This window comes from Vitis vinifera, chromosome 18, assembly GCF_030704535.1.
Source record: "Vitis vinifera cultivar Pinot Noir 40024 chromosome 18, ASM3070453v1".
NCBI classification, from domain to species: domain Eukaryota; kingdom Viridiplantae; phylum Streptophyta; class Magnoliopsida; order Vitales; family Vitaceae; genus Vitis; species Vitis vinifera.
Window position 1 is genome coordinate 12798347 of NC_081822.1, and position 60948 is coordinate 12859294.

Genomic DNA, 60948 nt, shown 5'->3' on the forward strand with positions numbered 1-60948 from the left:
TTCAAGTTTATCATTAATCTAACTATGGTTTTTTTCAAATCTGTTCTATTAGGGGTGGAACAAATATAACAAAAGTTATTCCATTATCATAAACTTGCATTATAAAATATAGTGCGAGTGAACATTACAAAAGGAGGGCTAAAGAGAGTGCACCCATGAAGACAACAAGTAGCTGAATTGTTCTATTAAAAAAAATACTGAAATGAACACTACACCACCTACATCAACACCCAACCATGCCATATTCGTGCTACTCTTAAGCCAAAGGTTCCTTCACTATTTTTTCTCATTTCTCTTATATTAAAAAACCTTTTGTACATGGTTGTTCCTTTACTCAACAACTCATGAGACATGAAGACACCGGAAATGGTGCATGCATCCCAAGCTCGTTCTAGAGTTTCACAATTAAAAACTTAGCTCTAGATAATCCGGAAGAGGTCATTAGCCATTAACAATTATCAAGATGTTTACTAACAATCTTAGGACTATTGGACATATGATATCATATGAAGACCTCATGTTTCATATTTTAGTTGACCTTGAGTCAAAATATAACCTTATCATATAAAAAAGTCTCTTCCACTTTCCTACCAAATCTCTCTTTATCCTAGCACATAAATTAAGGGATCGAAGAGATTATGGCAAATCATGTTCACCAAGAAATGTTTTGGTTTGCCACAAAGTTGGGAATGCTACTTTTTGTTGCTACTATCGCTTTGATCGTGCTTTCATGCTTTTCAAAACAATCAAGCTTCTAGATTCATCACCACACCTAAGCTAGTCTCTAACTAGTCATGGTACACTGATAGCAGAGCCACTAGTTATGTTACTGTTGAACTAAGCAACCTCTCTTTGGAATCTAATTATTATATATGGTAAGGATAAACTTGTAGTTGGCAATGGTAATAAACTTCCTATTACTCATGTTGGCCATACTAAAATAGTTTTTCTCTTCTCTCATCTTTATTTGAGAAATATATTATTGGTTCCTCATATTAAAAATAGCTTGCTAAATATTTCTTGTTTAACAACTAATAACAAAATATATGTTGAATTTCATTCCAATGTTTGTTTGGTGAAGAATAGAAATCCACCAGGTCATGCTGTTGGAAGGGAAGCTTGAATATGAACTCTACAAACTACATATTTTAGAGACAAAAATAATACAAAGTCAGTTGTTTATTCCTTTATGACTTTATTAGTCATCTCTTTTGTTGGGTTAAGTTTAGTTGAGTAAAAAAAAGGGTTGATGCCTAATGTCATGAGTTTTATGATTCAATTAGTCTTGATGTCTTACATAGAAGGTTAGGTCATCCATCTAGTAGAGTTATGAGTCATTCCAAAAATCTTGTAATCCAAATAATTCAATCAACAAAAAACTTGACTTTAGTGATGCTTGCCAATTTAGAAAACTTCATGCTCTATCTTTCAACTCTTCTATCTCTCAAAAGTTCTTCATCACTTGAGTTGATCAACACAGATATATGAGATCTTTCTCCAATTGTTTCAAACTCAGGATACAGATATTATATTCACTTCATAGATGATTTCTCCCGATACACTTGGATCTATCCTCTTTGAACTAAAACTAAAACTATATGCTCTTTTATCCTTTTTAAAAACCAAATTGAGAAAACTTTGGACTCTAAAATAAAGAAACTTCAATAAGCTTGAAATGGTGTTCTTGCCTACAACAATCTTAAATTTATGTCCCCATTAGAAAAACTTTACAAAAGGAAACTAGATTACACTTTTCTCAAAACATTCAGGTGTTCTTGTTTCCCTTACCTCAAGCTATTTCAATCCACCAAATTCCAATTTCACATAACCAAGTGTGTCTTTGTAGGTTACAACAACTCCCACAAAGGTACTGGCCACGATTCTCTATTATCTAAAATACTAAGCCTTTTTATGTAGCAACTTTGGCTTAAAAAAACTAGAGAAAGATTCACTATGACTTTTGTAGTACTCCAAGTATCGTCCTCAATGACTAGCATATGTAAGTTGTCAAAGTAGGTCTAAACGATTGCTTTTTGCTTACTTTTTGGTACTAATAATGTGAAATTTTGATTTGAATAAAATTGAATTTATTAAAATAAACCTAATTAAATTACAAAAGAATTATTGATTCCAGATTAGGAGTTTCACAATCCAATTTTTGGTATAGGGCCTCAAGAAAAACAAGGGTATAAATTTTAGTTAGTCTTAGGGTATTCAAAATGTGGGGTCAAATGAGATCAATCTAAGTTCCATAACTCAGGGTTGCATCTATATCATAACTTTTAATATTTTATTTCATTATTGAAATACCAAATAGATGAATAGGTATGAAAATTGGGTTTAGGTTTAGGATTAGGCCTTTACCACTATGTAAATTTGTCTTAGGATAGATAACAATAACAAAACCTCAAATAATTAGGGATCAAGAATTACCAAAAATCTCTAATATCAAGTAATAGCCTATTGTACTATCCCCTAATTCAAATTAACATCAAAGAATATCTTTGTTTTCAATTATTATGTCTTAATCCTTCATTTATTCCATTTTTAGTTTGATTTTACCCATTGTTTTCCATTGGCTTTAACACTAGGTTTTCATGTTTCACACTTCAAAATGGTTTTTTAGCCTCTCATGATGGTGATTTCATTCACACAAACTATATATATATATATATATATATATATATATATATATATATAAAAGAATACATAACCATTATTAGATAAAAGAAATTAGAAACAATTGATTAAAATAAAGAAAACAAACCAAAAATCTTCAATATCTTCTTCTCTTCTTAAAAAAACAAACTACTTTGGGAAAAACAAGGAGCAATAATGTAAATCCTAAAGGCAACATTTCAATTCTAGAACCATAGAATTCAAAAAGGAAGGTTAAGATCCATCATGTCTTCATTGAAATGCGCGCTTAGAATAAAAGAAATTCCATCATGCTTAAAATTCTTAGATAATGATATTTATGAGAGAATTTCCATCTTTTTGAAGCTCTTCTAAACAAGGTCTATCTCCAAAATTAGAGAAAAAATAGCCAAGCTCAATCACTTATAAATCAAATCAAGTCAAAATCCCCACCAACCAAGCCCCAGCAAATTTTAAAATCAACCCCAAAAGATCAATGGAAAAACTAAATTTCAAAATCAGAAACATATCAAGATTCAAAATCAACCCCAAAAGAAGAAATTGGCATATATAACACATTAGAAAGGGTGCAGATTTTTCAACCAGAAAAAATGTGTACTTGAAATTAAGTCATACTAATTTGCAAGTTTTTACTTTTGTATATCATTTTAATGTTAGTAATATCATTAGTTTTGATTCTTTCACTTTTTTTCTTTTGTAATAGAACTTATTTTAATTAAAGAAATACTAGGTAACTACTTTGACTAGTGTGTCTTCAACATTAGACCAAATGATTAATTAATAAAAAATATTTATTTCTATTTTTCTTTTTTATTAAGTAAAAATTACTTGAAAATCAAAATTGAGGTCAAAGTTGCACTTAACATTTTTGTCAAAAAAAATTTGAAAGAAATAAAAATATCCCAATACCTGAGCAATGAAACCAGCAACTTGAACATATTTGCACTTCATATGCCAATTCCAATGATATCCCAATGATGAGAAAAGGCACCACAATTCCCAATTCCAAAACTTGCATCCAAAACCCCGTCGAAGACTAATTTTAAAAACAACAAAATAATATGAAATAAAAAACAAACCAAAAGTGTAGAGCATAAAAACAAACTGTGGACCTATATTATTTCACGTGCATCCCCACTCAATCAGTGAAACTCATTTTTATTGATGAACAATTAGTTTTGAAAAAGTTGAAGTCGCCACTTATTTTATTTTATTTTAAAAGGGAAAATAAAATAAGAAAGAAAACCCTAAAGAAATGACTTCATAGTTTTGGAAAAGCAAGTCTTGAAAAACCCGAGTCTTGGTCTGGGGATCAGGTTACTTATTGGGAAGGTGCCTCAAATAGGTAGCATCCCTCAAAGCCCTAAAGAGGTCTTTAATGACTAAGTTGAGGTCAAGTGATAATTAATCAATTAATTGAAGGTATCTAGGTAGACTAAGGTGATTTCGAAACTAACATGCCAAAAAAGAAATCAAATCACAATTGCAAAAGAATGTTAGGATGTGTACCTGGACTATCTCTCAAACGCTATTATAAGACATTAAAATTAGTACAGAAATACAGCACACGACATGTATTTTATCAGAGCAAATCGAATAGACATCTAGGCATCCAAGGATGGAGTCAAACACAGATATGGTTTACGACAACATGCATGTTCATAAAATTCCGAAAAGTAAGTGATAGAGAGCATACCTGAATAGCATGTATAATTGATAAAATTCCTCTTTCTCTCTGAGTGAAAACTCTTTCGATGAGAATTCTTTCCCTGAAAAACTAAAGAGAGATATTTTGGCTCATCTCTCCTCGAAAACCACAAAGAGAATAAATGTGTTTTCTTCTTTCTTCGAGAAACAAAAAAAGTAAGAATATAATTCTTCTAAAGAAACAAAAAAGTCTTCACTTAAAATTATTCCTAGTTTTTTCCATGAAACGAAGGTTAAGACTCTTATGCTGTGAGAAATGAATAGTTCTCATATTCATAGTTCCATTCATAACTTAAGGCGAGAAATTTGACTAGTGAAACAACCAAGTTGGATCTTAGGGCATTTTAGAAGGTATCCGAGAAGCCTTATTGTTCATCAAAACCCATCACAGCTGCAGAGTTAATAGTTCTTGTTGTTAGTTAGCTTCGTAGCTGTCCGTTCCATATGATTGATTCATATATAATTACGATGCTTAATCCGGTCCACTTGGATATGAGACATAAAACAACTATGATAAGTATTCAAAATTAATATTTCCACTCACGCGTCTCCTTCGATGTTGAGTCACATTACAATGAATTGAATCAAACAACCATTCCACCTACTTGAGCTTAGCTTTTTGATACCATCAAATGGTCGAGAAGGCCATGCACTGGAACCGCATAAAATCCCTGAACCCTGTGTACAATCTACAAGTCTAAATCAAACGGTTGAAAGGGCCACCCACTGGACCCAAAAGGCCTCCTCTTAACCAAGCTTCACTCCCTTCTATGAATTAGAAATGTCAATCACAATAAAGTCGAAATACATCATTTTATTTTATCCTTTCATTCATCACACATAGCGGGGTAGACGTGTGTCTTATTAAGGTTAACGGACCCATTTCAAACTATGCAACCTATATATAGTTTATCTGTATCCAATTAAACTTATTCATATGGATTCATTAGGTCATGGTGAATTTTGAGATGGACCATTACATGTACGCGGAGACAGTTGGCTGATGCTCACTCACGGACTCAATGATTGGTATTCACCTGAAAAGCAAAGTCTCCGGAGTCACATTATCACACCTGCCTTACATTTTTACGTATATGATTTTGTATAATTTAGCAGTGAACCCAAGGAAATTGCCGTCTAGATGAGGTCGCCCACCTACTTGACTACTTGTTTTCAAGATATCAACCCCTCTTCACCAACACCAACAACTTTGTACAAAATCTCCTGTAGTAAGTATCTTGGTTAATTATTCTAATATTTTTTTATCTTATTTATTATTATTATTATTATCTTCTTGTTTTCATATATCAATATTCAAATATTTTTGAACCCTCAGATATTTCCTAGACACGTTTTTGTTTTTATAATTTTCCAACCCATGAAAATAGAAAGTTCAATTATTACCTCTTTTTTCCTTGATTCCTAATAGTTTAATATTTCATGGACACAAAAATGAAAAAAAAATTCCCACTGTATGTGGAGTAGTGTTTTAATGGCCACGTATTCATTTCTTGCGTCTAGAAAACGAGAAAATGAAGATCACAAGCATGATCTTTAAATACGAGGCTGGGCCGAGGGCATAGAATTCACATAAGTGATCACTTTTTCCATCTCTTTTTCTTATAGCTTGGAGAAACACAACAAAACTTTCCAAGCCCAATGGTGTCATCTTCTTCGATTATTGTTTTCTTTCTTTCTGTTTTTATTATTCTATGTACCACAGAAGCTCTCGTAAAGCTACCGAGGAACGAAACATTTCCAGCCGTGCTAGTTTTCGGAGATTCGATAGTGGATCCGGGCAATAACAACAATCTTAGTACTGTGGTTAAGTGCAATTTTCCACCGTATGGGAGGGACTTCGTGGGAGGATTTCCAACTGGAAGATTTAGCAATGGCAAAATTCCGCCTGACTTCATTGGTACGTCCATTCTATTTTTACGTGGCCTTATATTTCATGATATGGAAGTATTTTGTTTCCTGATATCATGCAATGTTTTGCAAAATGAGACCGAAATATTCATATTTGGTATGTTTTGAAAAAGGAAATACACAAAGCCACTCCGCTATTGAATATGTCTTGTTTTAAACTATGTCAGAGAAAATAAAGGATACCCAAATCAGGCTTGGAGAACGAAGGCCAATAGGATCTTTCAGTTGACTGGTCCAATGCTCTTCTCAATAGGGTTGACCGGTTTGAGTAGTTGGGCCTACCTGACACGGACGGCTTGGGATTTTGATTTTCATAATTTTCCAAACCGGAAAGTCCATAGTTTATAAGTGATGGTGTTTGGTAAACTATTTAATAAACAAATTAAATATATTTAATAAAATAAATCTTGTATCTTAAAATTGAAAATAATTTTAATAAATTAATTTAATGGTTTATAGGCAATTTTATTTAAAACCGTCTTAATTTTTAAACGTTAAATTTTGTCTCATATGAAGTTAAGCTACCATCGGAATCCCTCCATGGTAACCCAACCTCCTACGTCTACCAAAGGCCATGAAAACACCAACCCAATTGTTTAAAAAATCCCAAATGTTGTGAAAAAAAAAATAATAACTTCACAATTTTCCGTGGGATAATTCTCGAATCAAAACATGTTCCTTTCCTTTCGGATATGTATGGATGATTTTCTCTCAAAATTTTAGCTTGGTGATATAATATAACAGTTACAAAATAATTATTTTGTATTCTCAGCTGAAGAATTGGGAATCAAAAATCTACTGCCACCATATTCTAGCCCGTCTCTTCAACTTGGTGATCTCCTGACTGGAGTGAGCTTCGCCTCAAGTGGCTCAGGATTTGATCCTCTAACACCTAAGCTTGTGGTATATAAATTCCCCTTTCACATATAATTTATGCTTCAAATAATGTATTGTTCATTTCTTAACTTGGTTTTTATTTTTGGATCCAAAATCAGTCAGTTTTATCTCTGCGGGATCAATTAGGAATGTTCAAAGAATACATAGGAAAGTTGAAAGTGATGGTTGGAGAAGAGAGAACAAACACCATTTTAAGCAAAAGCTTATTTCTAGTAGTAGCAGGCAGTGATGACATTGCCAATTCATACTTTGTCATCGGCGTTCGGAAACGCCAGTATGATGTTCCGGCTTACACTGATTTTATGGCCACCTCGGCTGCTTCTTTCTTGAAGGTAATTTTAATTGCCATGCAAAAACTCTGGAATCATCCATGCTCTTCCGTTTCCAACTCATAGGATATCATTCTTATCTTCTATTAAACAAATTGAAGGAATTGTATGGATTGGGGGCACGAAGAATAGGTGTTGCCAGTGCACCTCCATTGGGGTGTCTGCCATCACAGAGAAGCTTAGCAGGAGGGAAACAAAGAGAGTGTGCTGAGGATCACAACGAAGCTGCGAAGCTGTTCAACACCAAGCTCTCGTCTCAATTGGATTCTCTCAACGCCAATTCTCCCCAGGCAAAGTTTGTCTACATTGATATTTACAAACCCTTTCTCGATCTCATCCAAAACCCTCAAAAATCAGGTAATTCTTTTGATGGGTAGTGGGAAAACTGGTATCCTCTTTGCTCTGCCCTATTTGGTAATTGATTTGAAAACGGTTTTCCAAAATTGTTTTTTGATGCTAATAGAAACAAATATGTATTTAGGAATTTATAATATTTTTAACCTGAATTTTATGTTTACTTTTATATATAATGCCTTAATTTTAATCATTTTTTATATTTATATGTCTATTTTTTTAAATAACTTTATAAAAAAAAACAAGTATAAAACAACTAAAAGACTTTATGGAAGAACACTTTGTTTTTCATCTTTTTATTAACACTTTGTTTTTCGTCCTTTTATTATCAAAGATGTTTTCCTATTTTTTATTTTTTTTTATTTTTTTGGAGAATGAAAAACCATTTTAAAAAATAATTATCAAATTGAGCCTTAGTTTTTGTTATTATTATTATTATTATTATTATTTAAAAAAAAAATAATTTGTTTCAGGGTTTGAAGTGGTGGATAAAGGTTGTTGTGGCACAGGGAGAATAGAGGCGGCAGCACTATGTAGCCTATTAAGTTCATTTACTTGTGAAGACGCGTCAAATTATGTATTTTGGGATAGTTATCATCCTACAGAAAGAGCATACAAGGTTATAATAGAGAAGATCATCCAGAAATGCGTGGACGGCTTCTTCTGATCAAACTGATATCTCTTTTATGTCCAGCCCATATATGGCAAGCTTCACTGCCTTAAATTATTTGTAATGGTGAAAATGGGTCTTCCTTTTAGGTTTTGTAATCATAGTTAAAAGAGCTATTATGGATGTAAAATGTGCGAACACATAATCCATGATAACTCAATCATCATGTAAAATGCAGTTCTACTCCTTGAAACTGTCTTGTTTTTCTTGGCGTTCTTCTTCTTCTTTGTTATGTCTGTCTGTTTCTCTTGTTTGAAAGACCACCCAAGCTATGTTAAATCTGCCTTGTGTAATGGAAAGTAGTCCTCTGAATTGCTTGGTAACCACTAGACTGCTACCTTTAGTTTCTCACAAGCATTGTTTAGACCCAAAAGCTATATCTACAAGTCATGACAATTTGTAAATTATGATTAATATTCATTTTTGGCTTTTTAGTTGTTAGGGTGAATTCACAATATTCCAACAAATACCAGAATTTTCTACCATTTCTTTGTGCAAAACTAAATAGGCAATATCACCTAACAGCAATAAATAAATAAACTCATATAACAAAATAATAAATCAGACACCAGAATTTTTACGTGGAAAGCCCTTCGATGCGAAGGAAAAAACCATGAGACCTAATCCAATTCAAACTTCCACTATCAACAATAATGGGTTATACCTGTCTTTTCTAGAATAATCTCTAGAGGTTGCCAAATATATCAAGAGCACATATAGCCTTGGATTATACAATCTCTCTTGGCAAAAATAAAGAAAATTAGAGAAAGTATACCAAAAATGTCGTTACTATTCACGGGCAATAACATCAATTCCCCATCTCAAAATCTGATCTCCACCGTCCAGATTGTAGATACTTGGGTTTTAAACCTCTCCTCCAAATTTCAACTCAATCGAACCACAGATGAAGTGGATCTGCTTGTTGATGAAATATGGACAAATGCATTTTTCCTCTCTCTCTTCTCTTCTCTCTGTTTTTTTTTTTCTCGATTTTTTTTCTCTTTTGTTTTTTTTAATGTAACTAACTTGGTCCCCAAGCATATGGGGCCCACTCCCTCACATACGAGGGAGCCCAACAAATCTCCACCTCCCAACTATGTGAGGGGCTCTACCAAGCCTGCTTGCTTTCTACAGAATTGTAGTTTCTCTGTAGGTATTAGTTTTGTCATCATATCTGATCCATTATCATCAATATGGATTTTCTTAAGGAAAAATAATTCCATCTCTAGTGCATCATGAATCCAATGATACCTTACATCAATATGCTTGGATTTAGAGTGAAAAGTTGGATTCTTACCTAGATGAATAGCACTCTGACTATCATAGTAGAGTAGATACCTTTCTTGCTATAAACCCAATTCTTGTAGGAACTTCTTCATCCACAGTAACTCCTTGCTAGCATCAGTGATAGCAATATACTCAGCCTTCGTGGTCGACAAAGCAACACATTTCTGCAACCTTGATTGTTATGACACTGCTCCCCTTAACAAAGTGATCAAATAACCAGAAGTAGACTTTCTGGAATCAACATCCCCAGCCATATCTACATCTGTGCATCCTAAAAGCATAGGTTTGTCAATCCCAAAACATAAACATGTCTTAGAAGTACCCCTCAGATACTTGAGAATCCATTTCACTGCAACCCAATGTTCTTTGTCAAGATTAGAAAGGAATTTGCTGACAACTCCAACAGCATGAGCAATATCAGGCCTCGTGCACACCATGACATACATCAAGCTACCCACGGCTGATGCATAGGACACCTTTCGCATTTCTTCTTTTTCTTTCTCACTTGAAGGACTTTGTTTGGAACTTAGCTTTAGATGACTTCCAAGTGAAGAACTCATTGGTTTTGCGTTGCCCATGTTAAACTTGTCTTAAACCTTTTCAATATAGCTTTCTTGAGATAGCCACAATTTTTCATTCGTTCTATCTCAAGAAATCTTTATACCAAGAATCTGACTTGTAGACCCCAAGTTCTTCATTTCAAATGACTTGCTCAATTCATTTTTCAGTTTATTAATTTTACCAATATCACGATCAACAATCATCATGTCATCCACATATAGCAAGAGAATAATAAATTATCCATCAGAGAATTTCTTCATAGACACACAATGGTCAAAAGCAGTTTTATCATACCCATGCTCAACCATGAAGGAATCAAACTTCTTGTACCACTGTCTCGGTGCCTGCTTGAGACCATATAAGCTCTTCTTCAGTCAACACACTAAGTGTTGGGCATTTGATTGTAAACCCTTCTGGTTGCTCCATATATATTTCCTCCTCTAAGTCACCATGGAGGAAAGCAATCTTCACATCAAGTTGTTCAATCTCTAGATTCATAATGGCAACGAAGCCTAACACAACTCAGATCAAAGACATCTTAACCACAGGTGAGAAAATCTCTTCAAAGTCAATGTCTTTCTTCTAACTAAAACCTTTCACAACCAATCTTTCCTTGTACCTTGGTTGTGATCTATTTGGTTCAGGATTCTTTTTTAGTACTCATTTATTCTTCAATGCTCTCTTACCCTTAGGCAACTCCATCAATTTATAAGTGTTGTTCTTATGCAATGATTTAATCTCTTCATGCATAGCTCTCAACCACTTTTTTTTCTCGTCATGCAGCAGAACCTCTTGATAATTTTTTGGCTCTCCCCCATCAGAAAGCAACAAATACTCATCACTAGTATGCTTTCTGGAAGGTTGACGGTCTCTAGTAGATCTTAACTGTGTTTCAGTAGGCAACTCTGAAGTAGTTTGTTCTTGCTGCTATTTTAGGCTATCATTCTCAACTGTAGGATTTTCTTCTACATCATCAACTGCAGACTCATCATTTCTGTCAACTGTATCAACATGTTCTTTTTGCACAATTTCCATGTGTTCATTATGTCCCACAAAGTTAGGAAAGACTGGACCCAAATCAACCTATTCTTCATTGAAAAGCTTTGGCTTCTTAACCTGATCCAAGTCTTCAATGGTTTGATCTTCAAAGAAGACAACATCTTTGCTTCTTATAATCTTTTTGGTACCTAGATCCCATAGCATATACCCAAACTCTTCATTTGAATAACCTAAGAAGATACAATGTTTAGTCTTGTTGTCAAGCTTGGACCGCTTATCTTTAGGAACATGAAAAAATGTCCTCTTGCCAAACATTCTCAAGTGCTCAAAGGAAACAAATTTTCCTGTCCAAACCCTCTCTAGAATATCACCCTCTAAAGGATATGATGGACACAAATTAATCAAATCAACGGTTGTCCTCATAGTCTCACCCCAAAAAGACTTAGGCAATTTTGCATGAGAGAGCATACACCTAATTCTATCGCAGATGGTTATATTCATTCTCTTAGCTTCAGCATTTGCTATTGGGTCTTAGGCACCGTCTTCTCAAACTTGATGTCATGACTTTTGTAGTATTACTCAAACGGCCCCCTATATTCACCACCATTGTCTGCTCTGACATATTTTAACTGCTTGCCAGTTTGCCTCTCAACCTTCACATGAAAATCTTTTAATACATCGAGTACATGGTCTTTGAATTTCAAAGCATATGCCCACACCTTTCTTGAATGATCATCAATAAAAGTCACATAATAAAGTGCACCACCAAGAGTATTACTTTGCATAGTACAAACATCAGTGTGAATTGAATCAAGAATATTTGGTTTTCTACATGAAAGAAATCTATGAAATGCAACTCTACTTTGCTTTCCAAACAGATAATGTGTGCAAGGTAATAGCGACGTACCTTTAACTGGTAGAAGTTTTTTTTTGGCAAGAACCTGAAGTCCTTTTTCACTTTTGTGACCAAGCCGCTTATGTCATAGCTCAGTAGAGGCTTCATTCTCAACAATGTTCACCTCTCCCTTGACTAGTCTCGCTTTTGTCTTGTAGATAGTATTATTTTTCTTCCTCCTAGCTAAAACAAGAGAACCCTTAGTAAGCTTCCACTTACCATCTCCAAGGTGACTATGGTAGCCCTCATCATCAAGCTTCCCAACAGAGATCAAACTAAAGTGCATTTCAAGAACATGTCTAACATCTTTCAGGACCAATTTGTACTCAATGCTAGTTTCTAGCTCTACATCTCCCATGCCAACAATTTTACATTTTGCTTCATTTCCCATCTTAACCCAACCAAAACTGCCACTGTTGTAGGAAAGGAAGAAATCTCTACGTGTAGTGATATGAAACGACACTACTATATCAACCACCCAAGTAGAATTTTGGCATGCAAGGTTTACACACATATCATCACAAACAATGATCGTATCACCATTAGATGCAACTGCTACAATGTCTTTGTCATCTTTCTGTTCTTCACATTTTCTTTAAATTGTTCTCTTCTGAATTTTTTGCACTCTCTCTTAATGTGCCTTGGCTTGCCACAATAAAAACACTTTATCTCTTTTCTGGACTTTGACTTTCCTCTTGACTTGTCACGATTATAATCATTGGAAGGTTTTCTACTTTTACTTTTTCCCCGTTTCTCTATAACAAATGTTTCTGTATTAGAGAAAATACCTAACTCTTTTCTTTTTGCCTCTTCATTAAACATGTCTTTTACCATGTAGACATTTATCACACCATTTGGGGCTGAATTACTCAAGGATACCACCAAAGTTTCCCAACTGTCTGGTAAGGAACTCAACAAAAGTAAAGTTTGTACCTCATCATCTAGCTCAAGTTTCATGGTAGACAACTCATTCAACAGTCCCTAAAAATTATTGAGATGCTCTGCAACACTATTACCATCCTTGTACCTTAAATTCACAAGCTTTCTTATCATAAAGGCTTTGTTCTGTGCAGTCTTTCTCTCATAAAGACTCTCTAATTTCTATCAAAAGCTATATGCATCAACTTCCTTAGCTACATAATGGAAGACACTCTAATCAACCCACTGCCTAATCTGTCCAATGGTTTTCCTATTTAATTTCTTCCACTCATCCTTAGTTGTAGTAACTGGCTTATAACCCCTGCATTCAATGGGCTCAAACAACTATGCACCTAAATATTAACCATTAATGTAAAGGATAAAATTCTTCAAAAAGATTTAAAAATTAGATATGTGTCCTTTTGTAATCAACTTATAGATTGTTTAACTAAGGCCTTGGCCAATACTTGAGATCAGTATCTCAAATCCAAACTCGGTGTAATAAAGTCTCCTTTCATTTGAGGGGGTTGTTAGAGAAGATACAAAAATTAACACTTCAATACGTACACATCAACACCCAACAATGCCACATTCCTACCACTAAACCAAAAGTTCCTTTACATATTGTTTCTCATTTCTCCTATAAAAAACTTTTTATGTTGTTGTGGTGTAGAAACCTTCACGTATTGTCTGGCTCATATAAATAAAACATGCAATGGTCAAAGTTTTTACTCTGTTGTTTTTTTTTTCTTATTTTTATTTTATGTTTAATACCAAGTTATATGTTCTGCTACATTCCCTTAACATCAGTCTTCCTAATGTTGTGATGACAGCATGGACAACTACATCCCTATACTTCACCTTATCCAAACCCTATGGCTCTATTTGGTTCCCGAAAAATGCGAGAGAAAGAAAATTGGGAGGAAAAATGGAAGGAAAGAAAAAGGTAAGGAAATGAATATAATTTTTTTTTCACTTGTTTGGTTATCCATGGAAAATTCAAGGAGAAAAAAAAAATTCATTTTCTTTTGTTTGGTTAACCACAAAAAAAAAAGTAAGGAAAAATGAAAGGAAAATAAAATCAACAATTTGTCTTAAATGGTTATCAATTTGTTGAATAATAAAATAAATTAATCCAATAAAAAAACTGTTGAAAAACGTGAATTTTTCGACATAAAACATTGCTCATAAAAAGTCTCTACTATTATTTTTTTTTATTAATAATTATAAGATTTATGTATAAAATTTTTCTCATATAATACAAATAAAATATATGAGTAATAACTATTTTTTATTTTCAAGGGAACATTTATAGCTAATAAAAAGCTCTTAAAAAATTCAAAAGGATTTTCAGAATCAATATTTAGAAATAAATTATGTTCATATAATGTAAAAATAAAAAACTACTACATAAAAAATAAAATTCAAATTTAAGAGTTGAGGCCCATTTTACATTTGCTGAATCGTTTTCCCACTCCTAAATCTAGCAACAAATTATTCCCACTCTTCTTACAAATTAACATCAAATCTACAATGCTCTTTTGTTGACTAAAATTAGGAAACATTAGAGGGTAGATCCAGATACAATAATGATGATTAAACATTGCTATATGAAACTGGTTAGCAGCATCCACAGGACTCTGGAGAAACAATGCTGAAATGGAAAACAGGCCACCCTAATCATCTAGTGAGAAAAGTAACCAGCGCGAGGACCACAATGGCCCCATGCATGCTTCTCAGCCCATTGATACTTGTGGAACAAGTGGAATAAAATCGTGTTCTACTTTCAAGCCTTTTTTAAGTAGATTATCTTTCCTCTACAGATGAGACATCATAGATTTACCTTTCTCAAAGAAGCGACTTTCTCAAAGAATGAAATGGAATAAAGGGTTCTAAAAAGAACATGATCTTGTAAATATAGAGAATGCCCTAAAAGAACAGGAGCAGGTGATATGAAGCTTTCTACCCCATGTCACTTTGACATCTCATTCCATGATGTAAAGGAGAAACTCAAAGGAGAACAAAAAAACTACTTTAAAAGCAAAGCATGATTCTGGGTCTCTTCCTCAGAAAGAGGTTGTAATGCTTATTCAAAATGACTATACGAAGAAGGAAACAATTATCAGCATTCCTGACAGTACAATGCATATTGATCATATTCAACAATTCAGTTATATAACAGTTTAATTAAAAGGCATTCTCTATCCAAATACTGAAAGATTCCTGAATATTCCAAACACTGAGAAGCAAAAACTTTATCTGAAACGCAAAGAAACCACATGGATGCTGAGCCAGAAAAGTAAAATGAATCACCATTGTCAACAGCAAGTGGTTTCCCTTACAACAACAGAAGTTTCACATAGGGGTCAGGGCTTCAGAAACAAGCTCATGAGCATAATGCTAGTCCTGCATCCCCCACTTTATGGGGGAATGCCATCCCAATTTATTAGGCCTCAACAGCAGTTAGAGATGGCAAGTGATAATTCTAGATTAGTAGGACCATCAGAATCTCAACCAGCTGCTTCTAAACCATCCCCGAAAAATGTTCTCAATTCTCAAACCAAAACCAAAACGGGTACCAAAACTTAAGGTAAAAGTAGCTACAGATTTTATTATCCTTAAGTTGGTTTACACAACTTCTAACAGTAGCCAACCACTAAAATTAGCCAACTATATAGAGTGTCACTCCACAACCCCATGATGCCTATCTATACAAAACATATCACCTTAAGCACTTGAGACAATCAAACTGAACTCTGTGCTATGTTTGGTAGCCGCAAAAACGTAGATAATCAGAGAATTCAATGAAAGAAGAAGTCCAGAATTTGAAATTCAATTTGTAAATTATCGAAAACTTAAGAAACAACAAGCTGGTCTAAACCGAAAAAAACATAATTTCCTCCATTTTTCAGCTAACCAAACAAAGGAATAATTGAATAACATGCTGAAAAGATAGATGAATAAAAAAAGTCTTCATAAGTCTAAAAATATAATAGATCAATTTCTAATAGTCAACTATCATCCATGAGTTTTGATATCAAAACTTCACGTATAGCCCCAAAACAAAACTAAAACTAAAAATAAAAATAATCTCCATCTCAAATTAGGCATAAAAAAAAGTAGGTCCAAATTTAACTGACAACCAAAGCTTACGCCTATCAATTGGACAAGCAAGAAAGGCCCGAGTTGCACTCATATCACCGGTGAGAGCTTGATATGCTTTCATATGAGATACATCACTCATGCCTCCAATCTTAGCAATCTCTTCAAACAATTGCTCTTCTGTATAATTTTGAAGGTTGCTTTTATCAAGAGCCGCAACAACTGCATCCATTCCAACTCTAATTGACCTTAATTCTTCACTTACAATGTCAGCATATTTTGCTTTTCGCTTTTTTGTTTCTTTGTTTGACTTTGGTGCAGAAACAGATGCATCTGCAAATGAGAAATATGTCTCAGTTGTTGCTTCATTTTCAACATAAGCAAATGTTTCATCTCTGATCCCATGTTGTGATGATCCTAATGGAATTGTGTCATCCAAATTTTGTTCCTGGGCCCAACGAAGTTGTCTTTCTTTTGCACCTGCAGCAAGACTTCCTGTTGCTCGATATTTTCCAAGAAGAATGGGCAACTTATCATAATTTCTAATAGGTTTGTATCTGAGCTAAGATGCTCCTGGGTGTGCCTTTTAACATCAGAAAAAACAAATATTAACAAAACTAGAGTTCAATTGTGATAATGTCTATTAGAAATTTATAACTCTACATTACATGCAAAAATTTTATTTCTAATAACTCAAAAATAATAATTAACTCACCTTAGTGTAAGTAGTCCATACTTCCGTGGTAGCTTCGATCATTTGAGTTGATTCATTGAAACCAAATCCACTACCATTTTGTAAAACTTCTTGAGCAGCATAAAAGTTTTTTTTTTAAGTTTTCATTCTATTTTTTATATGCTCAGAGTTACAACGCAATTCAAAATTTTCCCCAATTTCTCGCGCAACCATTACATAAGCTGTCTTGGTGAAGACTCCTCCTATCTTTTGCCATTTATGCATTTGCTCCATTAATCGATCAACCAAAAAGTTGTTCATTTCATCAATCCAAGTCAAGTTTCTTTTTTCACTTACACTTTTGTGTACTTCAAAGCCTTCACTATGTTCCATCTGAAATAATAATACATATATATATGTTTAAAATGAAAAGTCAAGAGGAGGAGATATAATAATAACTTCATTGTAACTCATTCAAAGTGTGATTTTAACTAGAGAAATTATAGTTCTAAATACAATCATCGTACTTAATATGAAACACAAAAGACTATACAAGAAAAGAACTATAAAATAAAAGGACTCATCAACGGTTTCTATTATAATCTTTCCACATATCCATGGCTATTTTCTCCTTTAAGATTTCTCATTCCTTGCATTTTTCAGCTAAACTCAAAACCATTGATTCAAACTCCGTTTCTTCGCTAAAAAGCTCTCTATCGACCTCTGCTATTAATCTTTCATTTGGATCAACACCCATGAGATGGTTATGGAGGATACAACATGCTAGTATAATATCAGATTGTGTGTCAACAGGGTAATGTGGCTCCGTCCCACTAGCTATTATTGGAAACCTTTTCTTCAAAACACCAAATGCCTTTTCAATTGCATTTCTCAACGACAAGTGTCGAATGTTGAAAACCTCTCTAGCATTTTCTAGTTGATGAACACTATACTTTTTTAAATGGTAACGAGTGCTTCTATATGGGATAAGAAATCCAGTTTTTAGCTAAAAACCCGCATCGGCCAAATAATATTTACCTAAGAAGCATAGACAAAGGATATTTATTATTAGTAATAGTCACTTGAGCTAATAAATTATTATCTAATCACCAATAATCACCTTGTGGAACAATCAATTTATCAAAATCTCTCATTAATGCATTATCTAGGATTCTCGAGTCTAACGCAGATCCTTCCCAACTAGGTAAAACATATGTGAACTTCAAGTCAAAGGAACATGCTGCTAAAACATTTTGTGTTGGATAGTACTTTCGCCCTCGATACCTTTGTACAACATCATTTGACACTTTTACACGAAAATGTGACCCATCAATCGCCCCTATGTAATCCTATAAAGAAACAAAATTATTAGTTTATTTAAAAATATAAATAATATTCTAATGATGTTTATTAGATAAGTAAGTTTACCTTAAAGTAGGTCCAAAATTTGGAATTGTCCTTGATTTCTTGAGGGCACTTTAATCCATCAGGCTGCTTTAAGAAGACATCATTTAAAGATATTATAGTTCTAAGAACTTGATGAAAGTGATGACTAACAGTTTCACTAGAATGCTTGAAATAAAATTTCATAGTTCTATTCCTTAAATTATGGCCAACAATGTGAAGGAATTTGGCAACTTGTTCTTTTACATTACTATGTGCACTATTTCTAAGACGACCTATTCCCCGAAGAATGTTTACTAGTCTTGCGAATGCATCCTTTCCCATACGTAGTTGATTATAACAATCTTCATTATCCATTAGTGTAAGTCTTTCCATCAAAGCATGTCGTTCATAATCTCCTTCATTAGAGATTGATCTCTCCAAATAGTTTGAGTGATGATAAACTGAAACAAGAATTGCCGCATATGCAGCATACATAGATACACAAGTTGCTGCCCATCTTCTAAGTCTTTGCCATTCTTCATTATAAGTCTACATGATAGCAAAGTAAGAGGAATGATTTAGTGAAGTCATTATTCATTCTTGAAATGTGATAGTTAAATTAACTTAATCTAAGATTGATTATGACTATTTATGATAGTTAAATTAATGACAAGTTACCACTTATGGTAAAACAGACCTTACTAGAGTTGAAATGTCTAGTTTAAAGCATGATAACAAAATGAAACTCTTTCTAAGTTCATTATTCAGTCTGAAATTTGCATGATTACTTAAGAATACTTAGTCCTCCACTTGGTTTTGGGATGAATGAAGAAGAATAGAGTATTAAGAAGAAGATGATGAATGAATGACAAAGAAGTGAACTTACCTGAGATCGTTCAGTTGCCAAAGGGTCACTCGGATTTTTATTAGGATGAACTTGCTTTGCCTGCACAAATAATAGAAAAGTAAATTAGGTAAAAAGAAATGGAAAACCCATACACTATTTTAGTTCAAATGAATCTCTATTTTAGTTCAAATGCAACAAAAAAAAAACTATGTTAGGAAGCAATCCCAAACATGGCCTTGATTTTTTGTGTTTATTTTGTTTCTATCTCTTTTGTATTTTTGGTAGATAAACTGAATGGGCCTTAATTTTTATCAAATGTTAAATGCCAGTGATGTTTGGTATTGGGAAAGTAATGAGGAAACAAAATAAATTATAATTGGTGGGTCCAGATCAATGAGAGCTGATAAGCATCTAGAATAACTACTTGATATTAAAAAAAAAAAAAAAAAAAACTTTATGGTTGAAGAATCCCAATCAGGGAGAGAGAGAGTGATGTCTGCTCATTCATAATTTAAATTGGGTATGTTTTTGCCATGATGTAGGTTTTGACAAAGGAAAGAGCTGCCTGCAACACTCCCAATGTTATTTTTATATTATTTTTATAGGACAAACTTTCAGATTAGGGTACATAGATTAATAATAGTTAATTAACCCATTGAGAGTATAAATGAGTCTGATTGGAAGGTATAGAGTGGAAGTTTGAACATCATTCTTACACGTCATAAAGGAACCAAGATGATGAAGTATGAAAAAACTTGTAGATTGGCACTTCTACAATTTGAGACAATGAAGCTGTGGGGACTGGAAGCTTATTATGAATAAACTTGTAATTAACTACTACACGTTGATGAATATCATATCTTGTGCACGGAGAAGAAAAACCCGAGACGTGATAACTAATGAGTTGTTTGAGAGAGTTTCACAAAGTTTAAAAGTGAAACGTTATGGTACTTGGCACTTGATGATCTTGATGCTGCTAGAGAGGCAGATCACCCGACACTTCCAGAATCATATTGGCATTGCGCATCTAGTATTTGTCCACTGATCTGCTTATTCTTCTATTTTTAAGATTCATCGTTTATTTTTCTGTGCCATTTTGAAGTGAGGATCAACATTTTGGTTTCACAGAAACCCTTCAGTTATTGCTGCATTTTGTTCAATTTTTAACAATCATGTCAGAGAGTGGGTCTCCATCAAGATGCTAAGAGCCATATCGGCATGCTAGTGGAAAATTCACTGGCACTCCATAACGACCTTCATAACTAGATTTTCCTAAATTGGTCGACTATGCACTAATTTGGCAGATCTCTAGCATTATGATGGCTTCGAATTTTAGGGGGTCTGGATACGTTCTCAATGTTTAGGAAATGAATCTGGGGCTCTAGTTTTCTGTAGAAACTGCTACAAACTAGTTGGAGATGTTTCAAGTTTTTGAATGTTGTTATAGCTTAGTTAGAGATGTGTTCAATTATTTAAGGCTGGTATGCTTAAGGTTTATCATTAATCCTTGTGGCAAAAATATACCAAGGGCTTATAAGCTCATCAGGTTTGGGTTATAATTAATTAACTTCGACACTGGTATCATGTTCTGGCTTTGCCCTCAATTGGGCCTTGTTGCTAACAATTTACTAATTGATGCTAATGTCCACAACCATTGTAAAGTTTTGGGCATGAATGCGTCAATTAATAACAGAATCTAATAGGATGGTAAAAAAAATCTGAAAGTTTATCCTATAAAAATAATATATCCCTCTGTACCCTTTGGACTTTGAAGCAAAATAGGAGTATCTAACAAGGTAACATCTGAAGCAAATAGTCACATTGTGTTGACACAATTACACAAGGTGCAATTGGAGAGTCTGGGTATCATAGCATGCTTCTCAAAACTACATAACAAAATTTCCTTGACAATGTCAGTTGATCTATTCAACATTTCCATATTCACTAAACCTATAGGATGGTAGTGGTAAATTATGGCACAGTGATTTAGTTTCCCCGACATAATTTCTCCTTCACTACAAAAGAATGTTATAAAGAGCACAATCATATTCCCCTTCATCTTCCATATCAAAACAATCCAGTATTGTAGGCTCAGGTTTGTTCCAAAGGGGAAACTTCTTTGTTTTGTACTGACCAAACCACAAAAAGGCACATGTTCATTTTCTCAAATAATTAATAAGTTTCTCAAGTGAACAATTCCCACATGGTTCACTTTAACCCTGTTGCACATTGGATGAAACCTGACATTCCTTTTTCAAATCAAGAAAAAGGCTTCAACCAATTCACTCTGTCATGCTTATGCATTAACCCAAAAAAAAAAAAAAAAACAAATAGGAAAGAAAAAAAATCCTCAAAAAAATAGGAAGTCAACTGCTAGAATTTCCCTTCTCGGGGTCTCTTCCATAAACTCTAAGGTAATGAACCTTTTATTTTATTTATATTAGCATTCCTTATGTTAATTAATAATGTACTAAATATCAAACAATTGAAAGGATATTTCTTTCTTGCTCATAGCATTTAGTTGTACACTTTAGTCAATATTCATGAGATTGACAGGGTGGATACCTGTAATTTAGGATCTGCCCAACATAGCCATATCACCCTCAAATAAGAAGGGAGATCTTCTTCTAGCAATGGGTTCTCCATTTGGTGTCCTTTCACCTGTGCACTTCTTTAATAGGTATTTTTCCTTTGTTGTCTAAATTCATTTGATGCTTCAACTTTTGGTTTGCTACTTGAAAAGATTGCTCTGTGAAGCATCATCTCAATGTAAATTATTTGGAACATACCTTCAAAATTTTTAATAAATTGCCTTTTATTTAATTTTTATGTTCCTCCTGTGCTATCTCCAATTGATAGGGCTGGTTTTCTTTCAATCCCTACCTCACATTGGATTGTATATATGAAGGGAGAGGTGAAGCTGGTCACTGTCTAATATATTTTCATTTTTGCTGTTCTTTTATTATTTTTCTAGATTATTTTTAAATGAAAACACATCAACAAATAGCCTTCAAACTTGATTACTTATACACAACATCAAACTTTGTAAAGCTAAATAATTTAAGAATCCAATTGAATGACATCACATAAACACAAAAATAAATTAAATAATGGAATATTCATACAATCTATTCCACTTTGAACCCATTACACGAGTTGAGAATTTCTGCCTTATGGATTTTCTTAGAGCTCCAGAGAGTCATAATGATCATAGCCTACCAATTGATGCTTACTGTATAACTTAAGTTCTGTAACTACTCTCATAATGTAAGCAAATCAAGAAATACAGAGAGTTATTTGGGAATCCCCTAGAATACACAATTGTAGACCCATTCCCCCAACCAAATTATGAAAAAACCATTAGCCAGTAAACAATAGCAGAACATCAAGGGTAAAAATCAGATCAAATCCAGAAAGCAACAAGTTAGGAAAGTTTAGAAAAATTCTGGCGAAATTTAAGAAACGGGAAAGGCAAAAGCAACCTAGAAACTCAAACAGAGAACCCAAGAGAGAACGATTAGCTTGGGTTCCGGGTTTTCACAGGATGAGGTGGATTGGAGTTCAATTCATACCTGATCTGAAGACATGGATCCGAATACATTCACTGGATTTGAAGAATCCATTTCATCCATGGGAACTTGATTTGAAGAGCGCACTTCATCCATGGGAACTCGGGTGCCTGAAAATGGTAGGTTTTCGGCCCTGGAAGGTGGTCGAAGTGATTGTGGTGGCCGTTGAAATGGTCGACGACGGTGAGAAGCCATAACCACCAATGAAGAGGAAGTGAGAGGTGAAGCCTCGGTGAAGAAGAGCCCGATAAAATTCCCCCCCTTTGCCCTTCTCTTTTTCTCTTATTTTCCTCGTTATTTTTTAAGGAAAATAATACGGAAAATATTACAATATTTTCTTTAATACTTTCCTTTATATTTTTTTTCCATCTTATTTTCCATGTCATCCAAACTAAAGAAAACCATTTTCCTCTACATTTTTTTTTCCTTTTTTTAGCATTTTCCAAGAACCAAACAGAGCCTATAAGTTTGGTAATATCCCTCTACTACCATCATAGACCCCCAAAAAATCTATAATTTTTCTTCGTAATATATCACATCACGAAGTTTTAGGTTTGACCAAGAAAGAATTCGGGTCACCAAGCTATAACACATCCTTTTATTCTTCTTTATTTTTCTACAAATTTTTTCTTTTCATAGATAAGTTTGAATCGAATTATAAGCACAGGATTTGAAGTTGCGGACAGAGGGTGCACGTGGCCCAAGTACTGGGGAGGTGGGGTTTCTTTGCGGCCAATTTACTCATATTTGGTTTGTTAGCGTGAACCAATTAGGATAAATTGATTGGTTAGACAAGTGGGTATGGAAATTGTTGGGGCAGCTAGTTCAAGAGTTTGGTTCGCTGGTGCCAATAATAAAGAACGAGTGGAAGTTCCACTTGTTCTTTTTGAAGCACTTCCTGTTTTGCATCTATCTGGTAACCTAAAATGTCTTACCAATTTCTTCTGTTTTTCAAAAACTCTCTGGAGAAAAAAATGTATGCCACTTTCAAAGCTTAAAGCTACCAAATCTCTAGGATGCTGACCAAGGGATTTGTAGTTTTTATCAACCATTAAATTGGAACTGTGAAATTTGATTTGCAAATATCTTTGCTAGGATCATTCGAATGACGAGAGTACTTAACAGAGTATAACACCCATTTATGGTAATTTACTTCACTGATATCCTCACAGCCATCTACACTACTTTGTTAATCCATGTACATTTTTTAAAGAAAATTTTAGCATCGTGGATCAACCTAATGGATGATTAAGATAGTGGGTGTGTTACTATCATATAAATTATTTCAAATTTAATATTCTATTAATTCTTTTTGCAACTTGACTGATTACATGATTGAATTAAACTTGAAAGTTTATGAGCAACAAAGCAGTGGTCAAAAGGGATCTCACTATTTTATATATGGACAGATATAGAGGTTGATGGATTACATACTGGTCCACTCTCAGAAGAAGTCATGGTTGGTGAGGTGGGTACGCATTCGTGGGCTTCACTTTTCTGGTTTTTATTTTTATTTTTTCTCTTAATAGACAATATTTGACCATAGAATTTGACTATTCTTCCACTATGTTAGCATGAATTAATGGGTTTAGACAAGTGGGTATGATTGTGGTGGTGGAAATTAGTAATTGGTTTGGTGGCTAGTGCCCAATAATAAAGATAGGTGAGAGTTGACATTTTTTCTACTTATACCATTCATTCCATATTAAACCAGAACGATAAAGTCGACAGTAGAACCAAACTCACAACTAAATTAGAGAGAAGAGAACTATACTCTGATTGGGACAATAGTCACAAGAAATATGCAAGTCTATCTGAGCTATCATATATAAAGCTACATCGTGTTCCATGAAAATCCTAAAAGAGATTCTTTGAGTATGAAATATGAACTTCCAAGTAAGAAAGAAAAGATGGATGAAGATTCTTGTGGAGATGGAGAGTTCCTTGCGCAACTTTGTAAGGGGCTTTGTCCCGAAGACTATAAGATAAGTCAATAAAGGCTGAACCCAAAAAACTGGCTGAAAATGATGGCAAGTCCAAGAGCAATTGCTACAAGTGAAGAAGCCCAAGTCAGTTTCTCGGTTACTCTAGGGACCCTTTCTTTTAATGCCTGGCTGCATGAACCTATAAACACCGTGTAACTTCCCATTGCAACTACCGTTCCAATCAAGAACATACCCAGAAAGGCAGCACCAGCTATGCGTGAAGGTAAGGCAAGTGCTGGTAAGATGATCATTAGGGCATCTGGTTGTAATCCATGAACAATGCCGGTAGCAAAAGTTGCAAACCCAATTTTCTTCTTTCCAACAACTGGAGCTTCGAGGGAATCATACATGCTAACATCACACTCGCCATTTTCCAGGACAACACAAGGTGCAGGAGACTCTGATGCTTCCCTTATTCCCATGGCACCAATAACGAGTAAGGTGAAGCCTACCACTCTTGTGCCCCATGTGCGGAGAATCTCTATATGAAGCCGATCCTTGAGTAGTAGAAACAGCAAACCAAAAATCAATTGCCCAGCATCATGGCCACAGCCCCAAAGTGCTCCAACTAGAGCACTCTCCACCCTGGTGCGCCCAATAGAAAGTGGAGCCAAAGCAGCAAGGTGGTCTGGTCCTGACAGTGTGTGTAAGCAACCAGCAAAGAAGCCAGTCCAAGCACTACTTAGCAGCTCAGTACGAACGATTTTTCCATTGACAGCAGAAGCAGCAGAGAACCCAGTAGCATATGCTGAAGAAGTAATAATTGGGTGGACTAAGAGCACAAAGAGAGCTGACACTAGTAGTACTGCTCCAGCAGTGATGACCTGGAATATTTTAGAAAGAACAAGCTGTTTAGTTTATCAAGAATCAATAAGAATTACACATTAAATATGGTTGAGTAAGATATACAGCAGCCGGAACTGCCTTACAATGGTGTTTTCCTCCACACCCTCATAAATTTATGACTATAAGGACTTGCCAGTTCATTAGTCCTGACTAAAGACAAAGAAAATCTTGTTGGCATTTTGACTTCCAAGGCTTATAGGAAAATCACTTTGCTAACATTCAGATACCCATTCCAATTGGAGAAGATTGTGCAGTTTCTGGAACTTATGGGTGCATTTGGTATGTGAGAATAGTAATGGGAATAGGATGAGAATGAGGGTAAACATAATATACTAAGTAGAAGAGAGGAATCAAAATCCTGATGAGAGTAGGATTTGGCTTCCACGACAATCAATTCAAAAACATGAATGAAAAAGGCACAGAATTGATTATCCATTCCCATTCTCTATCCCAGCATTCTAAACATGCCCTATGTTAGTGTTACTATGTTGACCTAAAGCAAGATCAATGAAGCCATTTCTTCCCAGTCCCAGTATTTGTTTTTTCCTGCAACAACTAAACCATAATGCCTCTGATTTTGTTAACCAAAAACCCCCACTCTGCAAATGAAGCTCCAAAACCGACTGAACTGACCTCAATTCTTCTAGAGAATCTCACCCTAACAGATAGGAAAACAGCTTCATATGAAAGTGCCTAGAAACCACCATTCTTTGACATTAAATTCATCTTCCACATTCACCCAATAGAACTCAAGCAAAAGAAGGTGCCACCTAAAATCCTTTCGATGCTAAAAATTGACGGCATAACGAAATGGGGGAGGAGGAATAATATTGAGAATAAAGCAGAATCAGACAATAACTAAAAGAATGCTCTACTGATATTCTACTCATCAGGGAAAAAAAAAACAAAAGGTTGATTTTTGAATTAGCTGAGAAACCGATTCTATCTACCATTTAAGTACTTAACAACAACAAAGAACAGAAGAACAAGAGAAGAATTAAAATCAAAGCCAATAGATTAACTTAACTCAGTGGAAACCAAAAAGGGAAAAAAGAAAGATGTCCTTCTGCTCCGTTTGGTTGGTGAGAAAAAAGTGGGGAAAAAAAAAAAAATCACCCGACTAAAGCGAAGCTTTTCAATCTTCTAAAAGCCAAAACAAAGAACATCAAAACCACAATTGAATTTTCCACTCCCAAATTTTTCTCAGAACAAGAAGGACCGATATGGAGGCAACACACAACACACCTTTTGTTGATTCGAAGCAGCTCCCACTATGCGCTTGAGAAAATGAGATCCGGGTGTCGACGAAACATCTGGATCGGGGGAAGAAGAAAACGACGGCCCCTTCTTCGAGCAATGAGCATGAAATTTGAGGCGGCGAAAGGAAGAAGAAGAAGAAGAAGAGGATGAATTCTCGAGAGCACAGAAAGCCGAGCCAAGTTGGACGAAATAAGGACGCTTAAGAAAGGAAAGCCGGAATGGAAGGGCGTCGTTTCGGGAGAGGCGGTGGGGAGAATGGGCGGGTTTTAGAAAGGGTTTGGAAAGGAGGGAAGAAGAGGAGTGGATAAGCCTCTCCATAGCGCCTCTCTCGGTGGGCTAGGCAAGCCTGTCTGAAAACTGTAGGTAAGGCGGGGATATAGAGGATATTGAGAATGGACCTCTGCGCGTGTTGTCTTGTGCTGAGCACGAGTATTTGTGTGCTGTCCTTGCGCTTTCGTCTCTGTACCAGCTTTGGAATGCTTAATCAAACAAGCGGTGAGAACTTTCTCATTTCACTATCGTTAGGCACCTTCCGAGTTTGCACTAAAAATATTGTTTTTTTGGCAATAAAAAAATTAAAAAAAAAAAAAACAAAAAAACTCCCTTTTTGTAAAATATTCACCAAATAAGCACTTCTCCGTTCACATCCGCATCCCTCAATTTCAATTATTCACAGCCCATTTGATGACAAAAATAAAACTGGCTTTTGAATTATATTTTTAAAATTGGGAAATAAATAAATATTATAAAAATTCATTGAATATGAAACAGTTTTTGGTATAAAAGAAAATTAATTTTTATAAAAATAATATTTTCTTAATTTTTATATTAAACCTTTTTAAATCAAATATAATAAACTTACTTAAGTAGGTAGGGAAGCCCTCATCTTTAACCTTATATAGATGAGCTTCTTAAATATTTAAAGAAAAAATCCATCCATGAAAGCTATTTTTATGGATGAGTCTACACTTCCTAATTTTGTTTATTTAGATTTTCAAAGACAATTAGGTTTTTATTTGATTAAGCTTTTAAAAATTAAAATTATCCTCATTTTTCTTAAAAATTATTTTAAGATGCTATTTTAAAAATAAAATCAATCACATAGCTAAAGGGATTAATGGTAATTCTACTTTTTCCTTCCACAATTTTAGATAAAAAGTTTTCCATATGCAACTTTCTTGACATACGTATCTCATGCATGATACAAAGAAAAGTGTTGGATGAGATTGGTGTGATGTCACATCGGGTAATGGAGAAAGTTTCTAGCACTTCTTTCAACTATATAGATATAAGAACCCCTTGGACCCAAAGAGGATAATATCTACTCGGTTGGATGCACGAATCGTTACAAATGGTATCAAAAACTAATCTCTGACCTTGATGAGGGTTTGTTTGGTCTCATATAGGGTATTTGTCTGTTTGGTCTCGCAACCTTGTAGGACACAACAAGGACATTACATCTATGGGACACTCATTATCGTTTAGCATGATCGCACTCTATCTAGCACAATGTTTGTTTTGTGCAATCGTCATGCATTATTATCTATCCACCCTAAGGTGCAGACAGATATAAACCATCTATGCACTATGCATTCCCACCTACCAAGTATTAACTACAGTAGGAATTAAGTGCATCAATTAACATAATCGTTACTAAGCATAAAATGTCAGACTTCAAGGCTCAAAAGTCATTATAAGCCAACAATCATTAATATTAAAGACGATAAAAGCACAATCAAAGCATAATAAGTGCAATAAAAAATAATAAATATTTTTTTAATAAAGAATATTGTATAGAATATTTCCTAAATTAATATATTATTGTAATATTAGATTTCCTTATAAAATAAGGAAGGTTGTTGGAAATATCACTATAAATATTCTAGGTTATAAGAAAAAAAAGTTATGAGATGGAGATAGTTTATGAAGACTGTGTGGATAAAGACTATAAAGACTACGTGGATAAAGATGTGAGAAAAAACAAGAGGCATCTGGTGGAATGAGATGACTCATGGTAAGATATGGATACAAAGAGTGGGGAAACATGGAATGTTTCGGGAACTCCATAGTTGTATCTAGTTTTGCCCTCTGTAATATTCTCTATTGTATAATGGAATGATTCTTTCTCATCCGTGAACATAAACATGGTTGACCAAATAATGTTAAAACCTTGTGTACTGATTGTTTTATCTTTATGTTCTTAATCTAACATTATTGGTATTAAAGCTTCCGCTAACAGAACAAACTTTGTTAAGAAGTGTCCCAAATTCCAAATTAGTAAAAAAAAAATTTGTAAAGAATATTGTATAGAATATTTCATAAATTAATATATTATTGTAATATTACATTTTCTTGTAAAATGAAGAAGGTTATTTGGAAATATCTTTATTTTGGGTTATGAGGGGAAAAAGTCATAATATGGAGATGGATTTGTAGAGATTATATGAGGTGGATAGAGATGTGAGAGAGAACGAAAAATACTTAATGGAACGAGGGAGCTCATAATAGGGTATGAATACAAGGCTGGGGAAACATAGGATTTTTTGAGAACCCAATAATTGTATCTAGTTTTATCCTCTATAATATTCTCTATTGTATAGTGGAATGATTCTTTCTCATCTGTGGACGTAGGTATGGTTGATCAAACCATGTCAAAACCTCATGTATCGTATGTGATTATTTTATCTTTCTGTTCTTGATAACATTGTTTACATTAAAGCTTCCATTAACATAACAATAGATTTGACTCCTTAATGATGTTGGGGTGGGAGGGGATCCCGTCCAATATGTTATGTTCAATCTATTAGGGATGATGTTCGATAGCTTCAATGCCTACCATTTCCTGTTTTATGCATTTCTTTGGGAGTACTAAAGCAAAAAATTAAAAAAAAAAACATTTAGCTTTCGAACTTTAGTTCAATATGCTTTCGGAGCTTAGTAAAGCAGTTGGCATGCTCTACATGGCACTTAAGAATGGTTGATTTTTTTGTCTACTACCTGTTAAACTTTCATTAGGATTTTGAATATATCAAATTCTTCTACATTTGTGAAGCAGGTGATAGTCCTTGAGCTCTCTCTTTTGTACTTCATACGTAGCCATCATGCAATTCGTGTTCATTTCAATCAATTGTTTACCTTTAATCTTCCTAGTTCACACCTTTGTTTGTAACATGTTTTTCCTTTTTCCCTTTTTTATTTGATTGTTCCAAGGGAAAAAAAAAACTATTCGGCCAGAGGAAATAGAACAATTTGGTCCTAGCTCCTCTTTTTTTTTTTTTTTTTTTTATTTCATAATTGAGTCTTAGGCCTTTTGTAATAGCACTCATTTGTGGACGCTTGAGGTGGACCACTCCAAACCTTCTAGAACTCTTACTAGACCAAAGTACCAAGAAAAATCAGAGATGAATCGGGTTCAAATAAAGAACTTCCATCCATGTTGTCTTTGTCTTCGTAAGACAGAAGGGATCACTCGTGGAAAATTTTGTTTGCCTTGCTTGATAAAGAGGTTAGCTTCCCATTCTTATCGGTTTAGATACAAGGCTCTTACTTCAAATCTTATTGGTAATGGTCCCTTGATCCTTAGCCGCTGGTCCTTGGGACCATGAACCAAATTGGTGCACACTTTTGAGGTTCATGATGTTCTTGGAGGATGGGATAATCTAATCTTATGAATAGTTTCCAGGGATTTCTCCAACTCAAGCTTTGTTGGCTTCATTGCTACATATGTCATTATCCTTTTGGATGCTCAAGATAAACCCATGACATCTATCTTGCTTTCTATCACAGTGGATCCTCTTGCCCCAACGATTGAGGAAGAGTTTGTTAACCGATGTCGGGTCTGATTATGGCCTGGGCCACCAATTGGGCTAAGCCCAGGCCATTAAACGTCTGAAAACCTAGAGTGACGTGACAACCCGATTCACAAAATCTCATGGAGAAAGCCCGACTCCCAAATGCGTCCCTCGAAGCTCTGGTCAGGACTCTGGTGTGGCCTTTTCAAATTCCAGCTCTATCACCCTCGCTGCGCTAGGGTTTAGAAATGGAGCCCATAACTTCAGTTGTTGACAAATTGAAAGGATTCGCCAAGTCCAGCCACGAATTCGTTAACGGCCTCGTTCCCCGCCGCGACCGCAATCCGGTAATTCCAATATTCTCCCTTCAGTTGTTTATTTTCTTCATTCAATGGTGCTGCCTGATGTTTGATTATCTTCTTTATTGTTTATTGTTATAAAGGCTGATTTTTTTATATGCGCCGCCCATTTACTCAGTCTATACGACTCCTGAGAAATTTTGATGTCATTTCATAACAGCATGCTGCCCCTTATTTCTAATTCACCGGAGAAACTTGCACATTTTCTTAACACGGGTTTGGATCTCAGTGAGGAAAGGGAAAGGAAGGGAAAGGAAGGAAAATGAGCTTCTTTGAATTCCTTTACTTTGTTTTTTTCTTCTTCTTGTTCAACTTCATTGGCTTTTGAATGAAGAGTTTAAAATATGTGTGGGTTTTGCATAATTTTCATTTCATATAATCAGGGAAGACAAATGGAGTGATACGCAACCAGTGAAGCAGGAAATTAGTGATATGAAATTCTTGATAGAACAAGTTTAACTGGGTTGGGCTTTTGATTTTAGAGAACTCAGTTTTAGAGTTTTTAAATGCAACTTTATATCCATTTCATCTACCTTAGAACACTGTTATTTTTTTTCTTGGTTTCTTTTGAGATGTTTAATATTCTTTCTTTTATATAAAGGGGTTTGCTATTGGATCATTTGGACACTTGATTCTAGAATTATTATCCAATGTGAAACAGTAGAACTAATTTGCCCTTTCTTTAGCAAGTTGGAGAAAACTTGCTTCATGCGTGTCAATGAAGCTCATTTCCAGATATGAAAGATAATCTACATGTGATGTAGAGAATTAGTCACTTTGATGACTTCAATTTTGTTTTGAAGAAAGGCATCCCTCAAATTTCCATGGACAACTTATTTGAAGACTACAAAAAGACTTGGCAAAATTTTTTTTAGGAAAGGCAGAGCGATGGGTGACTAGTTTCTTAAGCTTTAGGGTCAATGCAGTAATACTAGAATTGTTTATAGGCAACATGCATTTATCAAAAAGCTCAAAGATTACTTTAACAATATGTGTTTAATGGTTTCTCAGAATGACCCGAGCTTATCATGGAACAATGCCTTCTCCGGTGTTGTTGATGTTTCTCTTTGTTTTTGTGTTGCTTTGAGGTGTTTCTTTGTATACATCCTGTGTACTTTGGAACGCCTTCTCCAGCATTACTTTTTATAAATTGATTTTGATTATCTATCAAAAAAAAATCACGGAACAATGCCACTTAGATAAATTAAAATTTTGCTTTTTTTTCTTCCTTACTAGGCATGAGTAGGAAGAATTTATTTTTGGTTGATAGAGATGACCAACCTTTCATTCAACCTTTGGGAAGGAATATACTATGATTTTGCAGGATTTAAAAATCCTAGCCCTATATCTAAATCTAGAAATTAGTATGTTGCTTTCTTATATTTTCTTTTTGTTTATCTCTCAATAAGTCAGAGAAAAGAACCTTTCATCCTAATAAAAAAAATAAGGATTGGTTGAGAGAAATATGTACACAATTAAAATCTCTTAATCCATTTTTCTTGACTTTTCCTTCCATAAATTCTCTGCCTTGAGGAGCACACTGGCACAGTTATGAGTTATCTTTAGCTGCATCGACATCACTAAGTCTTTCTAGAGAATCTGCAGTCATTTAATGCAGTCTTGAGCTTCTTATGCTTGTTTACAAAAACAAAAATTCCACCATCTGCCATCTCCTGTTACCAAGGATCATAGTTTCAATCAAGTCATTGCTGATACAGCATTACTACATGGTTTCAAGCCATACAAGTTCCAGAGCCAATATGCTCTCCATCATTCAATGTGGAATTGACATTTGACAATAAAATATATGTTTCTAGTGGAAAAATAATTATACTTGAAATACTAAATTTTTTAAATTATTGATATTATCATAGATCTACCAAAGCAAGTATTTTTATGATTATTTAAGCAAGTTAAGAAATAATAAATGTTTTTTATTAATTTGTTGAGTACATCTATTGTACTGTTTTTAAAGAAGATTACTTTTTGGAATATTTTGAACTTTTCAACTAGAGTATTTTATGTGTCATTGTTATTAAACTGAGATGCCACAACTGATTTGTCTCAAGATATCTAGTTTGCAGCCGACACCACAACTTTGAACTATGCCTGCTATCAATTTACTTTGATAAAGTCCTTGACGATTCATGAAAAGTGCACACATCTAAGCATTTGAAGCACTGGAAATATTGAAAAGGAGGAATCGCTATTATTATTTTCCAGGTGCTACAAAAATTATGGGGGTGATATCCATGTGGATCTAAAATGATAATTTTTTAATTAATAGATAGTAAGAGTCTTTCCCCCATCAACTGATAACTTTTGAATTAATAGATAGTAAGAGTCTTTCCCCCATCAAGTCTTGCCCATGTCCTGTTAAACTCCTATTGATTATTGCACCTTGTGTATCTGCTTTCACAATAGCATCGATCCATTCAACCACAGCCACAAATAGCATTTAAACTACAATATTCAGGGCCAGACTTGGAATTATTGCTGCACCTTCTCCTAGGTATTCAGAAGAATCATAAATGTGATAGTTTCCTCCCATGATATTAGTTAAGTTTATGAGATGGTGTGGTTACGAAAAAACCATTTGAGATCTCATGACTCTTCTACTTGCATTCATGGTCAAATTTCGAATTGCAATATAATATCCTGAATCTGATAGGCACTCATCTTATGCTTCTTCTATTTGCAATTTTTTCTTTGATTTTATTGGTTTCATAATAAGCCGCGTGATGTCTTATAGGGCTTTACCATTCTTCCTACAATGTCTTTTCAGATAGAAATCTTGAAGAGGTTGCAGCGGGAAGCATTTTCAGATTTGATGAAGCTTAGAGACCGACAAGATAAGGTTGAGCGAATACTATCCTACAAATCTTCCACTGGAAGCCCATTCAAAGAAGCCAATACCCATGTAATGGGAGAGGTTGATGTCTTAGGGGCTTTATTGATGAAGGATAATGTTGATCAGCAGGATTATGATGCCTTTAATAGAGCTGGAATGAGAACTGGAATTGATTCAAGGTTCACTTTCAAAACGACGATTCGACAGAGTGACACTCTTGTAGCTGAGTTTGCGGCCAGCCAGAAAGGCCAGGGGTATCTTGGTCATGACTTTGGAAGTCCACTTTCACTAGCAAAAGTGCTTTATGTGGCTAATGTTAGTGACTGGTTTTCTGCAGTTGCAGTGCCAGTCGGAGCTCAATGCAGGGATGTTGGATTTGCTACAGATTCTGCTCACCAGGTACTATCTATTTGGTAATTTATATTGTTGGGCTAGTAGTGAAATATTTTATGCGTACGTCAATAAAGTCACTATATACCTGTTGGTCTAAATGGTTGGTGACCATTGATTACATGCACTTGGAAGGTTTTTCAGCCTGCAAGTGCACTTTGTTGGATGCTTTTAACCTTGTAGTGGAAATACATATCACCCACTTCTCACACTTATGTTCAGGCATTAAAGTTTGTGGATTAGTATTTTCTTTTTCTTTTTGGTTTCCACTTTTGTGGAAATAATATTTCTTCATAGACAGAACATTAGATTGAATATATTAATGTGCATGGTGTTATTCTGTTGTAGCAGCAATTTGGTTTCACAATTAACTTATAAGGAATCATGGTGGTGGTGCACTTTTTGCTCCTAATGTGTTTCCTCATTAAATTCCATTCCTATTAATACTGAGCCTTCTAATTTATATCTGGTGGGTTAATGATGATTTTATCTTGTACTTGGCAGGGAAAGGGTCTTACTGATTTTTCATCTTTTGGGCCACCAATTTTGAATCAACATAATGGTAGTGCCATTGGCTTAATGGTGAGAAAATCGAAGCTTGTTGCTTCCTTAGCTCAGTTTGCTTCTGGACTGGGAGTAGAGCCTTGCACTGATGGAATAAGGGACTGCTTCAGTACTTTTGGGCAAGTTGTCTGTCAACTTTCAGAAGGAACAAAACTCTCTCTTATGGGTCTTCACCAAGTGCCTAGACCATTAAGTCAACAGTTCAGGCTTGGAGCCCTTACAATGCCAGTAAGCATTTTGAAACTTCGTAAAGCTCCTAAGACATCCGTGGAAGCATCTGATCGCCTCTTGGGCACAGACATGGAGGAAAGGGTCTCTGCTGGATCATTTGCTGTCATGCTTGAGTCAAAGCTTGACGATAGCACTAGAATTGGAGGTTGGATTGAGATGAAAAATTCAGGTCCCCAACATCTACAGTGGGCTCTTTCTGTGTCTGATTCCCCAGAAAATGAATTTGGATGGAGTTTGAGCTTAGGTGGGATAATCAAACGTCCCACAAGCTGGGACCATTTCCAGGCTGAAGCCTCTCTAAAATTCAATTTAGGAAAGAGATTCAGCTTGCAGCCAGGTCTTATATATGTAATGGATGGAAATGCCCAAATACCTGTTGTTATGCTCCGGTCTAGTTGGTCCTTGTGATCACTATTTTCATTCCAAGTTTTTTTTCCCCGCCTTTTTTGGTCTACTTTCTATGCCAACTTCCAGTTGCTGTTATTTGGGAAGCCTTTTTCTCACAAAAGGTAATGCTCTGTGGCCTTTTTTAGTCATCACATTGTAGTATTACATGGTCTTATCATTCTCATAAAAGTTTCTTTTTCGAAAATTCAGGGTAAGAAAAGAAAAAAACAAGGCACTAACTTTTAATATTTCTAACCTGGTCCTCATACATATTCAGGCCGCCCTGCACCGCCTGTGTATCCTCGTGATGCTGCCAACCAGAACTGCACGAGTTATTGGTAACATCAAAGAACCTCATAGTAATAGCTCTGAGGTGGTTAGTTGTAGGCTTGCTTCTGGACAAGCTAACTGGACGATAAATACTAGGCTGCTAATATGGGTCCTAGTTGATCAATAATTGTTTCAGGGAAGGAAGAATTCCTAGAAAAAGGTAGGGTGGCGAACGAGGGCCCATTGGTTTGTTTTAACTTGGACGGAGTTGCATCCTTCGATGAATCTCCAGCAAAAAAAAAGAAGAAGAGACTGCTTTGGAACCGGAAAGATATAGGATAGAAAAGGGAGATTCTGTGCCACAGGTGACGGGTCTTGAAACCCATTATCCTGATATGCCTTGTCATCACTTCCTTGTTTGCATTTTGCAACCGTGAATGAATATAACATACATAGTTGCAAGATGGAGTGGTGGATAGTAAAACTTGCACTCCAATGATTGAATCCGAAAATCGGGGGGTTAAAAGCCAATCTCTTCTGAAAAGAGCACCGGAAAAAGCTATCCAGAAAGGGTTTCATTCTCGTTAAAGTTGAAGTTGAAGTTGAAGTTGGGCACCCACGCATGATCAAAAGCTAGGGATAAAATAACTCAAAGAATCCAGCAAAATCTATGATGAACTTACCCATCATTTACTCTAAAGTTCATATTCACCACGTGAATCAGAATTCCACTGCCAGGCACAAACTTGTACCGTTGTGTATTGGCTGATGAAGGTCAAGAGTCCGAGTGGCCCCTATCTCGTATGTATGATATAACAAGTCAACCACTTCCACCTGCAACGCTAAAAATAAAATAAAACTGAACCAAACTCTGCATTAAATATAGCAAAGAAAAAAAATTGTACACCCTATGGCAATACAAAAGTCTGAAAAATTCTGACCTTTCTGAGAATGGTTTTCAAATTTCACAACTGTTTTCAAAAAATAGTTTTTTTGAGAACTTCTAGTTTTTGAACTATTTTCAAAACTTGTTCTTCCATATTTGTTAAAAATAAATGTCTCTTATAAAACTTAAAATATTTTCATTTTGTTTTCTTCGTTTTCAAATGTTTTCTAAAATTAATTTTTATCTTGGATGTTTTATATCAATCATTAATTATAGGGTTATTTGATTAAAAGGGTCTCTCAAAATCCAATTTTTTAAATTTAACCTTCCATCCTTTTTTGGCATCATTTGGATAAAAATATCATCATTATTTTTTTATAAAAATAACCCTTTTTTTTTAAACCAACATGTAAATACTTAAAATTAAAAATGGTATTTATATAAAAAATGGATTATTTTTCCAGAAAAAACATGGAAATGGTTTGATTTTCAATTTTAGGGGTTATTTCATCCCTTTTAACCAAATATTTCTTAATTATATTTGTATAATCATTTTTTAAGGTAGCTTCCAAAAGTAAGTGAAACAATTTAAGAAAATATTTCTTAAAGAACTATTTTCCGTTAAAAAAATTATTAAACATATTTTCAAATTTTAAATAAATTTTTAATTTTAATAATAAAAAATTACTTTTTAAAATAGGTGGAGAAAAAATTGTCATCACAGGATAGAAGCATGATTAATGAATGGGGACTTGTAGTTTTAAATATATGAACATGTCGTGGGGTTGTGACTAAAAGGTATTTGTTTTTTTAATTTCTTATTAAAAATAATTTATTTTTAAATTTTAAGTCGGTTATTTTTTACTTATTATAAATTGTTTGTTTAATAACAAAAAGTCATTTTAACTTATCAGGTTGTTTAAAAATAATATATTGATTTCTTTTATCTTTTAATATTTAATAAAAATAAAATATTACAAAAATTTTAGTCTCAAGTATTTTTATTGTTTACTAAATTCGGAATCCGTAAAAATGGAGTTCAAACGAGGACAAAAAAGTAACTTTGGGTTAGGAAAATAATGAGGCCAAAAATTGGACCTTTCTCCAATTGAATTCAAAGGAGTAATGAAAAAAGGTAGGAGTCAAACTAGGAATGGATTATGACAAATGAAAATGAAAGAAAAATATTCAAAAATCGTTGGATTTGAATTTGAATTAGAGTGGAAGATTAATAAAAATATTTTCCAAAATGTATAGAAAAAAAAATATATATATCATGCCGCACAGTAATCTTTGTTTTCGTTCACATAAAAACAATGTGGCGGTGGCTAGGCTCCTCATACAGTCATACAGGATAGATGCAGCCAACTGTTCTGGGAGTCATTCGGAGGCTTAGAGGGTAAGTAAATTTATTTTCCCTTTTTCATATAAAAATATATATATATATTTTTTTATTGCATTTTAATTTTGTTTTCTATAAATAGAGGCGCCTAGGGATAATCACACTTTCTTATTCTTCCCTTACCTTACCTCTCTGAGAAATCTAGGGTTAGGGTTTCGTTTGCAAGAACGGATCATGTCGTCGTCGAGGAAGATCACTCTGAAGAGCTCCGACGGCGAGGCTTTCGACGTCGATGAAGCCGTAGCATTGGAATCGCAGACGATCAAGCACATGATCGAGGACGACTGCGCGGACAACGGCATTCCGTTGCCGAACGTCACCAGCAAGATCTTGTCGAAGGTGATCGAATACTGCAAAAAGCACGTGGAAGCGCCGAAGCCCGAGGAGCGTAGTGGCGTCGATGAGGAACTCAAGGCTTGGGATGCTGATTTTGTTAAAGTTGATCAGGCCACCCTATTTGATCTCATTCTGGTTAGTTTTCGGATCTCGATTTTGAATTCTGGTTTTGATTTGTTGATTTTTTGATGTTGTAGCTATTCTAGGGTTTTGGATCTGATCTCTTGTCGGTTTGGTGTTTCTTGTATGGTTTGATTTGATTTCGTTTGTTGTTCTGGTTTTGGTTCTTGAGAAAATTAATATAAAATTGAAATTTTCGATTATTATTAATTTTATTTTGTTTTTTGAGTTTCATTATCCCTTTTTAATACGTTCATCTTGTTTTTATTTCTGGTTGTGAACTTGCTGATAGATATTTTAGTTTTTCCTTATCCACCTTCTCCGGTGTTTAAGATAAGTTTCTTTTAATTTTTTTTCTTGCTTTGGATGTGCACTTCAGGGCTTTCTCTTGGAGAAAAGCTACCACCGTAGCTCCTTATGTCGGGCTGGATTCCCAAGCCAAGAAAGGGTTCTTCCCATAAAACAACAGCTCTTGTTGCTTGTGTTTCCTTTTCTTCTTTTTTTTTTTTTTTTTTATATTTTTATTCTTTTCTTCGGTATTTTTCTGAAAACAATTGTGACGCACCAAAAAGTTTGTTTCATAGAAAAATTTGAAAATAGTAACAAGTCTCTTGCGGTTGAGGATCATCTTCTGAGTGCCGATCTTGTTGAATACAACAAACGTTTATGCTAAATCTGGGCCCAAATCTATTTTTGTTCTTGATTTTTATTAAGGCGATGATGCAATGGGCTTCAAACCCATTGTACTCACATGATTCGACTTAAGTTTTAAAGCATTTAATTTCATTCATGGGATATCAACTTCTCCCTCTAAAACCTTATCTTCTCTCACAACTTTCTGTGAAACCATATTTCTTTGTTCAACTCCATGTTTCTGTCAATCAACTATGTTCTGTGTTTATGAAATGGTAACTTAACCTCTGATTTTCCAGTCATAATAATTTGTGGCTACTTAGCGACTACATATGCCTTTTAAACATGCATACTGCACTTGCACACTTAACAGGTCCGGTTGCCTTCAACTATGTTCTGTGTTTATGAAACGGTGCCTTGACATTGGATTTGCGAGTCATAATAATTTGTGGTAACATGACATCTGATTTGCCTGTCATAGTAAATTGTGGGAAATTATATCTGATTTTCCAGTCATAATAATTTGTGGCTACATACCCACTACATATGCTTTTTAAACCTGCATAGTGCACTTAGATGACTGCTTGCCTAATTGCTTGGATTGGCTATGCCTTGATGCAGGCATTTGGGCACCATTGAACAAAATGCGCCCGGGGCATTCCTTGCCACATTTTTTTCCCCATATTTTCTTCTGATAGGCAGGACACCGGTAGCCACTTTTATTACAATGTTTATATCATAATTGGTACTCACTCAGACAAAAAAAAAAGGTTATGTTTGATTCAGATGACTAAGATGTGGCATCTAGGAAGAAAAAGGGATGAAGTTATAAATACCTGAAGTGAGCCGTTTGAGATCTTTAACACGTCCAGGTAAAGAGGTAAATGCAATGTAGACACCAAGCTCATCTTGCTTCTTTTGTCCTGCTCCCATTTGTTGCTGTTGCTTCCATCTGTCCTAGTCTATTATGACCTGAACTACAATTTCTGGTGGTGCTTGATCCATTAGAAAGCAGCTGACCATTTGATCCATTCAAGTATGGTACTTGGCTTGTTATTTGGCCATTAATTGGGCCAATAAACAGATTGGACATGTCATTAGAAGCAGGACTGGAGTCAAGGGAAGTGAAGGATGGTGACTTGGTGTTTTGAGCAGGTCCCACAGGCAGCCTCTGAGCCATGTCCTTCAATTATTTTGCATGCAATCAATAAAAATGTATCCCCAAATGAAAGCAAAACAATAAAATTAACATAAGCTGTCTGACCATTTGACTATATTGGATAATAGTATATTGAAGCATTTCCTACAGAGAATGGACACTACATAACAAATTCAATTTTACTGCTAATTAAAGTGGAATATCATAGAGTGGCGACTTCGGCTAGCGCTGAGAAGGTTTTTTCTAGTAAGGGTGGGGGGGCTAGGGCTGAGAAGTTGGAGACCCATAAGGCCCTGGAGCTTGTCTGCGTTCCAGAAGAGGAGGTTATGGATAATCTCGCCTCTAAGTTTGTCAATTTTAGCAGCTTTGTGGGGATGCCAGTTGAGAAATTGGAGGTAAGGAAAGGGCGGGGGATGATGGTCTCAAGCGGAAAGAGATACTCTCCTTCCGCAGCTTGTATTGAGAGGGAACTCCAAAAATGAGAGTGCTCAATGAACTACAACAGTTCCCCTCTGACTGTTAAGAGGAAGAGGAAGGAGTAACGGGGTTTCAGAACCTGTTATGTGTAGTCGCGGTTGTCTTTTGAGTGCTGGTGGGTGTTTGGAGAGTTCTTGTTTCTGCTTGGGTTTCCGGGGTGTCTCTGTTTAGATTGTATTCCTTGTGGTGGTTTTTGTGTTCTTGGATTTTTTGGGGGCTTCTCAGGGGTGGATGTTTTGGTAGGGTGGTTGGTATTCGCTTCCTCTTATCTTTTTTTTTCTTTTGCCTGCCCTATGGCCTTTTCTGTATACTATGTGTGTACTCTGTAGTTCCATTTTGCAAGCGCTTTTAATATATTCCTCTTATTTACCTATCACAAAAAAAAAGGTGGAATATCATAGAAAATAGACATATTTGCAAATGCATTTAATATTTAATGTGGGATAAAAAGTTTTAAATCCAGTAACATATGGTACCAAGTAAAATGCTTTCAAAGATGTTTTCCTTCCTTTCAAATCTTTAGATAGAAAAATTATTGGGTTCTAGGACATACTGGTTCAAGCTAAAGCTATCAAGTTTGTTTATTTATTTTTTCAATTATTATTCATTTTTCTCTGGGGCCTCCATTGACATATAATGCCAATATGACATTCAGTTCTTAAAGTTCAAGAATGGTCTTCAAAATAACCATGCATGATACTCAAACTGTAAAGTGTGCCTCTTTTAGCAATTGCATTTTATGACCAACAATTTTAGATATAATATTTTTGGCAATTGCATGTCATGGCGAACAATTTTAGATATCATATCTATTTTGATATACCAGTAGAAAGAAAAATTTACAGTGGTTTGACATAATTTGTGTGTATTTGATTTTCAGGCAGCAAACTATCTGAACATCAAGAGTCTCCTGGATCTTACTTGTCAGACTGTGGCTGACATGATAAAGGGCAAGACTCCAGAGGAGATTCGCAAAACTTTCAATATCAAAAATGATTTTACACCGGAGGAAGAGGAGGAGGTGCGGCGGGAGAACCAGTGGGCCTTTGAGTGAAGGGTCAAAATAAACAAAGCGTTTATGTGGTAATTTAGTTCTGTGGTGGGGAACCAGGGGTGGTTGTTTCCTCCTGTAGTTGAACCTCTAAACTTTATAGTTTATGCTCTGCTTGTAGTGTCTAGGAGTTATGTTTCTTTGTGAACGATTACTTGAACTGTAACGTTTCCATGAATCTCTTATGTTCATAGCCTAAATGTGGTTTCTTTTTCATGTAATATGTGTATTGTCTTCTTGGAATGGCTGCGCAATGCTCAATACGTTCTTCAAAAGTTATCTATGATTGGTATGGCTACTTAAATTCTATACAGATTAAATCATCATCTTCATTTGCTCTGCATCGATCTGTCATTTCCAGAGTTTTCTTTAGCACTGATATTTGAAAAGGAGCATCAAGGCCAGTCATCATCTTTATTCGCTCTAGATGGATTAGTCATTCCTAAAGTTTTCTTTAGCTCTTATATTTTCATAAAGCATTGAGGCCAATCCCAAATTCACATGTAGGCAGAAGCTAACTTGAATTTTGGGAATTCGTCCTGATTGACCGGGAACAAGAGAGTTAGAAGAAAGGCAAATTGAGAACATAACTTTAGTTATTCATGTTATTTATTTTCCTGAAGTATTTTGGGGGAGAGGTATTTGTTTTGTTACTTAAAAATGTTTCTTCCTTTTTTTTTTGTCCTTGCAATAGTGTAATAAGTTATGATGATATTTTGTTGACGTTATGCTTGCTAAGTTTCATCATCATCAGCGGATGTGGAAATGCTATGCGCAAATGGACTTCAGTCTCCGGATTCTTGTGCATCATGTGGTTTGACCCAAACCTATCCAATCTAGAAGAGGTGTGGGTGAGAATAACGCTTGGTAGTCAACTCTTTTTTGGGGTAAGTTGTAGTGGTGGGTATCCCTTTAACACCCGGTATACACCATTTCATCAGCATCACCACCGTTGAATTGTACTGGGGTTTCCATTGAAATTGATATGATCGCGCTATTGGATTGGGGTCATATTGGAGATCAAATCCTACTTTTTCTATGAGCAAATGAGGTTTAGGCAAGTAGTCGATGGTGCCCCACTCATAAGCCAGCCCTTGTTGGAATGGTCCTGATACCCCAACTTCTCCAGCACCATGATCATTAGGGATGGCTTCTCATCCAATAGCTGTTATTAGAGCCACCTCATATTGTTGGTTTGAGTTGCTGCAGGATGCCACAAATAAACGACAATCCAACCCAGATATTCACAGGCTTTTGTTAAGATCTAGACCTTTTGTCATTTTATATATTTACCTTCCTTTTCGTTCCCATCATGTTTCATTGCTGAGTCCATATAGGTTATTCTCGAGATCTCTTGATATTGGCAAAATGTATAGCTTCTCCCTCAACAAAACAAGAAGGCTAATCTGTTCCGCCCAAAACAACTGTAGACTTGAAAGTCTGGTCAATGCTTGTGGCAGCTCCATGGCAAAGATCCTTGGAGCATGGTGCATCTTGAAGACACGGGGTGATCATTCTCCATGGCAAAGACTACTGTGATGCTCTTGTCCACCACATGAAACGCTCCAATGGTTATGGGATGATTGGATAATTCTAGATTTGCCATAGGTCATGTTTGCACCAACCGATAGTGAAAAGCAGATGGACTCCATCTGCAATGGCATCATCATCAAGGGCTGCGAGAATAGAGGACCCTGGACATCCGGAGAAAGTGCATGCTCTATAGACAGTAATCCTTGACCCAGGGGAGCCGGCAGCCTGAGACGGAGCTCCCTCCTGCTATGAGGCCACGTGGGTGCCCACGCTGGGTCGTGTCTCGAGGAGTACCAGGCCCATCATCTTCATGGTGTAGGATCTTGCTCTGATCAGCTTTATGATATTTAATTGAAAATCTTAAGCCAGAACAATTAATTCTTGAAAATGAAGATTCTGAAGGGGATTATCTAATTCGACTTAGCATATGTTACCTGTTACAATTAGAGGGATTGAAGTCTTCACTTTAATTAGAGTGTGCCGCTGTGCCGCCTCCTCTGTTAAAACGAGTTGCAAGTTGGGAGCTGCAAAGCCTGAAAAGCCATGCTTTTTAGGTGCGTGCCAGAGCATTTTTGCTAGTCTACCACAGTTTTAAATTTCAAATGAGTAGAGCTACACCCAATCACACTCATGAACAAGAAGAATTGCATTCCGGCTATCACCAGAAAACAGCTTTTCACACTCACAAGGGGGATAATGACTTTCTTTTCATGAATTTGAAGAATGAGGTATTTTGCCTTTACCTTCATCCATTCATTCTTATGTGTGTTTGGGAAGAGCATCTAGATCATTTGACTAAGACTTTGGAAGTACTTGGGCAACATCAATTATTTGTCAAGAAGTCAAAATGCAGCTTTGGCCAAGAACAAATTGAGTGTTTAGGTCATTTGGTTTCCGATGAAGATGTCCCCACAAATCCAACCAAAATTGTGGTTATGCTTTCTTGGCCTAAGCCCACAAACTTGAAGAGTCTTGAAAGAATTTCTTCGGCTTATCCAGATTACAGAAAAATGAAAAATCAGTTAACCCTTTACCATGCCACTACTATATATTAAAAGACCAATTCCATAAAAAGAAAAAATAGAAAGTGCATTTAAATTACTTGATTCAATTACAGTTGTCCTTGTCTAGCCAAATTTCTCCTAAATATTCGTTGTTGAGAATGTGATCCTTTTGAGTATTGGACTTGGAGTTGTGTTAATGCAAAGAACACATCATGTATCATTTGCTAGTCAAACTTTATTCACCAAAAGCCATGGCATCTTGACATACAAGAAAGAATTAATGGCAGTAGTGTTTGCAATTTGTAGCATGGCATAATCCTTGCCTATTCTTAATTGGCTTGATACTTTGACGGAATAACAGTAACAAGATCCCCAACTACAACAACTAATACAAAAAATCACTGTTGACCCAAATGGAAAATTATCTTCATTGTGCCACAGATCGATGGTCCTGAAAAATTGGTCTTATGCAGTAGGTGACTCTAAAAGTCGTAGCAGTAGGCCACGCTTAAGGACCAAAATGCCATGTTGCGGTTGTTGAAGAAAATTTGGATTAAGGCTTAACACCGTATGAAAGAGCAAGTTGATCAACATCATACAGAAAGATCCTCTGATGTGAGTCATAGTGAGCTATCTCCAAGGTTTCATGGGCCTTTCAAGGTGATTCACCGACTAAAAACGATTTCTTATAGTTTGGAATTTTGCCTTGTATTTCCAAAATTCACCTTCTTTCCCCCACCTGTTAATGGTGAAGGACAAGCGTTATTTGAATCAATTGAAATTCTTGATGAGTGTGTTGCCATGCCAAGACCCAAGTTCTTGTTCATTAATCTAAGGTGGTGTTTGTTTTTTTACTTAATTCTAAATAGAACCTTAATGCTTAATAGTGTTAAATATTATGTTGTTTGTTTTTGTAGTATTTTATTTCTATTAAGTATTAAAAAGTAAAAAAAATCAATATATTATTTTTTCTATTTAGAAAAAGCTACATATTTTGACTTTTTCTATTTAGTAAAAAGTTTATAATAAGTCATGAAAAAGTAGAAAAACAAACAACCGAAATTCTAAAACTAAATTACTTTCAGTAAAAAGCCAAAAAAACAAACATCACGTAATTCTTTTACTGAATATGCTACAAGGGAAGATTGGCCTGCTTTGATTACAACAATTATTCTTGCAAATTGGAGTAATCACAGAGCAATCCTAGAGTAGCTATGTTGGACTCTGATTCTTGTATTTGAGTTGAATTGTGTGCTTTGATGGATATCTAGCAATTGTATTCTCTCAATTTTAGAAATAAAATTCTTCCAAATTCTCTTTTCTTTCGGTTACCTATTACCAGTTCAACCACCATAAAAGCACTAGCAAGCAACCAAGAAGAGAAGAAGAAGGGTGTGCCTCAACTCAGATTCAATTTCTAAAACTCATCTGAGTCAAGCCGGTTGTTTCAGAAGAGTATAGTTCTGCAATTCCTTCAATTTCTTTTTTTTACATTGTCTTCCCTTACCCCTTTCTGAAAACACATATGCTAAGACTTTACTTTTCCAAATTGGCTAGATGCTTCACTTCATATAATTCGGAAGGGATCTAAGATACAATTACAGTTGATTATTATTGTTCTAAAGCATATTTCCATGTTTACAATATTGCATAGGCAGCATAAAAGTAATACAGGAATGCTTCTGAAGTCCTATTCATTCAATCACTGCTTACAACAAACGGACTCCTAACTTTATGCTTGCCATTAGTCCAGGTAATTGACCCAAACACAGCTCCCTTCACCGAGGAAGATCCATTGGATGAAAAAATCACTTGGTAGCTCAGCTTCTTACTATTCTTTGTAAATTTCAATGTATCAGGTATCACTTTCACATCCACGCCAGCAGCTGCACTCACGCTTACAGTATACTGAGTTTCATCATCACTGCCAACATTTGTAACAGTTCTGCTTACCTTCTTGCTCTCATTTCCGTTGAATTTGGAGATGGCTATTGATGGATAATTCATATTGGAGATTAGATCAGCATTGGCGTTCTTGGGGCAAGTGAATCCATCAGGAAGAGTTGGTGAGATAAGTTTTATTTTTGATATATCATACCCATGGTTGCAGAGAAATTGCAAGTAGTCAGCAGTGTCAGTCTCATAAACCAGCCCTGGCTGTAAGGGTCCAGATGGGCTTACTTCCCCTGCACCATAGTCGTAAGGTGTGGCTACTGATCCTGAGTGTGTGGTTATTGGGGCTTTCAGATTGTTCTTTTGAGTTGCTGTAGGAAGTTATGGATAGATCAGTAACAAGAAACAACCTGAACCATATTATTTGAATTCTGCTAGTCGGATGCTAACCTGTTGTCATAATGGCCGATCTTATTGCAGAGGGGCTCCATGAGGGGTTTTGGGATTTGACTGTAGCAGCTATTCCAGAAACATGCGGGCATGCCATGGAAGTTCCTGAGAGCAAATTGAATAGTGGGGGCTCCTTCCCTGCCGGAGCCTCTGCTGTGTCATTGCCAATCCATGCTGCAAGAATGTTCACTCCTGGTGCTGCAATATCAGGCTGCCAAAAACATCAGGTTAGATATACCAGTCAGCCTCCTTGTTTTAAGGGGGAAAACACAAAAGAAAGGCTCAGGGCCAGTGTGTTGGGCTCAGCCAACAATTCAATTCTAGAACAAAATGGAAGATGGATGGATAATGAGAAACATTTGCCTTGAGAAGGTTCTTTGTGGCATACGAAGGACCTCTGGATGAGAAGTAGGCCACAGCAGGTGCTGGTTTATATTGTTCCACTGATACAGTAGCTAGAATTGTCGCGACTGGGTTCCTTCACAAAATATCGACATCATCAGAAGCTTAAAAAGGAAAAAGTGGGTTCCCATTGATATAACTATGTGTAACATTTTATTTGGATAAAACTGATGTTATTACCTGGTGGAATTGATATAGGATAGGATCTCTGAAGCATCCTTTGAAGTGATGACAGTCAATGGAAAAGCTCCATATCTAGAAGCCACTGCTCTTGTTTCATCCTCAATCAAAATTAATCCAACCCCTCCAAGGCGCTTCACTTCCTCCAGCTTCTCTGTCTGGGTGTATTCTCCGTCATCATTGTCACACAGAACAATCCTCCCCTTGATCTTGTCTTCACCTAATGAATTTGGCTTACAGTTTCTGCAAAACCCGAATGTTTTAATCCACCAGGGATGTTGCATTTGGAATTTACAAGATGATATTGCAGTGCCTAAGACAACATGATTGAATTATGTGTTGGGTTTTATTCGTTCTACATACCTTGCATCATCCACCTTGCTGGAATTTGACTTGGCTGAACTGCCATATATCAATGGATACGCTGGAGATTTTTTTATATTAGCAAAATTTATGCCTTCACCCTGAAGTTCAAAATGAAAAAACATGACCATGTGCTAAGCTTATCCTGAATTGAAATTTTTGTGAGATATGTTCGAAAGCCAGGCAGCTGGGTTAAGGTTGGTAAAAGATACGAAAATCAGCCTGACCTTAATCACTTTGTTTCCTCCCAAAACAACATCAGACTCGAAGTCCCTGTCAATGGTGGTGGCACCCACGGTCAAAATCCAGGGAGCAATGTTCACTACAGTTTGAGGGCTGGGGCCGTCATTGCCTGCGGAGCACACTACCGTGATCCCTTTCGCAACGGCGTGATAGGCTCCAATGGCAATTGGGTCAGTGGAGAATTCAAGCTCAAACACAGCTGATGAACCTAGAGACAGCGATAGCACATCGACCCCGTCTGAAATTGCATCATCAAATGCAGCTAGAATAGATGATCCACGACACCCAAAGAACGTACAAACTCTATACATGGCGATCCTTGAGCCGGGCGATCCACCCTTGGCGGTCCCTGAAGCTAGGCCATAGTACGATACGTCTGGAAGAGAATTTCCAGCTGCAGTTGAGGCCACATGTGTACCATGCCCGATCATGTCCCTGGCCGTGTGAGGCACTGCAGATGCAGCATCAGAGTCGTTGTAATACCTTGCTCCGATCAGCTTCCTGACTCAAATTAAGCATTTCCAATCATAAACTCAAATTAATTTTGCAAATATTTACATATATAGGAAATGTAAATATTATTCCTCTGTGAATAATAGTTTTCTCTATAAAATTGATGAAGACTGTTGTGAGAAAAGCAATACAATGATACACCTGTTGCATTTAAAGGAGTCGACATCATTGCTTTCCATGCATGTCCCTCTCCAGCGCGAGGGAACCGGGCCCATGGTCTTGTCGCTAAAGCTCTCAGACTCAGGCCAAATTCCTATAAACCCATAATTCCATTTTTAAGTATGTACTACAATTGAAGTAGAGTTAGTATTTGGAATTGAAATTCACCTGTATCCAAGATGCCAATGATGGTGTCAGCTTGTCCACTAGATTGGGAGTCACCATCAGAACCGGGTTTGGAGTCAGTCTCTAGATCAGTTTGGTAGTGTAAGAAATCCCATGAACGAGTTGTATGAAGTTGCAAGACAGGATCTTCAAATACTGATACCACTCCAGGTTTCTGAGCAATTGAGCGGGCCTCCTCCTCCGTTAAATGTGCCGCGAATCCGGAGAATCCATGTCTGTAGCTGTGCACCAGAGCATTTGCTTTCCTGCAACAATTTGTAAAGTTAAACTATCATTTTCAATTGGTTTTCCAAGAGGCTTAAAATTTGGAATTCCAACCCAGAAAAATCAGGTAGCCACTGAGTGTGTCAACCAAGTTTTAGTACTCTACCTACATGAATAGCATTGTTCTTGGAAAAATTACACACCTTATGTACGGAACTAAAGGATTTTCCAACAAAGAAAGGTCTAGTGTAAGTGGACACCACATCATAAAACTAGACAAGGAATGAACAAACAGGAAAATATAGTAAACAAGTTATAAAGATTCTCAGTTTCATGATGTTGGAGGAAGTGATGTCTTCATCTGGCTTTTGTTCTTTGTATTCTTATTTGAAGGGCTATCTTACCATGTTCCAGGGATAAGTCCATAAGATCATCAATTCAATGTATGAACTATTGAATTGTCCATAAGATCATGTTCCAGGGCTATCTATTCCTTTTAGTATAAGAAGTAAGAACCTTTTCAACAGAGAGCTCAGAATCTGGGCATGGTCATATCTGTAGGAGCCTTCTGATGAAGTAGCAGCTCCCATGTACACGATATAAATTCGATCGTTCTTCATTTCATCTGCTCTAGTTTCTCTCAGAGGCGAGAGAAGGAAAAGGAAGAGGAAAAAGGAAACAGAAAGGACTTTCATAGCTTTGATATTTTTGAGGGTTTGCCTGAGAGATGGCTCCCAACCTTAGGGCTTTATATACTGCAAGAATAAGATGGCAGGGTGAATTTGGTGGTATTGGTGGTGGAGGTGTCGACTTTGGGTGGGTTCGCGTGTATGCGCACTGCAAACCATTCAAGCTCTTACCGTCCACTTAAAGTGCGCTATTTGTATATTCAAACCAATTCAGAGACGGGTATGGTGGTGATGGTGGTGGAGGAGGAGGAGTAGGAGGAGGTAGGAGTGTTGGGAAAGATGCCTTCAAAGGAACGAGGGGATTTATGTTACTCTTGTCAACATCCATATGTGCAAAGATAGCAGGTTCAGCAGATGGCAGAGCCATACTTCAGTGGGCATCTTAGTATTTACGTGGTAGAGTTTCTGGTATAAATGCTTCACTTAATGACATATAATTCCCTTGTCTTTGATCCTTGAACTACTGGTTGGGGGTTTCAGATTTAAACTCTCATTTTCATTGGAGAATCACAGTGGGGCTGGTCAACTGGGCTTAAAGAGCAAAAGCAGCAGGTGATGATTCGTGGCGTAGGACCCAGGATTTGGAAGGCTAGACAGAAATGATTGTTTTCCATGTGGTGTATTACTCTTCTATTGAGATGGGATGGGACCCGGTGGGGGGTGGGGGAGGCAGGAGGCTTGTGAGTTTTGACAAAGAAATCGGCATGTGAAGAATGTCTTTGGACTACTTCAGCAGTGGAAAATGACAGAAAACGTTTGAAAATTATGTACCAGCACGCACATTTGTCCCGAAATTATTCATTTTATTGGAAGTGAGATAGAAACTGGGTATCATCAAATAAGGCAACAACGTTTGTTTGACTACTGGTCATGAATCATGAACCCCTCTCACACTATTTGTAAGTGCGCCACTGCTGCCCTTGACTTTCTTCCCTGATAAGGCTTGTGGACTCCATCAATATCTTCTTATTCCATTTCCACCCACCTCCACAACCACCATTATTTTTTTTGCTCTCTCTGGTGGTACTCATACGGAAACAGATGGGTAAAATGTCTTCCACCTTGACATTCATAATTTAAATATCATTTCAGAAGCAATAATTGTCACCGATTCTGCTGAGCCATGCTGAAAATTTGGGTGGTTTGGCACTGAGGTGGGTGTATTTGGCTATCATTCTATTGCAGACGCGTGCAACTGAGGGAAAGAAAAGTGGATTGGCATGGAACGTATCATGAACTAGTTGGGGGCCGACTCAAAGATCATGTGAGGTAATCCAATATCATCCTTTATGCTAGGTGGGTACCATGCTTCAATGTGATTACATTCAACGATCATCTAATCTCGTTTTAGCAAATTATTAACAAAAATGAGAGGAATTATATAATAATTGATAAATAATTAAATACTGCACGACCTTTCTAGAAATGTTAATGGTAGGCTATGTTTGGTATGGGATTTGACCAGGCTAAAGATGTTGAAACGATAGAGCCCAATCCAATGTTCCTTGTGTAGGTTAAGCCATGTAATTGAAGTGAATAGGCCCACAATAAAGAGGACTGCATTAGATGATTTAAATGAAATTCGGTGGCTACAAAATCCGGGGAGGGTTGATGCCAAATGGAAACAAGTTTTAGTGCCATCTGACTGCCAAACCGTACTCGGCTCATTGGACTGAGCAGCCCATCTATCTATTATTGCAACCCAAAACATTGAAAATACCAAATGTAAACATTTCCATAATAAAGAAAAAAAAATAAGCAGAAACCAATTGACAGTTCTATGAAATGCATTAGAGGCCTTCATCTAGTCCATGAACCTGTTAAAAGGAATAAGTTTCCATGAGGGAAGTTTGGGAAAACAAAAAGGCAAACAAGAACCTAGGGCTTGGCTGCTTTTGCATCCTCTTCCTTCATCTTCTTCTCCCACTTGCGCTTCTTGTAATCCAGCAACTCTTGAGGCATTGACTTCATCAATTCAGCAGTATGGGCCCTCTTTTCGGCTGATATCCTATCACACTTATGCCCTTTTCTCTTAGTTCTCATCTCTTTCCTTTCTGGATCATATGGCCAATCTTCTCCAGCAAGCAGAACTTCTTTGCGGAGACGAGCTCTGCGGCGGCCACTGATGCCAAGCGGTTTCCATGCCCCAAGCTCCCAATAACCCCAAACACCTTTTGAGAGCTCATCTTTGTACTTTGTCAACTTTTCTCGCCATGGATACTGGTATTCCCCAATTGCTTTCACTACAGATTTTGCTGCTTTCCCTGCCATTGTTTGATCATTCAAGGTTCCCTATAGATCCTAAATCAAATAAGTTAATTAACTCCCTTCCAAATTTCATCAGATTGAGACAGTGAAAGGTGCTTAAGACACAAGCAAGAAACAAAGGAATACAAGTGAATAATGTGTTCCATCAATAAATTATGGGTAAATAGAAAAAGAAAAAGAAAGAAAATCTCTTCTATCCAGCATCCACCAACGTATTTGGTAATAAAACACTTCAACTCTTAAACCTGCTCATTTTTCCATTCCCTTTTGTCAGCTCTTAAGTAGGTCGCCTACCAAGAGGCACAGCATGTTTAACACAAAACTGAAGGCAACAAAATCAAATGGTTGAACCTCCATTACACAAGTGAACAGCTGATTGATTTTAAGCACGTTTCTTCTCTCAAGCCAGACAGTAAATGTTAAAGAAATGAATAAACTGTCCATTTCAAATGTTGATCCATCTACAAAAATATTTTTCACACACTGACATCCAAAATATTCAACTCAGTCCTATAAAGATTTTCCAATATGTGAAAGAAATTTCAAGAAAATCATAATAGAAATTTCTAGATTTCATTTACAATGCAAGGACAAATTTGTACTTAAAACTCTAATGGTCTCTTATTTCACAAAGTTTACATGGACCAATCATTGCATGCCATGTATTCAACTGGGAACAGGTGGGCTCCAACCAATTACAAGTGTCATGTGTCTTGGGAGTCAGTGTCATATGTCTAAGGCAGTTCTCTATTAACAGGAGCTGCATGAATAGGTCCATCTCTTTCTATGCATCTATCCATATGCCAAACTATTGTAATATTTGGATATGAATGCCTATCTCTTATCACCTTATACCCAGTATCCCGATGCTAATATGGTTGTTCAAGTCAAGAGCATGGCTTAAGGGGTCCAAAATGGATTTAGCAAATCTCGATGGTGGAGTTGATCTTGCCCGTCATGAGGCATTTTGAGATGAGTTTGAGTGTAATATCCTTAATTTAGTAATCACAAAATAATAATAATACTAATAATAATAATATTAGTAGTAGTAGTTTGAGTGTAATATCCCCAATTTAGTTATCATGAAATAATTATAATAATAATAGTTTGAGTGTAATATCCCTAATTTAGTTATCACAAAATAATATAATAATAATAATAATGGTATTTTGAGTTATCACGAAAAATAATATATCCTTGCACTACTTCCTTTCCAAAGATAGTAATCATGAAATAATAATAATAGTTTGAGTGTAATATCCCTAATTTAGTTATCACAAAATAATAATAATATAATAATAATAATAATGGTATTTTGAGTTATCATGAAAAATAATATAATGATAATAATAATAAGAAGAAGAAAAGAATAATAATAATAATAACAATAATAATAATAATAATAATAATAGCATTTTGAGTATCACGAAAAATAATATATCCCTGCATGATAACTCAAAATAATATATCCCCGCATTCCTTCCTTTCCAAAGATAGTAATTAGTTTGGGCTTGATGATAATAATGATATTTTGAGTTATCACGAAAAATAATATATCCTAACATTCCTTACTTTCCAAAGATAGTGATTAGTTTGGGATGACATAAAAGATTTGATTGAATGAACACTCTTGGTTGTTTTCAAACAAATCAAATGTTGGGCCAAGCGTTGCCAGCCGATAATAGCCGAAGGCAAAAAAAAGACTTTTATGGAATAAGGGCGAGAAGGAAGGAAAAAAGGATTAGTAGTTGCCTAGCAGAGGAACTTAAGGCCGACATTCGGCATGCGGTCCTTTTGAGTTATCACGAAAAATAATATAATAATAATAATGGCATTTTGAGATGATAATAATAATAATAATAATATCCCTAATTTACTTATTTATCACAAAATAATAACAATAATGGCATTTTGAGATGAGTTTACTTATTTATCACGAAATAATAATAACAATGGCATTTTGAGATGAGTGTGAGTGTAATATCCTTAATTTAGTTGTCACAAAATAATAATAATAATTTGAGTGTAATATCCCTAATTTTGTTATCACGAAATAATATAATAATAATGGCATTTTGAGAAGAGTTTGAGTATAATATTCCAAATTTAGTTATCACGAAATAATAATAATAATAACAATAATAGTTTGAGTATAATATCCCTAATTTAATTATCACGAAATAATGGCATTTTGAGATGAGTTTGAGTGTAACATCCCTAATTTAGTTATCACGAAATAAAAATAATAGTTTGAGTGTAATAATAATAATATGGATAAGGATCGAGATAAGGATCACATTTTTACAAAAAAAACAAAGAAAGAAGTTACAATTTTAAATCACGACTAAGGAGTTACAAATTTTTTTTAAATCATGTGTTACAATTTTTTTTAAACCACTTTCGAAGAGTTTTAATGTAACAAATCTGAAGAATCTGGAAAAGAGAAAAAAGAAAAACCAAGATACACGAAGAGATAAACGAGAGAAGAATAAGGAGATGAAGTTGAGAGATATTTACAATTATTTTTATTCTCTACAAAATAAAAAATAAGGTAAGTCTTTCAAGGAATTTATTGTTGTTCTGTTTCGAATTTTTTTAGATATATGTTAATGATAAGATATTTTCTAAATTAGATGTTAAAAATAAAGGAGAGAAATTCTTATCGTTCATCTAATAAGTAAGAAACAAATATATATATATATATATATATATATATATTAATAGTAGTATGATGAATGTGGTCTCTAATTTGACCCTAGAAAGAATCAAAGTCTCTATGAGTATGAGAGTTTTTATTATTATTTAGAAGAAAAATTTATATATAATGCAATTTTGAAATAAAGATAAGTATTTTGAAGAAAGATTCTAAAATTTTGAAGAAAAACATAAAGATAAATAAATAAATAAAATAATATTCATTTTAGTTGTTCAATAACATAATGCAATGCAAAATAGATATTTAATGTGAATAAAATTTGAATAATAAAGGAAAATAGGAAAAATAAAATATGCAATATATAGTAGAGAAAAAAAAATATTAATTAGGATAATTGAAGGTTAATTGAAAATAAGAATAAAAATATATGTTGTTGATAATGTATGAAGAAGAAAATAATTTTTTTTTTAAATTTTAAATTTAATTATTATAGGAATAAATTAGTAGCATATTTTTCCCATATGAAGAATATTTTATATTGTAAAAAATATCACTTTCATTATATATTTTGATATTTGGCCCTAGTTAATAGGAGTTATGTTGTTGACCCTCATTTACCTAATTGTATAAGGATTGGAAAACCTAGTTAGTGGAGTAGTCACTAACCCTCATTGCCTAATTGTACAAGGATTGGAAAACCTAGTTAGTGGGGTAATCATTGACCCAATGGTACCATCTGATTGACTAGTCCCTTCCGAATTGAAGGGTCATCTATTTCTGAAGGTCCAACTAGTTTGGGAAAAGAAAATTTGGGAAAAGAAAATTTGCTTGAAGATTATATTATGTTTTTCTTTTTATAACATAAATTATTAGAATGTTCCTTATTGAGCTAAAGCTCACTACTTTTGCTTTTGAAAACCCCTTTCAAGTCCCCAAATGTAGAAGGATATAAGTGACGTTGGGGATAGGAAGGGTTCTTGTTAGTTTAATTTATGTTTAGCTTTAAAGCCTTTGTTTAGACATGTTGATTTGGATCATGTGTTATGTTTTTAATTATCAAGTTAATTTGAACTAATTTAGTATTCCAATATGTGAAACATGAAACTTCGATCTTGGAAAGATAGTTTTAGCTCTATGAATGCACTCTTAAGGAGAATCTGACTTTTGTTCTTTTTTATTATTTAGTCATTTTTGCATATTTCACCTTTATGTTAAATATTCAAAATTGACAAGATTACCCCTAGCCTCAGGGCATAGGGTGTTACATTGAGGATCATGGTTTGGTGGTTAGAGTTGGAGACTCTCCAAGATGGGATTGACATGTATCAAGCCTGTTTCAACTATAGAATGATAGGGAGAGAGGACCATTGTTGCTTTCTGACACATTTCATTTCCAAAGGCTCCCAAAACATACTTGGACATTTAATATGAGACTTATATTTTGGAGCACTATAAGAAAGAAAATCTGCTAGAATTCCCCCTTAGATCCTATTGTCACCCTTTCTAACCTGTTATCACCTCTCACTATGCTTCACTCTTTTTTCAAACTCTCAACACTTCATTTTCTCAAATGGTTGGCCAACTACAGTTAAAGAATCCCCCAAAATCAAACTGAGATTCCAATGTTTGGTTTTCATTAAAGACATGTTATTGATACATAGTGACTGAGGGGACTGAGGACATGACTTCTACCTATTCCTCTACTTAGCTAAGTGTAAATTAACTATTGCATAACAAGGGTTAATTTCATTCACACATCCTAAAATTTAATGTAAATACCCTAAGGTACCATTAGTTTCAAATTTCATCCAATAACACCCCATATAGATGTGTTCCAATCATATTAGCTCCATTGTGGAGTGATAGTGAATGGATGATTGAATCCGTTTTGTTCCTTACCCTTCTACAGTGATAAACTTCTTTGAAATTTTGAAGTAATAGCCCTTGGTTACTAAAGTACTGTTTTAATAGGGATGGATGGATGTTATTCCGTATTAGTAGCCCTCTATTTAGTCCATGAGAAACATGAGAGAAATGAAAGGAACAAACTTCAAAAAGCTGAGAAAAGCATGATTCCCAACTACATCATGCATATCATGAATCCTTTGTATTATTATTCACAAGACTAGCAAACTATTCTGATGCAATTCAGAACCAGTAGAATATGTTAGTTCGCAAAATATGTATTGCTCTTGTAATACTTGAATCCCTTCTTGGTTCCCTGAGATTTTTGTAGTTCTTCTAAGGTTTCTCATTGCCATTAGATTTTTCCAATTTTTTCTTTTGTGATAATTTCCTACTTAACATCTGAATTCAGAACCATTCCTTTCAAAAACTCTCATTAATTCTCTTTGCTAAGATTGATACTAAAATTTGATGTCCTGGCACAGCATCCACTGGAAAGGTTGAGATTCTCATGTGTTTGGATTTCCTGGATTGGACTTATAGGCACCTTAGGCAGTTTGAAATCTCTGCCAATTCCTCACTCTCCAAATTACCCAAGAAATAGCAAGAAGTTTCCACATAGTGCCTAGAAAGCCATGACCTGGCTAATGGGGATATTCCTGCAGATGAGAATATATAATGGAGAAGTAATAGCTGAAATAGGATTAGTTTAGGCTTTAGAAACCAAATCCGTTCTGTTCATCGTGGCGCAACTAGGAGTGGAAGCTTAAGTCAGTCTGATTTGCCTCACATTGACCTGAAATTGGCAATGGAGGTGGATGTTTGCTCTGGTGATGTGGTGTCACTTGTGTGATGTTGCGATGCCCTTTTCTGTGGTTCCTCATGAGGTAGACCTAACCCAAAATTTCATAGAGTATGGTCAAGCCTGTAGTGTAAAGAAAAATAATGGGGTACTGTTTACATCTTCTTGTTGCTTCTGTTTGTAAGAGAAACTCCAGAAGTTGGATAATGATGAATTTTAGCATCCAAACGTAAGATGGGAAGGACTGGATAATATCTAAAATCACATAGGTGCAGATATTGGTTCCTAAAACGGCAATAGTTCCATGATTATCCCTGTTGAGGATTTGTTCTGGTGTCAGTTGTTCCTCTGTAGTGAACTTCTTGAAAATGATGCAGGCATCAACTTCTAATGGACTTCTGCAACTATCTGTCACACCCAGAGTGACTGACATGACGCTCTCTTCCTTAGGCTGTCCGGTGAATTATCCAGAGAAGCATTTTCTTACGAGATATTAAATGTTAAAAATGCACACCCTACTCCTTATCATGCATTTCTTGTTTTCGTGAGTGAATTCACATCCCTTGAGTTTGGTGTAAATACACTTAGCCATCATTAATTTAAAATTTCATCAATTGACACCTTTATTGATGTATCTTTTTTATAAAATTTATTTTTTAAAAGGATTTCAGGTAAAAAGATTTTAGACAAGTGTATTTAATAATTCTCTAATGAATAAATTTATATACGGAATACATCTATAGGGGTGTTATCTGATGACTTGAAGCTAATGGTAGCTTAGTATATTTACACTAAACTTTAGGAGGTGTGAATGAAATTAACCCTCTCTATGCAATAGTCAATTTACACTTAGCTAAGTAGAGGAATAGGTAACTAAGCCTTTGGAAGTGTGAATGAAATGGCAAGATAAAATGTCTGCACTGCAGCTAATTAAATAAATCCCAAATATATACTACTCATTACATGGTGTGTCAGTCTCAAATAACACAAAGCCCCCTCTTTTGCACTCAATCTCAAATACCTAAATAATAGTTACACAATCATTTTCATGTCAAAAATACAAAGCAGGGCCTCTGTTTCCTGCCAGATTTACAATTCATCTAAGAAAATCTGCAAGTGAGTAAGCCTTCTTTCTTCCATGTACAAATATCAACAGGGCATTGAAAATCCAACATTCCAAAAAATGTCACCATTCCAACAAAGAGCAACACAATGTACCCACTTTCAGCTGACAGCTGCATTGCTTGCTTCAATATCGCTAATAACTAAACCCAAAAAGACTAAATTGAAATAACTCTAAGCTTTTGACCTCTTGAACTCAAACCAAATCTCATAATGATTGAAGAGTAAACTATCATGTGTATGCTTGGCAACATACTCAAGTCCTAAACTTGTAAGCCTTTTTGTGCACTCCTCTCCTCCCAAACGTGAGCAGAACTTTATATTATTTTTGACAATAGAATTGAGATCTTGTTTCTTTGGGAAATGAGTCTAAGACCTGAGCTGACCCCTACCGGCAAATAGCAGACCACAATAAAATAGGCATAGAACTCATGGTCAGGCTCAAATAAGACTCTTCATGGTCTAGAACACCAAAGAAAGGGGGCAACTTCCTATTAGGCAACTTATTAAAGTCAAGACTCTTCAAAGGCCATAGATATGATTAGAGGTTATACCAGAAAGGTCTAGGACTTCAATTACAAACTCCAAACTTTTTTCAAATCGCTAGAAGCAACTTCACTGGAAGTAACTTTTAATTGCTTGTCAATCATCCATTTCCAATTATTTTAATTTTTTATACACTTCAAATTCCTGCACACTATTCTAGTTTCTTTACTTTTCTGCATATTTACTTTTCTACTAGTTTAACCTATTATCAAATAGCTTAAATTAGATTTGGCTCTCTAATTTGCACAACCCTTGATAAAGTGAAATTATTGAAGCTCTCTTAGGTAAGTTAGGCAAAGTGTACAGGAGAGGGTTCCCCATTTTTTACCATCACCGGGCATGATCAACCCACATGGTTCAGAGCTCGAATTCTCTAGTTCTAGGCTAATACTTTTTCTCAGGATCGCATATAAACTATGTTCACTTGGGAACAAGATTGACTTGGCTAATTTCAGGACTCGTCATCTTTGAATTGAAAATTGACTCAAGAAATTATTTCAGACCTTATTTTAGCCCAGTGAACTAGTAGCGCTAGTTTAAGCAAGGTGATGGCAGCAAAGACACATGGTTGGAGTCAATACAAATAAAACAAGATGAGTTGCAGCCAAAGTTCGCCCATTGTGAAAGAATTAAATTTTCAAAGGAATATATATATTTTTCCTTTTCATTTACATGTCTTTCCTTTCTTGTGTACTCCCTTGGTAGATATGATTCAAGTTAAATGAAGGTACAGAGACATGGAGAAGGCCACTAAGGTCACCAAGTAAAAACATAAATAGAAATGAACAATAGGATTCATGAGCAGGACTGCCATCCCAAGATGAAAGGACAAGCTTGAATTATGGCGGGACCTATTCCTACATTTTTCATTTCTAAAATGCTAAATGCAAATAAATAAATAAAAATGCTAGCAGTGGATCTTTATCTTGGAGATGATTCTCCAGTACCCATATGGAAAAAAAATTTAATAATAATAATAATAATGTGAAGAATAAAAATCACAAAATTAAAGACAAATAAACAGCAATGAGACAACAACCATATCAAACGGGCTCTAAATAACAAGATATCACCAAACAAAGTTTTTCTTCCTCAAAAAAGAAACGGACCTGCAACACGTGAACTCAAAAACCCTAAACAGAGCAATTGCATATGTGAACCAGAATAGAGAATCAGAGTTTCAAAGAGAGAAGTACTGTGAAATGAGACTCGACCGCTCTATTGCAAAATAGATCTAAAACTGTTAAGGCTTGGAAGTAATTCCTTTAAAAACATTTGAGGATTTCCAGATTTTATTGATACTTGATAGACCTTGTTAATATCACTCAATGAAACCATTTCATTTTCTCATACTTTCCTCCTAACCAAACAATCCTAAAACCCAAAACCCTAACTAACATTTCAAGACAATCAGACATTTTAAAAAAAAAAGAAGAAGAAGAAAAGAACAGAGGGTTACCTTCGATCAGATCAACGATGTCGAATGAAAGTGGAGCGTCTTTCCTACTGTGTAGTCTCGGGTGGAGAGCAATGGAGGAGGAGAATGAAGGAGAGGTGTAGGAGTGAAAGAGGAAGGGAGGTATCGGTAATCAATTGGGGTCTTTGAAGTGTTTTTTTTTTTTTTTTTTAAAACACCCGTGAAGTGATTCTCTGAAAATCGCTTTTTAAGTGTTTTTGCAAATTTTCAAAAGTGTTTTTTAAAATTCGTCAGACACCGTATTTTCATCCCAAAAACATTTTTAAGTATTTTTAATGGTGGAAACCTTTTGAAAATCACTACCAACCAAATGAGCTTTTATCTTTCTGGGTATTTATTAGGTACATGTTAATATTTAGAGTTAATTTAATTTACCTCTTCTAAAATTTTGGCTAAATATGGAAGTGTTTGGTACACATGAATAAAAAATAAAAATGAATATTTTGTTTTTATTCATATTTTTTGTAAATGAAAATAAATTTGGTGATTCCATTTTTATTTTTTGGAAAAACCTCGAAATTGAAGATTTGAATGATTATTTATTTACATTCTAATGTTTGATAATAATAAAATT

The 60948-nt window shown here is 35.3% G+C and overlaps 6 protein-coding genes and 1 long non-coding RNA gene across 9 annotated transcripts; 3 read left to right on the forward strand and 4 right to left on the reverse strand.

Moving 5' to 3' along the window:
* Nucleotides 1-5963: 5963 nt before the first annotated feature.
* Nucleotides 5964-8867, forward strand: LOC100242089 (GDSL esterase/lipase EXL3). The gene is made up of 5 exons (XM_002270464.3): nucleotides 5964-6283; nucleotides 7067-7197; nucleotides 7290-7523; nucleotides 7622-7877; nucleotides 8348-8867. Exons 1-5 carry the CDS (start codon nucleotides 6025-6027, stop codon nucleotides 8539-8541), a joined length of 1074 nt encoding a protein of 357 aa, XP_002270500.1. The 5' UTR covers nucleotides 5964-6024; the 3' UTR covers nucleotides 8542-8867.
* Nucleotides 8868-16157: 7290 nt separating this feature from the next.
* Nucleotides 16158-17508, reverse strand: LOC132253273 (uncharacterized). Its single transcript, XR_009465121.1, has 2 exons — nucleotides 17022-17508; nucleotides 16158-16639 (listed from the first exon to the last, which is right to left on the reverse strand). It is a non-coding gene; the product is annotated as an uncharacterized LOC132253273 (long non-coding RNA).
* Nucleotides 17509-24516: 7008 nt separating this feature from the next.
* LOC100255788 (chloroplast protein FOR GROWTH AND FERTILITY 2) lies at nucleotides 24517-27387 on the reverse strand. The gene is made up of 2 exons (XM_002270309.5): nucleotides 26858-27387; nucleotides 24517-25590 (listed from the first exon to the last, which is right to left on the reverse strand). The coding sequence occupies exons 1-2, from the start codon at nucleotides 27188-27190 to the stop codon at nucleotides 24772-24774; spliced, it is 1152 nt and encodes a 383-aa protein (XP_002270345.1). The 5' UTR covers nucleotides 27191-27387; the 3' UTR covers nucleotides 24517-24771.
* Nucleotides 27388-30407: 3020 nt separating this feature from the next.
* LOC100260855 (uncharacterized) lies at nucleotides 30408-35650 on the forward strand. Its single transcript, XM_002279244.5, has 3 exons — nucleotides 30408-31010; nucleotides 33808-34272; nucleotides 34768-35650. The coding sequence occupies exons 1-3, from the start codon at nucleotides 30912-30914 to the stop codon at nucleotides 35464-35466; spliced, it is 1263 nt and encodes a 420-aa protein (XP_002279280.1). The 5' UTR covers nucleotides 30408-30911; the 3' UTR covers nucleotides 35467-35650.
* Nucleotides 35651-37766: 2116 nt separating this feature from the next.
* Nucleotides 37767-42000, forward strand: LOC100252349 (SKP1-like protein 1B). 2 transcript variants are annotated; one of them, XM_002270025.4, is made up of 3 exons: nucleotides 37767-38000; nucleotides 38149-38474; nucleotides 41609-42000. In XM_002270025.4, exons 2-3 carry the CDS (start codon nucleotides 38178-38180, stop codon nucleotides 41780-41782), a joined length of 471 nt encoding a protein of 156 aa, XP_002270061.1. In that variant the 5' UTR covers nucleotides 37767-38000; nucleotides 38149-38177; the 3' UTR covers nucleotides 41783-42000. The 2 variants fall into 2 exon arrangements, with proteins under 2 accessions (XP_002270061.1, XP_059590966.1); XM_059734983.1 differs by having other exon boundaries at nucleotides 37982-38474.
* A 3904-nt stretch (nucleotides 42001-45904) lies between these two features.
* On the reverse strand, nucleotides 45905-50030 carry LOC100257482 (CO(2)-response secreted protease). The gene is made up of 9 exons (XM_002269717.4): nucleotides 49426-50030; nucleotides 48688-48950; nucleotides 48502-48613; nucleotides 47832-48348; nucleotides 47605-47705; nucleotides 47242-47484; nucleotides 47023-47137; nucleotides 46660-46870; nucleotides 45905-46580 (listed from the first exon to the last, which is right to left on the reverse strand). Exons 1-9 carry the CDS (start codon nucleotides 49602-49604, stop codon nucleotides 46015-46017), a joined length of 2307 nt encoding a protein of 768 aa, XP_002269753.1. The 5' UTR covers nucleotides 49605-50030; the 3' UTR covers nucleotides 45905-46014.
* Nucleotides 50031-51240: 1210 nt separating this feature from the next.
* Nucleotides 51241-60669, reverse strand: LOC100247228 (uncharacterized). 2 transcript variants are annotated; one of them, XM_002269801.5, is made up of 2 exons: nucleotides 60357-60669; nucleotides 51241-51899 (listed from the first exon to the last, which is right to left on the reverse strand). In XM_002269801.5, the coding sequence occupies exon 2, from the start codon at nucleotides 51867-51869 to the stop codon at nucleotides 51477-51479; it is 393 nt and encodes a 130-aa protein (XP_002269837.1). In that variant the 5' UTR covers nucleotides 51870-51899; nucleotides 60357-60669; the 3' UTR covers nucleotides 51241-51476. The 2 variants fall into 2 exon arrangements, with proteins under 2 accessions (XP_002269837.1, XP_010664855.1); XM_010666553.3 differs by having other exon boundaries at nucleotides 51241-51890; nucleotides 60357-60609.
* Nucleotides 60670-60948: the final 279 nt, after the last annotated feature.

What these genes read in the sequence shown, in the direction of transcription:
- LOC100242089 (XM_002270464.3), top strand. Translation starts at nt 6,025, where the DNA reads ATGGTGTCATCTTCTTCGATTATTGTTTTCTTTCTTTCTGTTTTTATT. An exon ending in AATTCCGCCTGACTTCATTG is followed by an intron (nt 6,284 to 7,066) that starts GTACGTCCATTC and finishes TTGTATTCTCAG; the next exon opens with CTGAAGAATTGGGAATCAAA. An exon ending in CGGCTGCTTCTTTCTTGAAG is followed by an intron (nt 7,524 to 7,621) that starts GTAATTTTAATT and finishes AACAAATTGAAG; the next exon opens with GAATTGTATGGATTGGGGGC.
- LOC100255788 (XM_002270309.5), bottom strand. Translation starts at nt 27,190, where the DNA reads ATGGAGAGGCTTATCCACTCCTCTTCTTCCCTCCTTTCCAAACCCTTT. An exon ending in CTGCTTCGAATCAACAAAAG is followed by an intron (nt 25,591 to 26,857) that starts GTGTGTTGTGTG and finishes AAAATATTCCAG; the next exon opens with GTCATCACTGCTGGAGCAGT.
- LOC100260855 (XM_002279244.5), top strand. Translation starts at nt 30,912, where the DNA reads ATGGAGCCCATAACTTCAGTTGTTGACAAATTGAAAGGATTCGCCAAG. An exon ending in CCCGCCGCGACCGCAATCCG is followed by an intron (nt 31,011 to 33,807) that starts GTAATTCCAATA and finishes ATGTCTTTTCAG; the next exon opens with ATAGAAATCTTGAAGAGGTT. An exon ending in CTACAGATTCTGCTCACCAG is followed by an intron (nt 34,273 to 34,767) that starts GTACTATCTATT and finishes TGTACTTGGCAG; the next exon opens with GGAAAGGGTCTTACTGATTT.
- LOC100252349 (XM_002270025.4), top strand. Translation starts at nt 38,178, where the DNA reads ATGTCGTCGTCGAGGAAGATCACTCTGAAGAGCTCCGACGGCGAGGCT. An exon ending in CCCTATTTGATCTCATTCTG is followed by an intron (nt 38,475 to 41,608) that starts GTTAGTTTTCGG and finishes TTTGATTTTCAG; the next exon opens with GCAGCAAACTATCTGAACAT.
- LOC100257482 (XM_002269717.4), bottom strand. Translation starts at nt 49,604, where the DNA reads ATGAAAGTCCTTTCTGTTTCCTTTTTCCTCTTCCTTTTCCTTCTCTCG. An exon ending in AGCAAGGTGGATGATGCAAG is followed by an intron (nt 47,485 to 47,604) that starts GTATGTAGAACG and finishes CGGGTTTTGCAG; the next exon opens with AAACTGTAAGCCAAATTCAT. An exon ending in ATCGGCCATTATGACAACAG is followed by an intron (nt 46,581 to 46,659) that starts GTTAGCATCCGA and finishes AACTTCCTACAG; the next exon opens with CAACTCAAAAGAACAATCTG.
- LOC100247228 (XM_002269801.5), bottom strand. Translation starts at nt 51,869, where the DNA reads ATGGCAGGGAAAGCAGCAAAATCTGTAGTGAAAGCAATTGGGGAATAC.